The sequence below is a fragment of the Macadamia integrifolia genome, unplaced genomic scaffold, assembly GCF_013358625.1.
Source record: "Macadamia integrifolia cultivar HAES 741 unplaced genomic scaffold, SCU_Mint_v3 scaffold1149, whole genome shotgun sequence".
Lineage (NCBI taxonomy): Eukaryota > Viridiplantae > Streptophyta > Magnoliopsida > Proteales > Proteaceae > Macadamia > Macadamia integrifolia.
The window spans coordinates 11,842-83,930 of record NW_024868102.1 but is presented as its reverse complement, the minus strand read 5'-3'; the positions used below and the strand labels follow the sequence as shown (position 1 = coordinate 83,930).

At 41.5% G+C, this 72,089-nt stretch overlaps 2 protein-coding genes across 4 annotated transcripts in view; both read right to left on the bottom strand.

Moving 5' to 3' along the window:
• Window positions 1–8,887, bottom strand: part of LOC122062941 (autophagy-related protein 2) — a 28,700-nt gene extending 19,813 nt beyond the window's left edge. The window contains exons 1-2 of one of the 2 annotated variants that reach the window (XM_042626602.1): window positions 8,486–8,887; window positions 1–880 (exon numbers count right to left, since the gene is read on the bottom strand). The exon at window positions 1–880 is cut by the window's left edge and continues 196 nt beyond it. In XM_042626602.1, the coding sequence (XP_042482536.1) occupies window positions 1–880; window positions 8,486–8,689 (1,084 nt within the window). In that variant the 5' untranslated portion in view covers window positions 8,690–8,887. The remainder of the gene's footprint in view (window positions 881–8,485) is intronic. The other variant, XM_042626601.1, reaches the window with a different exon arrangement.
• A 20,765-nt stretch (window positions 8,888–29,652) lies between these two features.
• Window positions 29,653–55,465, bottom strand: LOC122062944 (probable protein phosphatase 2C 12). 2 transcript variants are annotated; one of them, XM_042626607.1, is made up of 10 exons: window positions 55,215–55,465; window positions 54,532–54,832; window positions 52,610–52,781; window positions 51,385–51,538; window positions 51,242–51,305; window positions 48,690–48,797; window positions 31,014–31,139; window positions 30,680–30,918; window positions 30,286–30,485; window positions 29,653–30,162 (listed from the first exon to the last, which is right to left on the bottom strand). In XM_042626607.1, the coding sequence occupies exons 2-10, from the start codon at window positions 54,727–54,729 to the stop codon at window positions 30,149–30,151; spliced, it is 1,275 nt and encodes a 424-aa protein (XP_042482541.1). In that variant the 5' UTR covers window positions 54,730–54,832; window positions 55,215–55,465; the 3' UTR covers window positions 29,653–30,148. The 2 variants fall into 2 exon arrangements, with proteins under 2 accessions (XP_042482541.1, XP_042482540.1); XM_042626606.1 differs by having other exon boundaries at window positions 29,653–30,209; window positions 55,215–55,462.
• Between the last annotated feature and the right edge of the window lie 16,624 nt (window positions 55,466–72,089).

The following is a 72,089-nucleotide window of genomic DNA, read 5'->3' as shown; positions in this document are numbered from 1 at the left end:
CCAAGGATGTGGAAGAATGACTCTGAAATGGTGGAAGGAAAGTCAAGTCTTTAGCCTTATAATTCATATGACTCCTGCCATCTGTTCCTAAATTCTTGAGTGATTCCCATAAGCAAATTATCCATTTAATGGTACTAGGCTGAAATCTCAACTCCAATGGTTTAATAAAAGCATCAGCATCCACTTTCCTCATATCTAAAGATCCATTCTTCCAAGGTATACTCAGTTTCAGGGTCCCAGAGAATCCACCACTTTCCCCTGTCAATATTGGAGTTGTAACATTGGCAGGACAGCTTCCTGGAGCACATGGAAGCTGTGACTGATTATCAACATTATCTATCTGAAGAAGCTCAACAACTGCTCCCTTAAACTCTATGAAGTTTGTCAGTCTATGCATCCCAAGAAAGCTCTCAGCTTCTATCTCAGAATTTAGAGCACCATCTTTATCAAAACAAGTTCCACATTCTGTTTCTATAACCCGAAGCACTAACGTTGTGTGAGATCTTGCATTCATTTCACCCATTGAACAGGGATCGAATGCAATAATTAATTTTTTTATTTTTATGTTGAAGCTTGTGAGCAACCATTTTACCATCTTAGCAATGGTCTTAACTCCTTCATGTACATCAAGGGAATTAGATGTGGAAGCATTGTTGACCGTTTCATGTTCAAGACTTTCCAAACCGTGATTCCCAGACTGCTTGCAATCTTGACTGGACAAATTTGTTTCAGCTCCAGCTAGAATAACGTCACCCACAAATGGACCAAGCACAACCTCAAGTTCATCCACTTCAATTTCACAACGTTGTCCCTTCCAAGGAACTTTAACCAACAGCGAACCAATAGATCCTTCTTTTACAATGATTGTTGATGCACCCAACTGAAAACAAAGACATACAATAAGATGCCTAAAAAGAAAAAAAAATAGGTATTCATAAAAAAATAGTACAATGGCCAAATGACATTTGGGAGGGGGAAGAAAGATGCCCACTACATCCATTATATACAGTTACAACCATTGATCAACTACAAACATTTACAATTGGTGTAAGCATGATTCAATATTGCTTTCAGATATTTCAGTGACAATATGCTCATCTTCGAGTCTCAGCAACAAAGCAACAATTCTCAAGAATGATAATCATGATAATAAGTCCTAGAGTATTTAAATGAACTTAGTACAAGGAGAAGTGTAGAAATCATAAGGTGTAACAAAATAGAATAAAACATCAAACAGCTATAACAAAATATCAATTGGGGCTTATATCAAGAAGATCAAGTTCTTCCCCTCATGCTGAGAAAGCATCCATTATTTTTCAAAATACTTCAATAGGTATGCAGTACGCACAAGAAACCCCCCCCCCCCCAAAAACTTTCTACATGTGCATCATCCAAAGCAACAACTTTTATCAGCTGTATTTCGTTATTGCAGTATAGAGATGTGGAACCAAGAGAAAGACATTATTGTAGTAAAAGAAAAAAAATTGCTGCTTTATTTATTGGATATTTATGGAATCCCATGAATAGGATCAAACTTTATTCCTCGGTATTTAAATGAGTTCCTCTTTCTTATTCTTAAACAAGCCCCTGAGAGGGCTTAGTTGACCCATTTATAACACTCTAAAAATACACCGATTTAATATCACCCTACAATTTTGATGGGGCCGGTTCGTCTTATTCAGATATTCATGACCAAGAGGTATTGGATTCTCTTTCGGATAGACCCTGAAAGGAGGAGGAAGGCCACGCAGTTCCATATTCACGTGGTAACAAATGTCTTAATCATATCTGTTGTGATGTTCACATACACTCCAGGCGAGATGCTTTAACACATTAGCTACAGCATTGGACGAGTCGATACGCACAGGCTCAGAGCCAATTTGGGAATTCCAAGAATCCTTGTCATAAGATTGTTCCAACCCTCTGCCCTCTTTTCTCCATAGAAATGTGTTCGGCTCAAGTAGGGCTCCAAAAGACATTGATCATAAATGAGAATATTGTTAATGGGGTCATGGATTTTCAGTTCATGGGGCCTCTAGCTCCCAAAAACAACATTATATGGACTAAATTAGAAAGGTTGTTAATGGGGTTATGGGTTTTCAGTTCATTGGGCCTCTAGCTCCTGAAAACAATATTATATGGACTAAATTAGAAAGGTCCATCATCCAATTTTCAAATACAAGAAGTTCAGTATCTTCCCACGAATTAGTGAATTAGGAACGATGCTTTTATTCAGAATAACAAATTATTGCACTAAAGATCCTTTTCTGCCTCTCTCTCTCTCTTCAGCCCTACATCTCTTATCCGTACAACTGAAGCTATCTACTCAGCAGATTGACGGAGAAGTTTAGACTTTAGAGAGACAAAGATCTTCAAAGTTCAAATCAATTTCATTAGCTACGAGAAAGCATATGATAGGGCACCTAAAGAGATCATTTATTGGGTCTTGGAGAGGGAAAGCTTCATGCGGATATGCACTTATGCAGTCACCTAGGGACTGTATGGGCGACATTCAAAAGAAATTATTCTGTTGTTTTTGTGTTTTTTTGGATAAATTTGGAACAGAAAATGTATGTAACGTCCGTTTTTTTTTTCTTTGTTGGAATGAACCGGGTGGAAAAGAAAAACACATTTGATGGTAATTTGATAAACAAATTTGAAGTTGTTTACAAAGAACAGAAACACAAATGCTTAACAAAAAAAGGCCCAACAAACCCCTACTCTTGACCCTCAAGCTCGAAGACCCCTCTTTCTTTTCGCTTTCTCAACTTTCTTCCTCAATCTAATGTAAGGTAGATTAAAAAGGTAACCTACCCCAGATAAAGCTTAAACAGCCTCCAAACAATAAACAACTAATAGGCTCAAATGTGGACGAAGTATAAGCGAGAAAACAATACACAGATTTGGGCAGAATTAGTGTAACCTGTTATCTTTCGAATCAGAGCCCAGATGAGCTAGAAATTCGTATCGAATGGGAGGCCCTATATGGGAGAACAAGCCATCAAAATTATATCAAATTCTGCTGGCTGATTTGTGAGATCTGATGTTTCTTGAATTAGCGCTCAAAAAAGGAAACTTTAGGGAGAAACTTCGTCATAGCAGGCTACAGTCCTGGGATGACCCTCCAACACTGGTCGAAGGTCCCTCCTAGGATGATGTTTAAACTCTCAAAAGCCTGCAGTGATCAGGCTATAGGTCTGCAAGGCTTCGAAAGTTCTTTCTGAAATCTGGAAAATCCAGATCGGTGGAGGAGTTCTAAGGACTTCTGATCGGCAACAGTGAATGGTCTTCAAGCAGCTCCCTCAATTGGTCTAAACAGCAGTAAAACCTCTCTGGAATAGCAGGAAGATAAGAGAAGAAGAGTGGGGGTAGGCTATCCCAGCCTCGGGCCTCTCACCCACAGCTATCTCAGCTGTTGACACAAATCACACAGAGATTTTAGGAGCAAAAAAGCTTCAAATTTCATTCGTAAACTATGTTCACTTCTTACAAGTAAAGGCCAATTCATACCTTTAGCCAAACTTGTTACGAAAAAGAAAGAAATGAGATAGAAGGCTTCTAAGAAAAGGAAACTAGTCAATTAGGAAACAAACCTTCCCAATTGAAACAACATGTTTGCTAAGAAAATAACAGAATGGTAAGTAGGAATCTTCTAGAGACAACTACTTACTTGTCAACTAAGAAATACACAAAAACGAAAATTTGCGGTGTTGAACTAATTAACTCAATGAAGTTGTTGATGAACTTCTGGATTCTGTTTTGCCACTTTTGCGGGTGGCATGGACTGTACAGGTTCAGGTTGAAAGGTTTACACTGTTGTGATGATGAGTAGAGATGAAGGGCTACAGTCATGGTGGGGAAAGATCAACACACTTGGATACTAGGTAAAGTTGAGGAGATCGAAGCAGTGTCAATGATCATGGATACTTTTGTCAAGTTCTTTATGAATGGTGGGAAGAAAGATGCATCGATTCAACCAGAATTCATGCCAATTGGTGCCAATGTAAAAATTGTTCTATCCCTTAGCCTTTTGAATGCCAATCCAATGTGTACAATGGCATTTTATGTAATCTGGTGCCAACAAAAGATATACTTCTGTTAATATGCATTTCATACATGTTTCTGTTCTCTTTTAATGGCTTCTTCTCCAGTTTTACCATACATCATTTTTTTGTACAGAAGTATTCCAAATGAACAGAAACACAAAAAAGTATTTCCAACTCAAAAATACTAATTTGGAATATAAATGTTTCCATACAGCCCCCCCTAATTCCAAGGGAGTTTTGCCTCCTTGATGTCTATATTGTTTGGGTGTGGCATAATTGGTATCCCATCCACTTAAACAGTGTCCATTTACTTTCAAAATCTATCGAGAAAGTTCCGAAATCTATCCAACATGAAAGCAAAATTGACATTGGAGAAGATTGCTGAGGATAGTTTCGCCGCTCCAGTAGACTATGGTACACCTCCAGTGTCTGACAAAGCGCAACAAAAGGTTGATGAACAAAGACAAAAGATGGCTTCTTTAAACTTGAGGACGAGTTTTCAAAGTGGGGGAGAATGATGCAGTCATGACATGTGATGGCTCTTTCTGAAATGTTCTTCTTAACAGCTCCCATGACACCCTCCTCTCTTAACAGCTTAGCCCCCACCTTCTGGGGACTTGAGGATTTTTTGTACTTGAAGTTTAGGTTCATCATGTCAAGGGTAGACCTCGGCATAGTAAGGTTGCTCCATTGCAACCTAGTGGTTGCAGGTTTGAGTCAGGAGACAACCTGATATATGGTTGGTTCACACAAGGTAAACAACCCCAGTTGATTATCACTCCTAACCAAGACTCAGATCTGATGTACAGATCAAGGTACCAAAAGGTGCTGTCCAACATAGGTTTTAGAGAGGAAAAGGGGAGAAAACTGGCGGCTTTAAATTGGCTGCCCCAAAGCTGGTCGAATGGTCCTTTTGATGTGCTGATCAAACCCTCCAAAGGGCCTTGTGACCTGATCTCAGGTTTGGGAATTCTGAGAACAAGTTCCCAATTAGGGAATTTATGTTGGTCTTCAATAATAACAGCTAGGGAGCTCAGTTGGCTACCAAGTCTGGATCGAAGGGTCCTCTTGTAGGTTAGAAATAAAACCCCAAAGGGCTTTGGAATCTGGCCAGCGGGATGGAAGATATGGCCAATCGATGGGGGCCTTCAAAACCCTGACAATGGCTGGTCAATTCTGATCCTTGGCTAGCTTCTGGTTTTCACTCTGGCTTGATTGATTTGCAATCTAACAATAGACTTCAGCACTCAAGAAATAAAAGGGAAAAACAAATGAAGGAAAAGAATTCTATGGAGGGGTAGAGAAGGGTGAAGGAGAGTAAGGTTATAGGCATCTCACCTTTTATGTTAGGCATCTCACCCTCTCATGCTTTCAGCTATCCCAGCCATGAATTAACACACAGATTCAAATTTCAATTCTTCATTAACTTGTTAAATTGGTTAAAGCAGCTCCTCTTTATAGGAGTGAGTTCAGCTTACAAAGTAGAAACTAATATAAAAAAGGAAACTAATTAGCTTAGGAAACTAGCTACAAACTTGTCTACTAAGCAACTAACATAGAACAAAAGGAGGACATTCTAGAAGACTTGTTCAGCACCCAAACTTGGTGTTTGACCGTTCAAACTACCAAATACAAAAAGGCAGCATTGTTACAGCTCGCTGGAGAGAGAAATAGAAGCTTGGGCTGCTGCTGCTTGGCTGGATCGATTGTTGTGTAGTGAATGATGCAGATGCCTTGGCTTGGCTGGACCGAGCTGACCCACTATGGAGACCTAAGCCAAGGCACAACCAACCCAAACCGATATTCTGGTCTGGCAAGGGTTGGTAGTTGATAATTAGGGAAGCAATCTTAGGATATTTGATTCTCTTTTGTTTTGGAAGTAGTTTCTTTTGGAATTATTTAGTTTCTAATTTTAGAGTAGTTACCTCTCAAGAAGTTTCTATTAATTGTTTTAATTTTCCTTTATATTAGACATGTAATCGATGGAGCAAGGCAGAATTAGAATAAGAAGTTGGGTGGAATGATTTTGAGAGCCTGCGTGACAGTGGCTTTGTGTGACTTCCCTGCCTTTTTTCTTCTTCTTCTTCTTTTTCTTCCTCTTCTTCTTCATCTTCCTCTGTTCTTCTTCTCCTTCTTATCATTCTCTCTCTTGCTCGTCGAACCCCTGTTTCTGGGCAATAGTTGCAGCACCAAACAAATGGATCGATCTCCCCCACCTTTGATCTGCTGGAACTGAAACTTTGTGTGAAGGTTGCTCTTCCCTAAGAGATCCAAACCCCTCAAGCTCTGGTTCCAGAAATCCTCTCATCAAAGGATAGAACTTCAGTTGCAGGTCTGAACAGAACATCACCGTAGAGCTCAGTTTCAGACCTCTGGAACTTCTGGTTTGCTTGTTGTCTAAGGAGACTATGTGTTGTTTTTAGTAGGGCTGTGAGTTGCGACCCATCCTTCCAAACTTCAAATCGATCTGAGCTCTTACCAGGGAGTTCTTCCTCCTTGAATCCAATAGTCTCTGCCTGGTTTCTGGTTCTGACACAAGGTTGAAGAAGCATGAGTGCTATTTATTTGTCTTTTATGCTGATTTCCTGTTATGCCCTTCTCTTTGTCTCTAATTCTCTCATATTCCAAATTCATATTTTTCTTCCTAGTTTATCCCCATCAAATACTTATTAATTCCCTTTAGGTCCCATCTCCCAAGTATCTCATTAGGAATCTGGTCATATACAACTCTGTCACTCTCTTTATAACTGCTGTCTATTTATAATACTGCCACTGCAACTTGATTATTGAGTTCTCTTATTTGGGTGGGCCCATCAAGCGAACCGAACGGGGTTTTTTTAAACCCAGGTTCTGCATTAGTGAAGCTTCTAGAGGTTCCAACTGGCAACTAGAACTGAAGTAAAAATGACCATAAAGATGCCGGTTCGTTGGCCCTGCTATATGGGTCAGAACTGCAAAAAATCTGGGACTGCTTGATAGGGCAGGAACAGACCAATCTGGCAGCACAACTGGGCTGCTCTATGGGGCCTGGTTTGGGTTGGCTGGTCCAGCATTGGACTTGGTCCGATGGAGCCAGCAGTCCCTCCCTTGTGCAAGCTTGAACTACATCACAGACCCTCCATGAAACAAAGGTAAAGGTGCAAAGCTGCATATATTATGACCAACCCCAGACCCCACAATGGCGGGAGCCTCATGCACTGGGTACGGCTTTTTTTTTTTTTTAGGTGGCCATGTGAGCCCATTTTGAGTTGAGGTCCTCTAGGGGTGAAAAAATCTCGTACCTGAGTGAAAGAGTCCCCAAGAGACCCAAAGTTAAGTGGTTTTCTCTAACCTTGGAGTTAAATGGTCCTCCCTGATCCTTGTTATCTAGTACTTTATTCTATCTTCTAGTTTATTTTGAATCCCTCTTTTTGAGCTGCATCAAGATGCCATGGTGCCAACTTTTAGCTGATGGTTTCATTAAGAGTTGGCTGCAGAAATTCTAGGGTACTTTTCACTACCCTTCTGAGATACACTGGTTTTCTTATTTGTTTTTGCATCGCCTCCCTGTTTTAGGTTAAAGCTTTTCTTTTATCCCTCTTTCATTGACTGTTCCTTTTTTGCTTCCCTCACACCTTATTTCACTAATTCAAATAAATGATATTAACCTATCAGCATATATAAATATATATAGGACCTCTAACTTTGTAAGTCATGCAAACAGATAAAGTGATTAACAGTAGACAGTTTCCACCGGCAGTTGAGCAAAGCCACAAAACACCAATCGTGAACCCTTTCAATGGAACCACTAGCAAGAATATCCCAAGAATGTAACCACGTCCTCTGCCAAAGCAGGACCTGCAACACTGAAAGACATGGGGAAACAAAACCAAGGAGCTAATGCTACAGCTCCCAAAACTGATGGGAAAGATACAGTGGCCACATCTTCTGATTTCCCTGATTGCATTAGAACAAACATCTCTGAGAAAATAAAACCCAAAAGCTGAGATAGAAAGCTCTGACAACTGATACAGCAGGGTCCAGCACGCGGTATCATTCTTCTCTCCCATTGGCGGGAAGACAGACCCATCACCCATCCAAGCAAAAACTAACGCTCCGTAACTTGCCTCACTAAATCAAGGTTTGCCCAGTGACCTATTAGGTCTGTAGCAGTCACTAATAAAAGTTGGCAATCAGACCTGCAGAACCCATATCCGGAAAAAAAAAACAAAAAAAAAACAAAAAAAAAAACAAAACAAACACCTTCCAGAAGATAACTACAAAGAGATGCAAGTTTGTGTTCTCAGACATTCAATTCTAAATTCCTGAGCAGTTGCGTGTTTTCCAGAACCACCATCACCCCCCTCCCCTCCTCTCCCAAAAAACAAAAGGAAAAAAAAAAAAAAAGGAAGAATCAATAGTTTCTCGGAATCTGAAAAGGGTTGAGCCCAGGAGCATACCTTCTGATTGATGAAATCAACGTTGAGGGCGAGGTCTTTGAGCTGGATGGTACCGGCACGAAGCTGCACTTCGAGATTCTCAAGGTCGATATCTCCCAATATGAATTGGCCCAATTTCTTCTTCAAGAGGAATTTGCAGACACGCTTGATGGCCCAACGAGAGAACATGTCGTCCGCAGACTTAGCAAAGTTCCAGGGAAACATCTTCTTCTTCTTTTTCGTCGTCGTCTCCGTCTCCGGTTTCTAGGACTGGTAGGCCTTAGGGTTCGTCTTCAAGAGTTCCTCTCTAGCCGCCACTTTGCTCTTGATGGAAGCTTGCGCTCCCATCCAAACCAGAGAGAGAAAGAGAGAGAGATACAGGCAACCAAGAAAAGCAAGAAGAGAAAGGAAAGAAAGATGATTTCTTATTGTAGTTAAAGAAGGCGAAATAGGTCACAAAGATGAAGCTTTGGATTTACTTTATTTTATTTTTTTTCACTTTCAGTTTTAACTTTCTCCTTTTAACTTTTTTACTACGACAAATCCACTGGTCCTAGACAACCGTCCGTTCGATTTGACTCCTCTGTGGTGTAACACAGTATTCGACATGTATTTAACGTCTAGAAACGTCTTGGACTGCATATGATTACTTTGGATTTCATACTAAGGCATTTCTAGACATTAGATGCTTATTAAACATTGTATTACACCACAGAGAAGCTCAATCCCCGTCGATACTTGGAAAGATCAAATTCTTTTTTTTCTTTTTTTTTTAATTTAATTTAAGGATGAATACGTGGCATGCTTCTGACGGGTTTGCACACGCTACTGGATTTTCTAAACTTAAAATAATCCAATGTCAGATTGATTTCTTGGGGATACCATACAAACCGTGTGATTGAATGACTTTCTCTCTCTTTTATTTAATTTTTTTTTTTTTTAAGTCATCATTCTGTGAAGGTTTCCTATGTTTGGATGGCAAGAAAACAAAAAATAAAAATGAATTAATGTACCTATTTTCCCATTTTTTCTAAAAAATAATTTTAATAAATATATAAAAAAAATTACCCACTGCCCACAGAGAAGCTCTCACTATATATAATCTTTACCGAAACGAAGCATGAAAGATATTATAACCTCCGCACTAAGACACCAGGTGAAATGACAGCCCCACACCTCATTAAAGGTGAAGATCTCATTCCTATTGATGTTTTTCACGTGCACTATTGTTGGCCTTCGCGCTAGCATAGGGGTCACATTGCCTTTCAAGAACCCTCTCTCTAATCTTTAATAGATCTTTTTATTATTTTCTTTCTTTCTGTAACCATGTGGACCCATGTATTAGATATTGTTTCTCATATTGCCATTGGTGTGGTGTGGATGGGTCAATATGAGAACTGACTTTCCTAATTTATGATTAAATTTACAAAACATAATTGAATGGTGATACGGCCAAATTGATTGCCCAGTAGGGTAAGAACACGTGGTATCCAAGGAAAGGACGTGTCGCTCACCTGTTAGATGCTACAAGGAGTCTGACCGCGTCAACCGCGTGAAGAGAATATTCCCCACGAAAGAGATAAGACGTCTCCGAGTAGGACTCGAAGAGGAAAGGAGGGGGACCCGAGGAGGACTCCTCCAAGGGAAAGAGAAATCCTAAACCCTAAGGACTATAAGAGAGGGCCCGAGTGGAGGAAAAAAGGTATGCAGAAAAACCCTCACCATTACCCTTGTGAAAAGCTATGCGGCCGATCTCTAACTTGGGCGTCGGAGGACTAACCTCGGATAAACATCCGGGCCTCTGCCTTTTGTATTTGTGCAGGATCAGCTCATACAGATTTTCGGCAGCAACAGATTGGCGCCATCTGTGGGAATGACAGTAATGGTGGGGAAAACCTACAATCGTAGGAACACTAGAGTAGCGTCGAATATAAACATGGGGGAGGAGGAACCTTCAGGAGGGCTCCCTCCCTCGACGAAAATCGGAGGAGCAAGGGGAAACGATGATCAGGAAGGTTCCGCGAGGTACCAGCGTTTGGCCTGATATTCAGTGCGCGGAGATAGTAATCCTACGCCCCCTCCTGGAGCGCAGGAATATGTGACAAGGGAGCAGTTCGAAGCCCTCCAGGAGAAGTATGATCGAATGGTCAAGGCAATGAAGGAGGTCTCCAAAGGTGTCTCTCAGAAGACCAGCGGAGCACCGCGAGGCCCCCATATCCAGCCCGAGAGAGCTCGAGACGAGGACCGAAGCAGTACATGATCGATAAGGTCCGATCATAATCTTTGAAATTGAGCAATGAGGGAAAGTCTCGCACCCAGGGGAAGGACGCGGCGTGCCGCCGGGGACCAACAGGGGGAACCGTGCCAAGGAGACGAACAGAGACACGAGGACTCGGGGTTGAAGCAAATGATCCTGGATCTGAAAGATGAGATCAAGAAGGTGGCAAAAAATCAAATGGGAGCTCGCGAGCCAGACCTCACTAATGACACAGCTCTAGCTGATGAGGTCATGAGGGACCCGCTCCCGATCGGCTTTCGCCCGCCAAAGTATGACACCTATGACGGGTCTGGGGACCCCGTCGATCATCTGGAAGGCTTCAAGGTCACTATGCAGTTCCATCGAGTCTCAAAAAACATCATGTGTCGTGCTGTGCCATTGACGTTCATAGGAGAGGCAAGGCTATGGTACAACCATTTGCCGACGAAGTCGATCCATAGCTTCAGTGATCTAAGTTACTTCTTCGTGAAGGGATTCTCCAGTAGCCAACCCCTTCAGAAGACCACGTTAAACTTGACCAACGTCAAGCAACATGAAGGAGAATCACTGCGAAACTACATGAAGCGCTTCCAACAAGAGAAGATCATGATCAGAGGTCTGGACCAGAAAAAAGAGTTCACAGCCCTGCTGGGAGGCATCAAGGATAAGGAGTTGAAAAGGTCTTTGGCTAAGCATACACCGAGGAACTTGGCCGAGTTGAGAGCTCGGTGTGATAAGTACATCCAGATGAAAGAAACCCTTCAAGTCGATGAAGAAGCTGAAAGGAAGACAAGAAGGAAAAGGATCTCAAGGGGCGACGACAAACCTTCCGAAGAAAACAAGAGACGAAAGCCCGAGTGTGGTCGGGCACTCAGTCCACCAAGGGAGTTCGAGAAGTATGTGCCCCTGAACCGGAGACGAACGGATGTACTAATGCAGATAAAGGACTCCCCGGATGCCAGAGCCATGAAGTGGCCAGGGAAGATGGGACAACACCCCGAGAGACGCAATATGGATAGATATTGCCACTTCCACAGGGACCACGGCCACGACACCGAAGATTGTTGGTACCTCAAGGGGGAAATAGAAGGAATGATCCAAAGAGGATATCTAGGCCGATTTGTGGACCGCGAAAAGGAGGATACCCAAGACGGTAATGACCGCAGGGACAATCGTCGTAGAGATGGCAGAGGCCACTATAAGTCAGCCCGCAGAGGCAATCAGGAGCGGCAAAGCAACCGGACACCCGAGGAAACTGACCACCTCCGGGATGAGAATAAAAGCTAAACTAGGGTTATAGCAACAATCTGTGGAGGCCTAGCCGCTGGAGAAAGTTCAGTCACGGCCAGGAAAGCAAAAGCCTATGCGAGAAGCGTATATGTGGCTGAATGGTCGAACAAGAAGGCGAGGACGGGGACGGTAATTTCCTTCTCAGACGATGATCTGGAGGGGGTGCACACTCCGCATGACAATGCCCTGGTAGTCACCATGACCATAGCTGATTGCAGAGTGAAAATGATCTTAGTGGATAACAGCAGTTCAGCTGATATCCTGTTCCTTGAGGCTTTCCAGAAGATGGGCTTGGACGAGGGAAAGCTAAGAAAGTCGAACACCCGTTGCAAGGATTTTTCGGCGTCCCAGTAAAAGTGGAGGGATCGATTGAGTTGCCGGTACGAGCCGGCACCGGAGATCACCAAGTAACAGTCATGATCAACTTCTTGGTAGTAGGTATTACTTCGGCATACAATGCCATACTAGGGAGAGTTGGTTTAAACCTGCTAAAGGCTGTCGTCTCCACACCACATCTCAAGATGAAATTCCCAACCAAGAAAGGTGTCGGTGAATGTCGAGGCGATCAGGAGGCATCTCAGAGATGCTACGCCACTACCTTATGGGGAAGAGAGAAGGCGGGCGAGGCACTCCCTATAGAAGATCTGTGTGATGACACCAATTATCAAAGGGGGGAACCGGATGAGGATCTGATACAAATTGAGGCCGAAGAGGGGGATAACACTCGCCAATTCTAGGTCGGGGCTACAATGCCAAGGCAACAACGAGAAAAACTCATCTCATTCCTCCAAAACAACTCTGACGTCTTCGCCTGGTTGGCCTTAGACATGCCTGGAATAGATCGAGAGGTAATAGAGTATCATCTGAATGTCAACCCGGCAAAGAAGCCGGTGCAACAGAAGAAGAGGACCTTCGCCCCCGAAAGGCAACAAAAAATAGATGAAGAAGTAGAGAAGTTGTTGAAGGCCCAGTTCATCCGCGAGATCCAATACCCGAAGTGGATATCCAACGTGATGATGGTCCCGAAGGTAAATGGAATGTGGAGGATTTGCATTGACTTCACCGATCTAAACAAAGCCTGCCCAAAGGATGGATATCCCCTACCGAAAATAGACCTCCTCATTGATGCCACGGCAAGATACGAGGCGCTGAGCTTCATGGATGCGTACTCGGGGTACAATCAGATCAAGATGTCTGAGGGTGATGTCCCGAAGACATCCTTTGTGACCGAGGGGGGCTTGTACTGCTATGAAGTCATGCCCTTTGGGCTTAAAAACGCAGGGGCCACCTATCAAAGGTTGGTGAATAAAATCTTCAAGGGGATGATCGGCAAAACCATGGAGGTATACATAGACGATATGCTTGTAAAAAGCCTGAAGGCGGAACAACACATTCAAGACTTAGAAAAGGCATTCCAGGTGCTGAGGCAGTACGGCATGAAGCTGAACCCGGCAAAGTGCGCATCCGGAGTAGCCTCGGGAAAGTTCCTCGGATTTATTGTCTCGGAGAGGGGAATTGAAGCCAATCCGGTGAAAATACAAGCCATTTAAGATATGAGGTCACCCCAGAATGTGAAGCAAGTCCAAGAGCTAACAGGCAGAGTCGCCGCCCTAGGGTGATTCCTATCTCGGTCGGATGACAGATGCCTCCCCTTCTTCAGAGCCTTGAAGGGATCCAAAAAGTTCGAATGGATGGAGGAATGTAAAAAGTCCTTTGAACAACTGAAGGAGTACCTGACCGCACCCCCACTACTGACAAAGCCAAACGCCGGGGATACCTTGTTGTATTAGCAGTAGTTGTAAGTGCAGTACTGACGAAGGAAGAAGGAAGGCAACAACGGCCGATATACTACGTCAGCCGAACCCTGCTAGATGTTGAAACAAGATATAGAAAGACGGAGAAAGTGGCATATGCCCTGGTAACAGCGGCAAGAAAGCTGAGGCCCTATTTTCAATCACATACAGTATGTATGCTCACAGACCAGCCCCTGAAGAAGATACTACAGCGGCCGGATATGTCCGATCGCCTGGTAAACTGGGCCATAGAGTTAGGAGAATTTGACATCCAGTACAAATCGAAAACCGTAATAAAAGCACAGACCCTTGCAGACTTCATAGCCAAGACGACGCTCCCTGACAATCCCCAGGAATCTTTTGAGGACCGAGGAGAAAAGGCTTGGGCATTGTACGTGGATGGTGCTTCCAACAACGCAGGAAGCGGCGCAGGGATCAGATTAGTCAGCCCCAGAGGTTTCAAGATCGAGTACGCCCTACGGTTTGACTTCGATGCCTCCAACAACGAAGCAGAGTATGAAGCGTTAATAGCCAAAATTAATCTGGCACGGGCTTTGATGGTACAGGAGCTGGTGGTGCATAGTGATTCACAGCTCGTGGTATGATAGGTGAATGGAGACTACGAAGCCAAAGAATAAAGGATGGTTGGGTACTTGAAGACAGTGCGAGAAAGAATAATAGCCTTCAAGGAATTCGAGGTAAGGCAGGTGCCACAAGAAGAGAATGCTAGTGCAGACGCATTGTCGCAGTTGGCCACCTCTGACTTCGCAGACCTTGGACGATCGGTGTATTTTGAAGTGCTACCACAGTCGAGTACCGAAAGACCCCAAGAGGTATTACCTGTAGGCGAACACGGCCATAGCTGGATGGATGCCATAACCGAATACCTACAGGAAGGAAAGCTCCCCGAGAATAGGGACGAGGCAAGGAAAGTACGAATGAGGTCAGCACGCTTCCTTCTGAAGGACGAGACGCTGTACAAAATAGGGTTCATCATGCCGAACCTCAAGTGCCTGAACCCCGTCGATGGCAAGTATGCACTCCGAGAAGTGCATGAAGGGATATGCAGCCAACACCTGGGAGCCTGGGCCTTGGCACATAAAGTGTTAAGGCAGGGCCTGTTCTGACCGACAATAAGGAAGGACGCGGAATAGTTAGTCAGGAAGTGCGTCAAGTGCCAGATGTTAGCCCCCGTCCCTAGGTAGCACTCTACCGAGCTCTCATCCCTATCAAGCCTGATACCATTTGCCATGTGGGGAATGGACATCCTGGGCCCATTCCCCTTGCCCACGAGACAAAGGAAGTTTGTAGTGGTGGCGGTAGACTACTTCACGAAATGGGCAGAGGCCGAAGCACTGGCGACGATATCTGAAAAGAATGAAAGGAACTTCTTCCAGAGGGCGGTAGTCTATTGATTTAGAATTCCTCGGGTGGTGGTAACGGACAATAGAACTCAGTTCGTCAATCCGACTTTAGGCTCGTTTTGTGATGCCCTTGGCATTGACCATAGGAAAACATCTGTCAGTTATCCATCGACCAACGGGCTGACAGAGGTAATCAACCGTACCTTGCTCCAAGGAATAAAGAAGAGACTGGATGATGCCAAAGGGTTATGGGCAAATGAGTTGTATAATATCCTCTGGGCTTACCGTACAACTGAGAGGTCGGCCACCGGAGAACCACCCTTCATTTTAACTTACGGCACCGAAGCTGTACTTTCGGTGGAGGTAGGGGCCGTAACTCATTGGATTCAGTATTACAATGAAGAAGAAAACGATAAAGGACTCCGAGCGAATTTAGACCTCTTGACCGAAGTCAGGGACACCTTACAAGAAAGGATCGTCGCCTACCAGTAGAGGGTTGCGAGGCACTATAACTCCAAAGTCCGAAAGAATGAGTACAGAATGGGTGACCTCGTCCTCAGAAGGGCAGAAATATCAGACCCGAGGCATCAAGGAAAGCTAGCTCCAAATTGGGAAGGTCCTTACAGAGTCTCAAGGGTAATACGACCGGGTTCCTATCACCTGGAGACTATGGGGGGAGAGAGGGTACCCTGATTGTGGAACTCAAAGAACTTAAGAAAATTCTACCGGTAGTGAAGTAGCGAGCAATCACATTTTGTAATTTTTTGCTCCTAAGCACTTTCTAGTTGTAACTCCTCATCCTAAGCTCTCCGGATGATTTTACTTATGAAAAATATGTAAGCTGGTTTACGGCAATCGATAGGAATTCTCATGTTTGGTGGCTTTAGCTTTGCCGAAGGTCCTTACCTCGGTCATCACCACGGTTGTTGATCAAGGCAGAGCTACCTCGATTGGGAGCTCAGGCGAAGGCCGAGCTGAGCTGACCGAAGGCCACCACCTTGGTTGGGAGCTCAGGCTAAGGCCAAGCAGACCTGACCGAAGGTCACAACCTCGGTTGGGAGCTCTGGCTAAGACCGAGCTGACCTGATAAAGGGTCACATCCTTGATTGGGATCTCCAGCCAAGGCCGAGCAGACCTGACCGAGGGTCCTTACCTCAGTTGGGAGCTCAAGTAAAGGCCGAGTAGACCTGACCGAAGGTCCTTACCTCGGTTGGGAGTTCAGGCTAAGGCCGAGCAGACTTGACCGAAGGTCACAACCCGGGTTGGGAGCTCAGGCAAAGGCCGAGAAGACCTGACAGAAGGTCCTTACCTCGGTTGGGAGTTCAGGCTAAGGCCGAGCAGACCTGACCAAAGGTCACAACTTGGGTTGGGAGCTCAGGCCAAGGCCGAGTTGACTTGATCGAAGGTCACAACCTCGGTCGGGAGCTCAGGCAAAGGCCGAGCAGACCTGACTGAAGGTCCTTACCTCGATCGGGGGCATCGACCGAATCCTACTTGTTCAGGATCCCTCAAGTCCACAGCCCTCAGACGTGGGAAACCTCTCAGATAAGCCGATGGAGCAGAACCAAGCCTTATACTAGAGTAGAGGTGTATTAATCCTAGGGCCGCCGAGGGGTTCAGCCTTCTTGCACCTACCTACAGGCTAAAGATCCCTTATCAGAAAGAATGCAAAAAAGCAAAAGGCAAAGGTATCCAAAGAAACGGAAATATTCATTCATTAAAAAGGCCCGAAGGCCGAGATTACATGAAAAGGCCCGAAGGTTCACATCACAAAAAAAAAAAGAAAGGAGAGCCTGAAGGCTGAGGTAAGGTGCAGGGTGGCTTCAGGGGCGTCTATCGGGTTCACAGCCTCGTCGTCGGCATGGTGGAGGGTCTCCCCATCAGAGCCATTGTGACCAGGAGTCAGAGGCACCTCACGCTGTAGCTAAACCTCACCTTCCTCGCTACATCCTTCACCGTCGGTGTAGGTGTTGGCAACCTCGGTGGCTGTTGGGGCTGCCTCAACACACTCCTCTTCGAAGATGAGCCCGCTGTTCTCGAAAGAGACCTCTGGGTAATGCTCGAGGACCCAGTCTCGGACTTCAGTAGCACCCATTGTGAACCTAGGGGCGATGGCTCGTTTGACCTCCTCCCGAAAGCCCTCAGAGGCCCTATACTTCTCGGCCCCTCAGGTCTCGGCCTCCTGAACCCTTACCGTTATCTGCGCCTTCAGCTCCGCAAGCTTTTGATCGCATTCTTGGCGAGTACGAAGAAGGTCCGCTTCCAGGTGCTCCACCTTCTCGAGGAGAACCAAACGCTCATTCTCTAGGACTGACTTCTCGCGTTCGGAAGCCTCGAGGTCTTGGGCCATGGCTTCGGCCCGGATCGCCAGCTGACCCACTTGATTTTGGGCCTGCATAAAACACCGATGGTCAGTACGTTGCAATGATAATAAATCAAGGTTTGGAAGACCGAAGCTTACCCCTGCCATGAAGATGCAGGCGCTAGTTATCATGGCCACCGTCCCTTGTCGTTGTGCTTCGGCGGCATCTCGGGGGAGGCTGCCCTTCAATACCAGCTCACGAGCGACACGACTGATGGATAAAGTGTCGTCTTCTTTAACCGACCACCGAGGGATGAAGCCAACCTTGGCCCTAACATTCCCAACCCTCAGGCTTCTGAAGTCTGCCATGGGGGAAGAGTCTCAGGCAGACAAGCTATGGCTCGGAGCAGTGAGGGCCTGAACCGCTTCGGTACTGGGTCCTTTAGCCTTGGACCTTTTCTTCGGTGGGGGAGCTTCGGACGAGGGAGGCCCCTTCTTCTTCTCTTTCCTCTTCAGTCTCTGCTGCTGCTGCGCATCCCGTGCTCTAGCCTCCCTTATCTGGACTTGCCTCTCGGCAGCTGCAGCCCTAGCCTCGGCTCTGGGGATTTGCATTGCATTAAGACGAAGGGAGTTAGTATGAAACACGAGTAGCCGAGGCAAATAAACTTGGGCTGGCCTAAGACTCACCCGGGCTAAGCCCAAATCTGAACAAAATGGCGTCGGACTCAACTGGAGGGCAGGTGTCTTGACGCTTCGCCATTGCCATCGCCATCGACTCCGCGTCTGTCCCAATAAGGGCAGGGGCGGAGTTCATCGTCCTCAAATCGGGGATATCCCAAACAGTGCCGAAGGGCACCCCCTCGGACGACCTCACGAAGAAGAATTTCTCCTTCCACCCATGGATCGATGTTGGGTATCCGTTCAGCAGCCGAAGGTCTTTCCGAGGGCTGAAGTAGTACCAGCCCGAAAGCCCCTTACAGGCCTGAAGAAGGAAGCAGTTGACGAAGAGAGGGAGGGAGAGAGGCCTTTGGCGCCTAGAGAAAAAAACGACGAAGCTAAGCATCTGCCGCCATCCATTCGGCGTCAGCTGGGTCGGACAAATCCCATAATGCCGAAACACCCGGGCAAAGAAAGGATGGAAGGGAAGCCGAAGGCCGGCCTTAAATGCCTCCTTATATAGGCACAACTCTTCAGAGTTCTGATAGCTGGCTTGATCGGTCGATTTCGGTAGCCGGAGCTCAAAAGCATCCGAGATACTGAAGGAGGCCCTTAGCTCCCCCAGCTCCGGCTCATCCATGGTAGAAACAATGTGCAGGGCCTCCACCTCAAGGGGGTCCTGGGTCTGGGCTTGGGATTCAAGCACCCTCTCCCTGAATCCCTCTCCATTTGAGCCACCCTCGGACCCAGACGGCGAGGCCATGGACAATGAGTCTCGAGCAGAGGGAAAATCGGGGGAAGAGTCCGAGGACATCCCTCGGAACCCCTGGACTCTGATACCTACGGTGAGACATTGTCCTCTCGGAGGACGAGGGACTATAACCGAATGAAGAAGACATCGTACTTACTTTTGGTGAAGACGAAGCACTAAAGGAAAAGGAACACCTAGACCGAATGAAGGCTCTCCGAGGGAAAAACAAAAGTGACCTACAAATGGACCCCCACACTTTATAAATAGAAGAAAAACGATACGACTGCCCGAGCATTAATGGCACCGTCACGTCACCAATTATCACCCCTCGAGATCTCCGCCAGAGTAGATCTGACTAAAGGTCCCTACCTCTGTTAGGAGCTCAGGCCAAGGCCGAGCAGACCTGGCCGAAGGTTCTCACCTTGGATGGGAGCCCAGGCTGAGGCCGAGCTGACCTGACCGAAGGTCTTCACCTCAGTTGGGAGCTCAGGCCAAGGCCGAGCGGACTTGACCGAATGTCACAACCTCGGTTGGGAGCTCAGGCCAAGGCCGAGCAGACCTGACCGAAGGTGTCACACCCCGTTCACCCTGAACCGGAGCGGTGACCGAGTTAACACCGGTTAACCCAAACCTGCCAGGATCATCAGATACTGTATTCCACCACAGAATACACACACTAACATCAATTCGTCAGATCAGCGGAAGACTAAGTTTTACCTGTAAATAATTCCCATATACTTGATACCGAAATGGTGATACAATAATTATATACATTTGGGCCCGAAGGCATGATATATACACAAAAAGAATAAAGTTCAAATATCAAGTATATACAAGAATTCATCAAAAATTATCAGAGTACACAGCTCGGCTCGGTATCAAGGCTGGAGCTCAGCTCGGCATCAAGGGTCGTGCCCAGCTCGGCATCACATAGAAGAGCTCTGCTCGGCCTCGGTAGTGGAGCTCAGCACGGCCTCAGAACTGCTGTCCCGCAGCACAGCTCTCACATGCGCAGTCTACGCCGTGCTCAAACTCCTCAGGGGTCCACCAGTCCTCTTCAGGAAACTCCACTGTGGGATCCACCCCCTGCTCCTCAGATGCATGACCTGCAAAATCATCTAAAAAGGGGTGTACACGTGGAATGAGCTCACTAGCTCAGTAAGTAGAGAGGTGGACCACACACAACAGTCCACACATCACAACACATCATATGCACTACATGCCATGCAATTCATTTTAAATCACATACACCTAATCAACATTACTAAGTCTTTAGTTTTAGTGCTACTACAACCACAGTGCGCGTATACTCCGGGTACGAGCCGCGAACTCCCTCCCGCGATACGCCCATAGGGCTGTTGGAGAAGGCCCACCGTGAGTACTCGGAAAAATAAAGACAATGCCGTCCACCGGCTCTCAACAGAAATGTAAATAAATGAAATAACAGTGCTGACTCCAGCAATTTAAAAGCAGTACGATTGGCCCTCTTGAAATACCACCGGGGTTACCGACTGTCCTACATGACTCACCGGGGGTAATGCCTAACCGCCACAGTGTCCGACAACCGCGACCCCTGCTTCCCCCCAAATGGCAACCCAACACCGTAACCCCTGTTGGGAAGGGTCGTAGCACGGGATGGTGAGAATCCTAATACCGCATGCTCCTATATGTAGTACGACTGCATAGTGCCTCCGTGTCCCATACCACGGGCCACCAATGCATTCGTTTCCAAGCCGACCACGGCATCTAGTCTATCAATGCATTATGCTCCATGATGTCCACATTCAACATATAAACATCTCATTCAATTTGCATTTGAAAAGTAACATAGCATATATGCACATCAATGAGTGGAATGACTAATCTATATAGTATATTCATGATGACATGACTAGATTAGATATAGTTATATGAATGCCAAACAAATGCCTTGAAATAAGGCCAAACGTCCTCTCTCCACTTACTTGTAGCGTACAAGGATTCCCGTTCGGTACGGGTGAGATCCGGAGCGAATCGGGTAGGATTTGGTGAACCTAACATAATTGAGCGGGGTTAGTACTTCACCATTTTAGAATCAAAATTAAGAAATCCGATGTCAAAATCGTGTTTAGAACGTCAAAAGAAGGTCACACGTCCGATTTGGGTTCGATCGGACATACGGATCACCTTCGGGGCCAAACAGGTGGGTAAGACAGGTGGGCTGTCTACCCGTCGGTTATACCCACCGATTATGACCGGTGGGTGGTTATACCCACCGGTTGTACCCGCCGGTTTGGCCAGGGACCTCTGCCTTCTCAGGTGGGTACTCTCAGGCGGGTAGGTACCCGCCGGTTGTACCCACCGGTTTTGGCGGGAATGACTCTGTCTCTTCTCCATTTTCTCCATCCTTTGGGGAATCAAATGGGCTTTCCCCCACCCATTCTTCACACCTTTGAAGTCCTATAGGATGGTTCTAACCTAGATCTAGGTTAGATTCAAGTGAGGGAAACCATCTTACCTTCTTTGCCCAAAAATGACTTCAAACCTTCAAATCACTTCCAACTCACAATGCTTCTTCTACCTTGTCAATATCTCTTCAAATCCTTCAAGATCAACACATAAATCATCTATTAAACCTTAGATTCATCATTTTAAAGGGTATTTACAAGATCTCAAGAAACCATACTCGAATCGAGGGTTTAAAGCTCGGGTATGGTGAATGTTCATAAAACCCAACTTTTCTTACCTCCAACCGTAGATCTAGAGTTGAAGATTACTCTCCCGGCACCGGAATGGCAAGATCTAGCTTCGGCGCCACTGAACTCTTCTTCCTTTCTTCTTCCCTTTCTTTTCTCTCTCCTCTTTACTTTTCTCACCAAACGTACGAGGGTAATAAATGGAAAGAAAAGAAATTATAAAGCTTTATATACTATTCCTACTTAAGTGAATAGTGTCGGATGGGTCACTCAGGTGGGTGGGTGTACCCACCTGAGAGCCAAAACTTGGGATTTTGACCGGGTTCGGACCTCGGCACGAACCCCACCCCAGGCATACGATGTAGCATACGTATATACCTTAAAATATGGATATAATACCTGTTCTATCCGTACATAGCCTTATGGTAGGTGCACGTACACGGTTTGGGCACTCCCGTCTCTTCTGGAACTGGCTCGGACTTGTTGGGCCAGTCGGTGTTTAAGGTCACCCGTGCCATCATAGCCCATAAGGAGCCCGCTCTAATATCCTCTGGCTCGGTTCCTGCATGATTAAACCGGTTCAATCGCGAAATCAGACCGGGTTTAAGAAGCGGGATATTACAGAAGGTGCTTACCTCGATTGGGAGTTCAGGCCAAGGCCGAGCGGACTTGACCGAAGGTCCTCACCTCGGTTTAGAGCTCGAGCCAAGGTCGAGCTAACCTGACCGAAGGTCACAACCTCGGTTGGGAGCTGAGGCCAAGGCTGAGCGGACCTGACCGAAGGTCCTCACCTCGGTTCAGAGCATAGACTAAGGCCGAGCTGACCTGACCGAAGGTCACAACCTCGGTTGGGAGCTTAGGCCAAGACTGAGCGGACCTGACCTAAGGTCTTCACCTCGGTTGGGAGCTCAGGCCAAGGCCGAGCGAACCTGATCGAAGGTCACAACCTTGGTTGGGAGCTCAGGCCAAGGCCGAGCGGACCTGACCGAAGGTCACCACCTCAGTTGGGGGCTCAAGCAAAGGCCGAGTGGACTCTACCGAAGGTCCTCACCTCGGTTCAGAGCTTAGGCCGAGGCCGAGCTAACCTGACCTAAGGTCCCTACCTCGGTTGGGGGCTCAGGCCAAGGCCGAGCGGACCTGATCGAAGGTCTTCACCTCGGTTGGGAGCTCAAGCCGAGGCCGAGCTAATCTGATTGAAGGTCCCTACCTAGGTTGGGGGCTCAAGCCAAGGCTGTGCGGACCTGACCGAAGGTCACAACTTCTGTTGGGAGCTCAGGCCAAGGCCGAGCGGACCTGACCTAAGGTCTTAACCTCGGTTGGGAGTATAGGCTAAGGCCGAGCGAACCTGACCGAAGATCTTTACCTCGGTTGGGAGCTCAGGCCGAGGCTGAGCTGACATGACCGAAGGTCCCTACCTCGGTTGGGGGCTCAAGCCAAGGCCAAGCGGACCTAACTGAAGGTCCTCACATCGGTTGGGAGCTCGGGCCTAGGCTGAGCTGACCTGACCGAAGGTCTCGATTGCAAGCAAAACTAAAGCCGAATCCAAAGGAATAAGGCCGAAGGGACGCATGAATGAGAAAGAATGATGAAAAACTTGGTTACTCCCATAGGAAGAGCCTCCTGGTGAGAGTAAGGGGCTACTGATACAACCAAATTGATTGCCCAGTAGGGTAAGAACACGTGGTATCCAAGGAAAGGACATGTGTCGCTCACCTGTTAGATGCTGCAAGGAGTCTGACCGCGTCAACTGCGTGAAGAGAATATTCCCCACAAAGGGGATAAGACGTCTCTAAGTAGGACTCAAAGAGGAAAGGCGGCGGACCCGAGGAGGACTCCTCCAAGGGAAAGAGAAACCCTAAACCCTAAGGACTATAAGAGAGGGCCCGAGCGGAGGAAAAAAGGTATGCAGAAAAACCCTCACCATTACCTTTGTGAAAAGCTGTGCGGTCGATCTCTAACTTGGGCATCGGAGGACTAACCCCGGATAAACATCCGGGCCTCTGCCTTCTGTATTTGTGCAGGATCAGCTCATACGGATTTTCGGCAGCAACAAATGGCTAGCTATTTTAGTTTCTATATGTAATCATGGGCCTCATGAACCAAGCTGTACTATAGTTCTACAAGTTTTGACCACGTAGTAACTTGACGTGTGTCATATGAAAGGAGCACCAAGATCTATTATTGATGGGATCCATAAGAAGGTTGACAAATTATTTTGAAGATTTAATTGGATAGAATGACGGATAGGGCAAACGAGATATTTATGGTCACATGTTAAATTTTATAGTCAAATTTATGCAAACACAAATTTATGATCCAATGTATCCTGTTCATTAAAGATATTTTTAATAAATTCCATGTATGAATGATTAGGTGGTATGGGTGAAACGAAAAACTAAATTATCTAAACAATAAAATATTCCTTTTATTTATTTGAGAGGTAGAGGTTGAAAGTAAGATGCATTCACATGACCATATGTTTTAGGGTATCATCCTTTTTCACAGACGTTTTGGAAGGCATTTTTTTCCATTTGCAACTCATTAGATGAGTTTGAGTAACTTTTTAAAATTTTTTGGTAGGAGAGTTCGAGGGACATGACAAAAGTTGGAAATTGAAAGAAAGAAAAGTAAGATCAACTTTCTCAATGGAACAAGTGCAGGTGAAGTCTCTAGCTGTTGAAAATTAGGTCAATTTAGTGAAAATATATTTAGATGATGAAGACTTTGTGAGAGGAACTGTTGTCCTTGACTTGGTGGTAAGGATTAGTCATTGGCGGTATTGGTATTGTTTCGATTGATATCGATACGGATTTTTATGTATTAATTTAAAAAATATATATATATATATATATATATACATATATTTTTTTTTTACTATTTTATCCCTGAAACGATATGAGAAACTAATCCGAATTAATCAAGTATTGGTATTAGTCTTAGTTGATACCAATTTCGATATAGCCAATATGATACCGATACTTGAAACCATACTTGGTGGTAAAGTGGTAAGGTCTCTCTAGCTCGATGTATTGGAGATCAGGTTTTGAATCCTGCTTTATATTGGGAGGGGTGGTGGGCAATAGGACTGTCAATCGGTCGGTTTGGACTAATTTTGATTTGGTTTTATCGCTTATACTGTTAGGATGAGTGAACCCAAAACATGATCCAATAATAGATATCAGTTTAGGTTTAATTGATTTTGATTTTGATTTTGATTTCTCTTACCAGTGTGCTATTGGCCTATTGGATTGGTTTTGTATTCAGAGTTGTAGTCCAGTTTTTTTATTTTTCTCATATCTTGTATCATAAATTTAAGCTGCTTTATATAATACAACCATTTTTATGTTGGCTAACATTCAAATATATACTCAATAAGCTATGTTTCACCCAAAAAAAAAAAAAAGGAAGCTATGTGTCACAAACATCAACACAATGTAAGCCACACAGTTCAGTCTTGGTTATCCATTTGTTGAGTAGAAACTTTATTGCCATCTTGCTTCAATAAAGATGGCAACAATAAATTTCCTAGACTTCCTTTTGGTGCGACATACAGTTCTTTGGTTTCTCATCTTGGATTCTTTATGTCTATGAATTAATATTTAGCACTGTCTAGTATGGTTGTCAAAAAGAATCATCAACTAAACAATTAATATTAGGGTATTGTAAAACAGACTCAGTAACATACAATTGTGATGGAAATTTTACTTCAACAAGATAAGACGTAAGACCTGTAAGTTTTTGCAAAGGAATTAATGAATGAAAATCCCAATTGGGAAATGACATGAAGCTATTTTGAGAGGTTGATATCGGTTTTAGTTGATTTGATTCAGTGTTGGATTATTTCGATTTTTTATTTGATTCGATTTGAAGTCGCACTATTTCAGTTCGAAACATGATCCAATAGGCAATATAACTTTTGATTTAGGCTGGTTTCGATCAATTTTCAGTCGGCATAACTTGTTTGGGCCTAGTTTTGACGCCCTTACATGGGGGGTTATCGGATGGGAGGAGTTATCTTTTTATCGATTATTTTTTATTTAAGGTAATTATAATTCTATTGAGCCAAAAATGTGGAATACAGAGATGATGAAATGCAAGACTCCACCAACCACGGAGTAGATATTGACCAAATTTTCGTAGATGACATAGACAAAGCCTTCTGGGCTAAAAAGATATGCCAAAGTGTTGAACTCCATGGGAATGTTGTTGAAATTACAAACTCTAAAGTATGATACTAAATGGGCGAAGAACTGCTCACGAATGATCCTAGAGGTTGGATATAAGTCTTTACAATATGATTCGACAATGATATCGTCCAGACACAAAAGCAGAGACACGCCTACCCGCTTAAGAGCATGCCTGAGACTTATCTCCAACCTCTAGGATCATTCCTAGAGGAAGGCACTGATGCTTGCCATGCATCACTAGTTCTCTAGTCCCCCTCTTCTCCCCACCACTTGGGCCTTAGCAGATGCCCACTTTCCCTCTAAACCACCATAGTGGCGGGTCCACCTTAACACTGAAAAAAAAAATATATATAAAAATACGGAGGGAACAAAAAGAGTCCAAAGCGTTGAACTTCAGATTTTGCAAAAATAAGTTGGCTCATATAGTATCGGATAATGACTCCAATCCCACACTTGTGATATGATCTGAACCCCATGATCGCATCACAGTCTCGTATCGACATTTCTTACTAAAAAGTTGTGAGAGGGTATGTACTAGCGATATTCTAAATAGAAATAATATTATAATTACTCACACATAAGTTTATGGCTATCTAATCTTGTGAGAGCTGTACCTACTTAATTTCAATTGGAATTATTTAAAATAGTAGAAAAAAGAATTGGTTTGCTTCCAATCCTTCACACTCCCTATGTTGAGGCCATATTGCTTGAAGTTTATTATTAGAATAAAAATTTTGGAGTAGCCACTCATGCTAACTTAATTTTTCTTAATTTAATAGCTACCATTTCTCATTCCATCATCATAATTAATCACAAACAATCTCCTTCATCGATTCTAATCTCATTTCCTCATTGAAAAATGGTTTCATTCTCTCTCACATTTGAACCTCTTATAAGTTAATTATTTCATTGTCTCTCTTTCTCTCATCCATTTTAACACTTGATTTTTACATCTATTTTTTTTTATTTTAACTTTATTGATCTTCTTGAATTTTTTTTAATATTTAGCATTTTATTATAGAAAATTTATTTTTATGTATACATAATTCTATTGATTTTTTTTTAAAAGCTATTTTAATTTGTTTAGTAATGGTTTGCGCACACTTCTCATTTGTAAATAATATTTCATCCACATTAACTATAGTATAATCTTAGTTCCAATGCATTGCATAGGTTTCTTGCTATTAATCATTAAAACCCACAGGTATACTTATATATAAAATGATTTCCTCATATTATTTTTCATGATCATGCACAATATATAAAGGGTGAAAACTGATCATTTAACCATTATAATAATAAGAGCAGTAAATGTTTCATTCTCAAGATATAATATTGAATATTTGACATAACATACCCTGGGAGTAGTTCCACTGGTCCAAAGCATAGTTAGCAAATACGGATTCGGGAATTATTCGGGCGGAGAATTATTCGGAATAATTCGGTTGATTAATTTAAGGATTCGGTCAAAAAAGCGGTCAAAAAAGCTTATTGCGCTTTTTTGTTTTTTTATTTTAAATACTGTTTAAGTGGACCGAATAATTCGGTTTAATTCGGATTCGGTCCGAATTATTCGCGTTTTATATTCACTTTTGAAAAAAGCACGAATTTTACCGAATTTTATTTTTAATTCGGATTCGGTCCGAATTTTTGATAAAATTCGGAAAAATTCGGCCGAATAATTCGCGAATTATTCGGCCGAATTGATAACACTGGTCCAAAGGCACCATGTATTAACAGACATCTCCAGTTCGAGTCTCCTCGTGACTGATCTATTATATGGGTTAGGTGTATGACTACATGTACCAGGGTACCAAACAGGTTCAAGGGGTTCCTCGTTAGCAAAATATTATTATTATTATTATTATGAAATATAATTAATAATGTTACAAAAATGTTGATACTTAATTAGTTTTTTGCGACATTAATAGTATTTTATATCATTCAAAAATACTTAACATCCAATTTTGAATATCAAATTAAAAAATCTTATATCTTGTAACAGAATAAAAATAGTCCTACTCAAATGGGGAGAAGCCCACAGGCCGATCAACCATTATGTCACAGGGAATGATCGGATTGGATGAGTGAAACACATAAGCCAATACATGAATTTATTATAAGACCAGTATTTTGGACGCAAATCCTAATTAACTATGATATATCTTCCAGGAACATACTACACACGTCACCTGTCTCTATCTTTTTAGGATATTGTGTCTGTTCTCTTATCTACCCCATCTTATTTGAGAGGTACCATAACATATAAAGAAATGTTCAAAGGTTTGAGGGAGATGTATAAGATTTATTGAGTATCAAAAGATAGTATTTATGTATATCTGTATTTAATTTTATTTGGCTATCCTAAATATTTTTATCTCCAATTAAAGATCATACTTTGGCCGCTACGATCAGGGTCGAACCGAAAGTCAGAGCATAACGAGAAAATAGAATGGATCAAAAAGGGCATTCCAGAATAGGATTCATTCTTTGACCCATTTTAGGATTTGAGAATAAGAATGCATACCAAACAATGTTCTTTCTATTATAGAATGTGTTCTTACTTCATAATGCATTCCAAGAATGCATACCAAACCAACTTAAATTAAGACGTATATTACCAAAAAAAAAAAAAAAAAAGTGAAGGCATCAGTGTTTTGTACCTTTGGTTCAAGTTGAGCCATTTATCCAACTTAAGCCACATAAGTAGCTAAGTGAAATTACCTACAATGTCCTAACACCAAATTAATCAAAAGAGGAAGATGAAGGGTAGAAAAATAAGGTTACAAAATCTATTGTAACCTATGCTGTTACAATAGATAAACCCATTAAATATGACAAAAAATTTAAGTAGTTCATATAATCATTTTGATTAATAATTACAAAAGTTTCCTTTTTCTTAGGTTCCAAAAATTTCACTTCTCTTCCTTTCAATTTCCTTTGCAACCAAACGGAGCCTTAAAGGATCTTTCATTTATGACAGGTTTCAATGGAAACAACTCCTGAAAGAAATTCTCTTTCCATATCATGTTGCCCTTCATTGATTAGCTTATTCCAGTCCAAACAGTAATCACGTTAAGGGGAGGGAATGCAGGCTTTCCATGGGTCTTTTCAGATTGCAATTGCTTCCTTTCAGAACATATATAGGCAATTTCATGACATCCAAAACTATATTTTTTTTTTCCCTTTCTTTGAGTTCATCAACTGGATTTTTTTTTTTTTTAGCTATCTTTAAACATTCCTAACATAGAATTTTGATAGTAATTAGTACCAACTGGTTGATTGTACTCATAACATCCACTGGATTAATGGAAAAGTAAATCAAGGGAGAAAAGCTTCAAATTGGATGGGCTATGATTTGCCAAATCGATACAATCTTTATGTTTTACTAAATTTTAGCTCTGTTCAACTCGTTTCACAACATAGACCAATTATGTCCCGGAAAAAATCAGCGTTAAAATTTTATGTTTAAATTTTGTTCAAAACTAGGAATAGAAAGACATAAAACGGAAAATCTTTCTTAACCCATTGCAATGTGTTTTAGTGGAAAGCATAACCAATGTGAAAACCTTTCTCCTTAATTTTATTTTTGGGGTGCGGGCAGAGGAAACAAACAACAAAAAAATAAAAAATCTTAGATAAAAACTCAGACTACCCTACTTCTAAAGATAAATTAGAAAACACCATTGTTCTCAATTTTATAAACTACAACATGAATCACTCTCCTGTTAACTTTGTCATCCCCTCCATTTTGGAGGTTAACTACCTCATTTTTTTTTAATAGTTAGGCTGCAAGGAGAGTCGGACTCGTAACGTCTTAATTGTGAGGTGTTGATCCTTACCCACTGAGCTATACCCTTTGGGGTTTACTTCCCAGCTTGATAAGCAACAAAGAATCAAATTAATACGATATGATAAAAATTGTTCAAGTAGATTATATATTTAACTTAAAGAGACTAAAAATTTAGTATAACTACTCACCCATTCTTTTGTGTCACAATATTACAGGGAGAATGCTTTCCTTCGTGATGAATGTATAAAATGGAATAATATACAATGGAAGCAAACCCAGCAAATTGATGAGTGGGTTATCTTAGACACTTCTAAGGCATTGGTGAATTCAACAAAACCACTCAAGTCCTTAGAAGGGAGCAGACGAGCCCATTGAATCATTCCCCAAATCATGTTGCAGTTTTTTCAATAAATAAAGAAGCTTTAACTTTGACATTGTGTTTTGAATCAGAAGACTTCCAATGGCTCTTGAAGTGGAAATCCCTTGGTTTGAGAATGAACAAAATTAGTATTTGGGATGAGGCTTCAACATCCACATTCCTGGTTAGCTTTGAAACAATTGTTAGTGCCAAGGTAATCGCAAAATCATGACAATGTTGTTCAGGAGGATTGCTAGTCACTTCCACTGCGCTGTTGAGGAGATTGTTAGTCACTTCCAACACTAATTCTAGCACCATCTGGAAAGAATTAAGTACGAGTCAAAGATTGAAAATTATAGGTCAAAACATTTAGAACAAGAGGATTATGTACCACCTAATGGTCTTTTCCCTTCCATGGCTTCTTTCTTTGCTTGACAGCTTAAGCAAAGGAAAGGGCCATCCCAAGGGCGACCTTTTCCAGGATTTGATGAACCAGCATGTACAGAAATGCCCTCTCCAGGTTTCATCTCTATCTGGCAAACTGCACACATGAATAACTTGAACATGTTGCACAGTGGATATTCTGTATCAAACCTGCAAACCAAATAATTGTTCTCCAATCAAAAGATCCAAATTCTTATCATTTTCTTTTCAATATTGCCAAACAAATTGATAATCAGAACAATTATAGAAACAATAGAGCAAGAAAAGTTGACTAACAGTCTATTTGCTTATCTAAAACTAAAAGATTCAAATTTATTGTCAATAATAATTTACATAACACAAACCTTTCTGCCAACACAGCAGAACCTTCCTCAAATATTTCCTCCACAACATCTGGCTCTGCATATTCTTCGTCTATATAAGATGATGACTCTGATGACCTTCTACGGAACATGGCCTTGAATACCCCTCTCCCTGGCTTCTTCGTCATTGGTGCAAGAGAAGGAGTTGTCTTCTCTGGCGGTATTATATCAACCACAATACAGGTCGTATCATCTCGAAGCCCCTTGTCTTGTACTGCCTCCTGCCATGGAATATAAGAGATGATAAATATAAAGAAAGTAGAAAACGACAAAAGGATATCAGCGAATAGACAAACATCAACTAGCCGGAGCTTACTTTAACAATTTGCTCAGCTGCAGCATCTACTGCCATCCCACGACAACAATTCACAGCCACTTCTGATGACAAGGCATCCCAAACACCATCACTTGAGATGATAAGCCTACCTCCAGCAGTAGACAGCTGCAACAACAATGAAAATATCATTTATAAGGATGGAGCTTTTTAAGAACAAATTAATGTGGTTAATCATTGTTTAGTGCTCCAGCTCAATAAGAATTAGTAGTCTTACATAAAGACAACTGAAGAAATCAGTCAAATACAACTAGGAGTTGGAAGTAGACTTCAAAATCAATAGTATGTTAAAGCTAAAAAAATCTTCATGGATTAAAATTGCTTCTGCCTTGAAGAGTGTTAGGGAGGTTGGCCGAGATCAACAAAAGATTTTAGATGTGTTTGACTAGTTGAGAAAGCAGATAATAATGGACATGGATGAAGAGGTAAATGCATCTCACAAAATATTGTCACACGCATGTCTTTAAATTAAAATTGGATATCTATATCAAATTCTTACAAAAACAAACTTTTATCCAATGTTGCCCTCTTCATGCCTTTGATAATAAAACCAAAGGGAACAGATTTACAAACTCCAAACTGAGACAACATTATGAATTCCTAATTTGTCAAATGCTGGGATATATGAATGCAATGAGCCATGACTTAGTTATTTGGTCTACAGATACATGACTATTTTTACTCTCATTCATTTGTGTTAGGGGTCCAGAGCAAGTCGCCGACTCCTCCCTTGGATTTTCCTAGTCCTATTAGGACTGTGGGTTTGGGTATTCCCAGTCTTATTAGGAATGTGGGTTTTCCTAGTCCTATAAGGACTGAATACAGTTAGAACTTAGAAGTTAGCAATTAGTATTAGTTTCCTATTTTGTTCTATTTTTTTCTTTCCTATTCCTAGTAGGGTTTGTAAATTTGTAGTAGCTATTATATTTAATGAATGAAGAAGGGCAGCCCTAATATAATCAATTGGGACTCCCTTTGCTCCACAATCAGTTTCCGTTTTGAAGAAGGCAACCGGTTTCATATACTGAATATTGGTGTATAGTTTTTTGATGTATATTTTGTACGATAATTATCTGTGATTATCGTTTTCTGCTACTGCTATTGTTTACTGTTCGTTGTTTGCTGAAGTTCGCTGTTGATATCACCTTTTTATTTCTTATGGAGTATTAGTCATATTGCTGGTTGTTGTGATAAGAGTTTATAGTCTTTGCCGTGGTCGTGTTGGCTTTCCAATTGATTTACTGATGTGCAACATCTTCGCTTATTCTTACTATCAATTTGCTGATTGAAGAAGAAGAGGGTTACTGGTTTGTTGCTAAATATTTGTTATCAAATTGCAGGTGAGATTGTGAGACTCGAATTCTGATCTTGCCGCTGCTGATCTGCTATGACTATGTTGTAGAATTTTTTCTTTGATCTTTTGGTCTCGATGCGGAATGCTTCTTGGTTGGAATCTGCAGGTCCTTCTGTTATCAACCTCCAACGAGAATTTCAGGCATGTCTAATGCCATAGCAGTGAGTTTTCTCCCTCGAAGTCAAGCATCGTTTCCACCCCCTGTTTGTTTTTTATTTCTAGTTTCTCGTTTGGAAGGTTGAAGACGAAAGGGTTCTTCCACATTCCCACGATTACTGCAGTTCTTGTTTGGGTTTATTTGCTGTTGAATGGGTTACCTTGCTGTTTATTGTCGCTGCTATTCTGTTCGAATCACTATTTGATGAAATAATTTTCTGCTCCTACTGCTTGATCTTCCCGCTGCTTTGTGCTACTGATTGTGATGTTGATTGTTTGCTGATTTACTAATTCTACGATGGACAAGGTTATGCTAATTTTCTGCAGGTTGAAGAAGTTCCAATTGTAGTGAATGGTTTCCTTAGACTGTGTTGCATGACTTTCAAGGATGAAGATTGTCTACTGATTCCAGATGGAATCAATGATTTATGTGCTGATTTATTTCTCTTCGATTTGCTGTTTCTGATTTGGTTGGAGTTGTGGGGTCAATGGATTGGATTGAAGGAATCCATCTCGAGCTGGTATTTCCCCTTTGTTCTGATGGCTTTCTGGTTTCGTGTTTGTTAAGTTATCGCTGGTACTTCGTTTTGGTTGTTGATGCTCTTAGTTGGACATTTTATTTGATAACATGTTTCGATTTTCTACCATGAGGGGGAGATTGTTGATATTATATGCTCAAGTCATCAGTTGAAGTCTTTGCTCCTGTGTACCCTCAGTAACAGTTTTTCTTTTAAAAATGTATATTTAGCAACCTGATACTGTTTGGTCACCAGCAACCTGATGCTGCTTGGTTTGGGGAGATCTCTGTTAATGGCTCGTGAGTGCTTTTGTCGTCATTATTGGGAGCTACAGTTTCTGTTGGAGTGCCTTCTTTGGGAAGGTCTTTTGATTTAACTGTTGGATGTGCCTTATTTGGAAAGGGATTTTGGTGTTGCCGTTATTCGTTGCTATTAGACTTGCTTCTTTGGGAAGGACTTTCGTTGGTTTTGGAGTTGCTTATGGCTTTATTATGATGGTTGATTGGAATTCTCTGTGCTCGTTGAAGTTCTTGTTGGACCAAGATGGAGCTTTCTGTTGCTAATGTGTGAACTCCAGCTTGAGGGGGAGGGGGTTAGAAGTCTGTCGAGAGAAAGGAAGAGTCTAGCGCAAGTCGCAGACTCCTCCCTTGGGTTTTCCTAGTCCTATTAGGACTGCGGGTTTTGGTATTCCTAGTCCTGTTAGGACTAAATACAGTTAGAAGTTAGCAATTAATATTGGTTTCCTATTTTGTTCTATTTTGTTCTTTCATATTCCTAGTAGGCCTGGTAATAGCTATTCTATTTAATGAATGAAGGAGGGCAGCCCCAATCTAATTGATTGGGACTCCCTTTGCTCCACAATCACAGGTCTCTCTCTTTTTCTTCTCTTCTCTCTACAATTTGCATAATATAAAACATGATTTTAATGAAAAATAACTCAGATGAATTGAAAGTGAATGATGACTTGCTAAACAAGGAAAAATATGTATTTAGTTATTTGTTAGTTTGATGAACCATTAAACATACCTACTTAGGATGTAGATATTAAAATTAACACTTAAGGAAAATTGAGTGAAATAGAGGCTGGAGGTTTAGGCATACATAAGCTTCAAACATAGGAAGGGAGTGTATTTACATAAGTATATAGATATACAAGCATAAAAAAAATAAAGGGTGCGTAAAACTTTCAGATTTATTTTTTGGGGATTGAGGGTCTAAGGGGTGTTTCCAGGTGCCATATCTCATTTCTACCCCATATGTATGGGAACCGCTTAAATGTCTTAAAGGCGGTAAGAGTAAGTTCAGTAATACTACCTGATTTGATTTACACTATAAAGTAACTTCCACAAATCAAGGTCCTTGGGCTACAGTCGCTTCAGATGGAGGAACTCATGCCCAAATTATCAGGTCGAATGGTTAATGGTTCGAGTATGAAGTAGATTGACCAAATACTTATGGGCTATCTTCCAAAACAGAGAAAATAGCAGAACAGAGATAATTGAAGAAAGAAAGGAAGGGAGGGTAAAGAAAAGATCAAACCTGATTAGAGAGGGTATGATAAGGGAAACAACCAAGAAAAGAGAGGATAGCAACAGCCGAACCTGGTTTTGTGCTCACGCAAAGACCAATTTAACTCAATCAAATTTTCATTCCATATGCAATACTGCAAACTAATGAAGGATTACACGTACACATAGTCTATTCTCAGTTGTAATCGACATCTAAAACATAATTTAAAGTTAATTTGGAGTCTCACTCCTACATAGCTAACATAAAGATAATTTAAATAAAAATGCAGATAGACAGAACATAACCCTTATTGAGGTCTATCCAGCATTGCTGCATCGTCTCTCTCGGTCTAAAATGAAATTGACTCCATCAAGTTATGTTGCATACCCAAGATACCCTAATAGTAATATCTGAAAACATGCATAAGTGTATGGGAATCCTTTTCAACTAATTCCACTTCCTCATCACTCATGGAAGTCTACGTCAGACTATTCACCAATTTCTTACACTAGATTAGGATTATAGTTGTTCCTATTTCTTCTCAACCAATTCCCTCTTCCCAGATTATACTCACCTTTATGTTTTTGGGTCTTTATGTTTTCCTTGGCTACATCCAGATTGATCCTCAAAAATTGAATTCAGGTCTTCAAAATGTTGTTTTTGGGGTATAGCACCACTCACAAGGGTTATAGATGTTATGATGTAGTTAGTGGGATAATTTACATAACATGTCATGTTAATTTTGATGAACATATCTTTCCTTTCTCCTCCTCCATATCTCCTCAGTCAGCCCTACCTCCTTTCCCTATTGTTACCTTAATCTTCTGATTGATCGGAGTCCACATGGTCCCTCCCTAATGATGTTATCTCTGGCACATCTACTGGTACAACATCTCCTCAAAGTTCATACTCAGCTGACACTTCAGAACTTTCACGTCCCAGCTCCATAGCCCAAACCAACCATCATAACCAGAATCTCCTAGTCCAAGTCTCTCACTAATACCTGAAAGTACTACTGACCTGTCCACTTCACTTATTGGACCTAACCCACAGATAGCTCCTACCCTCCCTCATCCCACTGTTACTCGTTCTCAGTCAAGTATTTTCAACAAGTGTTATTTTTAATTTTTCCTCTAATCTAACATTATTCAGTATGCTATAGATACCTTATATCATAAAAAATCAACATTAAGCCATGTCAAGTCATAAAAAATCAACAGTAAGTCAGATCAAGTCATAAAAAATCAACATTTAGAGAAATGTTCTTATTCTTCAATAAGTTCGATAATTCAAATGATTTTATTTTTACATAAGACATTTTGTAGTAGAGAGAGCACAAAATCAGCTTTCCAACAAAAATCCAAGATTACTTAAATATGATTTATATTGAATGACTTATGTTCTAGAAAAAACTTATTTAGTGTGCGTGAAAGCTTTTTTTAAATTGCCCTAAATGGAAATAAATTTTTAGACATATATAAAAAATTGTTTTACCACTCTTTTTGTTTTTAGAGATGTTCTATCACAATAAGATTTATGAAATTTCTAGATATGAGAAAACCCAAGAATTTGAAAGTTGAAAATCACCCTTAACAACAAAAAATTCCGTTTTTTCTTATTTATGAATAATATCTTTAGTAAATGAAATAACAATTATAAAATCATTCACTAAAATGATGTTTGGCATAAATATATGGCAAATCAGCACCTTGCACTAAGGCGATAGTCACCTAGACCCCAAAAAACTGCCTGGGCACCAAGGCGTCGCCTTGACAACTATGCAAAACATGCATCATACCTGCCGTCGCCTTGACAACTATGCAAAACATGCCATCATACCTGCCATCTGTTTCCTCCTACCCTTACTACCTTCCCTTGGAACCAACATTTTATACACAAGCCCTTAAAATTCTGGAAGGGAGGCAAGCAATGGATCTTGAATTTAAAGCCATACATAATCAAGAAACTTGGATACTTGTTCCTTATGATCCATCAATGAATGTGGTCAGTTGCAAGTAGGTCTCGTATCAAACAAAATCTAGATGGGTCTATTAATAAGTATAAAGCCTGGTCAGTTGCCAAAGGTTTTCAGTAACCACCAGGAGTTGACTTTGTTGAGACATTTAGCCGGCACACTACCATTCGTACCATTTTCACCATTGCCTTAACTCACAGTTGGCCACTTCATCAACTTGATGCTGAGAGTGCCTTTCTTTATGGAGATCTTCAAGAGCAGATATTTATGTCTCAACCTCCTTGTCTTGGAAAAATTGATCCATCAATTTATAGATCCCGTCAAGATCCCCGTGCTTGGTATGAGAAATTTGGTTCTCGGCTTGTCGATCTTGGATTTTTTTTATTTCTCAGTCTGACCCTTCCTTATTCATTTAGCATCAGGACAACATTACATTATATTTACTGCTCTATGTGAATGATATTCTTTCGATGGGTAACAATATATCAGCTATTCACCTCCTGTTTAGTAAACTTGGCACCACCTTCAATATGAAAGATTTTGTGTCCCCTTTCCTACTTCCCCCAATTTCAAGTTGATCGTTCACAAGGCCTACTACTTTTACATCAATCCAAGTATATTATTTTGCATCTTCACCACACCAATATGCTTGGATGTAAACGTGTCCCTAGTCCCTCTTCCACTTAATACTGGGATTCACTGATAGCTTTGATTCCCAACCACTCACTATATAGAAGCATTGTTGGTGCTCTCCAATGTGTCATGTTAACCAAGTCGTACATTTCATTTTCTATCAATCAGGAATGTCAATTCCTCAAGTCTCCTATGAAGGCCCATTGAGCAGCGGTTAAGAGAATCCTCCGATTACTCAAAGGCACTATCACAGATGGTGCTTAACTCCGTCTTGGTCCATTGAATCTAGTTCCTTATTCTTACCCAAAAAATAAAATCTATTTGCTTATTGTGATGTTGATTGGGTAGGTGGCTCTATTGATAGAAGATCCACAGCTAGTTAGTATATTTTTTTGGCACAATCCAATCCCTTGGAGTGTCAAAAAGCAACCACATTGGCCAGATCCTCCATTGAAGCTGAATATCAATCCAAGCAACAGCTGAATTATATTTGCTCAGCTCCTTCTTGTGTTAACTTCATGTTACACTCCGATCTGTTCCTCTCATTTGTTGTAACAATATATGATATATCAGCAATATCATGGACCTTGAATCCAGTTTTTCAAGCTTGAACTAAGCATGTTGAAATTGATTATCACTATGTCCGCGAATTGGTTGGTCACAAACTATTGGATGTTCAATATCTTCCACTGATCAAGTTGCTGATATATTTACCAAAGACCTCCATTCTACCTTCATACTCAACCGAGTGCTTAGCTTGAGGGGGGTCGCTAACATGCATGAGTGGATAGGAATCCTATTGTTAGATCAAACACCAAAGAAATACAAAAATAAATGGACAAAATATTCTCACGACATAGAGATTTAACGAGGTTCACACACCAGGGTGGTGTGCTACGTCCTCGGGCGAAGAAGAAGATGTTTCACTATGCAGAAGAGAGATCACACCCAAGCAGCGACGAGAAAACTCACCCTGAAACCCTAACTAGAAAAAACCCCCAAAATACAATGACCTTTCTCAACAAGACAACAGTACATTATGTACTTCAAGTCGCGGGTCGACCCATCGGGGCGTGATCGATCAGGTCGAACCATACCGCGGGGGCTACACCCCCGCAGCCCCATACGAGATCAATGCTGGGCTCCGAGCTTGGCCCAACCCCTCTGCTTCCATCATAGATCTCAAAAAACTTTCCATTCGGGTCGCCACCAAAATATGTCGGATCGGGTCAATCTTCAAAAAGGGTCAAGAATTCGAGGAAAACTTAACAAATCTCCACCTTGGCTTGAATTCTCCTCCAACAAACAAACAAATAGCTAAAATCTTTATCTTCTCCAATAACCCTCCAAAGGGTTGAACTCAAACACGGCAAACACCAAGTAAGTTCAAGCAATGCTCGAACTTACCAACACACAAAGGCTTAGTTAATATATCAGCTGGATTGTCTTCAGTACCAATCTTCAACACTTGAATATTACCTTGAGCAATTATCTCTTTGATGAAATGATACCGAACATCAATGTGCTTTGTCCTCTCATGATACATTGGATCTTTAGTCAAGTGAATAGCATTATGGCTATCATAATGGACAACAGTCACCCCATGATCCATGCTGAGTTCTCCCAACAAACCTTTAAGCCAAATAGCTTCTTTAATTGCCTCAATCACTGCCATATACTCTGCTTCAGTAGTAGATAATGCAACTATAGCCTGCAAAGTAGCTTTCCAACTAACCGTACTTCCTCCAAGAGTAAATACATAGCCTATGAGTGACCTCCTCTTGTCAAGATCACCTGCATAATTTGAATCAACATAACCAGATAAACTATCACCATTCCTCCCAAACTCCAAACAAACACCAGAGGTCCCTTTCAAGTACCTAAGTATCCACTTCACTGCTTCCTAATGAGCTTTACCTAGACATCACAAATATCTGCTCACCCCACTAACAGCTTGTGAAATGTCAGGACGAGTGCAAACCATAACATACATAATGGAGCCAACTGCACTAGAGTATGGAACACGTGACATGTACTCCACCTCTTCGTCTGTCTTAGGTGATAGAGCAGCTGAAAGTCTAAAATGAGATGCAAGAGGAGTACTTACAAGTTTGGCATCTTTTATGCGAAAACGATTCAATACCTTCTCAGTGTACTTCTGTTGAGATAGCCACAACTGCACTAGAGTATGGAATACGTTACATGTACTCCACCTCTTCATCTGCCTTAGGTGATAGAGTAGTTGAAAGTCTAAAATGAGATGCAAAAGAAGTACTTACAGGTTTGGCATCTTTCATGCCAAAACGATTCAATACCTTCTCAGTGTACTTCTGTTGAGATAGCCACAACTGTACTAGAGTATGGAACACGTGACATGTACTCCACCTCTTCATCTGTCTTAGGTGATAGAGCAGCTGAAAGTCTAAAATGAGATGCAAGAGGAGTAATTACAGGTTTGACATTTTTCATACTAAAACGATTCAATACCTTCTCAGTGTACTTTTGTTGAGATAGCCACAACTTCCCTGCTTTTCTATCCCTCTTGATCTCCATACCAAGGATCTTCCTTGCTGCTCCCAAATCTTTCATCTCAAATTCAGAACTTAATTGTTACTTTAACCTGTTGACCTCATTCCTATCTTTTGCTGCAATCAACATATCATCAACATAAAGCAACAAATATATGAATAACCCATCAAAGAGCTTTCTGAAATAAACACAACAGTCATATTGACACCTGCAGTATCCAAAACTAGCCATAACTGAATCAAACCTTTTATACCACTATCTAAAAGACTGTTTCAAACCATATAGGGACTTCTTCAACAAACATACATGGTCTTCCTTACCTTCAATAACAAACCCTTCAGGTTGATGTATATAAATCTGTTCTTCTAGTTCACCATGCAAGAATGCTGTTTTCACATCAAGTTGCTCCAGCTCCAAATCATGCATAACAACTACAGCAAGTAGGATACGAATAGAACTATGCTTAACAACAAGTTAGAAAACATCATTAAAATCAATTCACTGTACCTGACTGTAGGTCTGTAGCCCTTTGCAACCAAACGTGCCTTGAACCTAGCATCTTCAACACCTGAGGCAGATTCCTTCTTCTGGAAGACCAATTTACAGCCAACAATTTTCTTCCCTATTCTCGGCTTGACAAGCTCCCAAGTCTGATTTTTATGAAGAGATTCCATCTCCTCATTCATGGAAATCAACCATTTTATAGAATCAATTGAAGTAACAGCTTCAGAATATGTTGCAGGCTCACTATATTCCATTGTATCTGCAATAGACAATACATAAGCAACAAATTCAGCATGCTCATACTTTTGTGGTTGTCTAATATTCCTCCTTGGTCTATCCTTGGCAATATTTTACCGCTCTTCTTCTTGATTCTCTTGAGCATCATCTCCTTCAATAAAAATAGGCAACTGAACTAAAGTAGATTGTGCTTTGTTTGAATATGAACCACCAATTTCAAACTCCACATTCTCTCTAGATTTTTCTTGACCTTTATCACAATGAACATGAGCTTCTTTCCTAGAATGCAACATAGCAGATTCATCAAAAGTAACATCTCTGCTAATAAGAAATTTTGGAGACTTTGGATCAGGACACCACAACCTATATCCTTTCACTCCAGATCCATAACCAAGAAAAATGCATTTCTTGGCCCTAGGTTCCAACTTCCCTTCATTCACATGTGCATAAGCAGGACATCTAAATACTTTTAAATTTGAGTAGTCTGCAGGCTTACCTGACCAAACTTCTTCTGGAGTCTTGCACTCAATAGCCGTGCAAGGAGATCGATTCACCAAGAAGGTTGTTGTGTTAACTGCTCCTACCCAGAACTCCTTGCCCAATCCTGCATTTGATAGCATACACCTTGCCTTTTCTAATAAGGCTCTATTCATACGCTCTACCACTCCATTCTGCTGGGGTGTTTGAACAACTGTATGGTGTCTTGCAATACCTTCATTTTTACAGAACTTATTAAAGTCACCTTCACAAAACTCTAGGCCATTATCGGTTCTCAACCTCTTAATTTGTTTCCTGGTCTGCTTCCCTAGCAAATTCTTCCACTATTTGAAAGTGACAAATACTTCATTTTTATGCTTCAAGAAATAAACCCAAACCTTCTTAGAGAAATCATCAATGAAAGTAAGCAAGTACCTTGCACCAACCCCCTTTGAAGCAACCCTGGAGGGCCCCCATAGGTCTGAATGAATGTAGTCCAAAGTTCCCTTGGTCCTGTGAATAGCAGTACTGAAACTGACTCTCTTCTGCTTCCTAAACACATAATGCTTATAGAACTCCATTCCTCTTGTACTATGACCACACAACAAGCCCCTTTTACTTAATGATGCCATCCCTCTTTCACTCATATGGTCTAGCATCATGTACCATAAATTTATGATATCTGATTCAGTCATAGATGATAAAGCTACTGCAACAGACCCAGTGACTGTAGTACCCTGCAATACATACAAACTGCCAACCTTGATTCCTTTCATCAACAAGAGAACACATTTGTTGATCTTCATGACTCCACCTTCAGCTGTATACTTACACCCATTTGAATCAAGAGTGTGCCTAAACTGATGAGATTCTTCTTCAAATCAGGGACATGCCTAACATTAGATAAGGTTCAAACAATGCCATCATACATCTTGATATTGATCGTTCCCATTCTAATAGTCCTACAAGAGGCATTATTTCCCATCAACACAACTCCACCTTGAACTGATTTATATGTGGAGAACCATTCACGATTGGGACACATATGGTAGGAACAACCAGAGTCAAGAATCCATTCATCCTGTGATCTGACTCTGTCATCAGTCACAAAAAGTATATCAGACTCACTCTCATCTTCAGCAATACTAGCTTCTGTAGAATCATCTTTCTTCTGTTGATTTTGGGCACCACCACCTGCTTTCTGTTTATTTAAAAACTTATAGCATTCAGATTAAATATGCCCATTTTTCTTACAGTAATTGCAGGTCAAATTCTTATGCTAAGATTTTGATCTAGCCTTCTTTTTGTCACCATTTGAATCCCTTTCATTTGTTTTCCCTCTAGCTACTAAACCAACACCATCAGATTTATTGGTAGACATCAACTCATCATCAATCTTTTGCTTGCTTTATAGATTCGTTTTGAAATCCTCAACAGAGATTGTCTCTCTACCATAAATCATGGTATCCCTAAAATAGAGCCAAATCTTCATCGTCTATTTTAACATCTATCATTTTCAAATCAGTAACAATAGAATTAAACTTAGATATGTGGGATTTAATAGTACCTTCACCCATATGAAGGGTATACAGTTGTTGCTTCAATCTCAACCTATTAGTGAGGGATTTAGTGAAGTAAAGATTCTCTAACTTCACCTATAACTCTGCAGCTGTTTTCTCTAAGAGAACTTCCTGTAGAATATCATTCGAACGACACAACTGAATAGCTGAAAGGGCTTTATCATCAAAATTATTCTAATCATCATTGGACATAGTTGCAGGTTTCTTCGTCTTCCCAAATAGGGTTTTCTTCAAACCCGGCTGTGTAAGAACAACCATCATTTGAGCTTACTATAGATTCGAACCTATCAATATCGTATTTTATTGAAGAAGGCAGGGATCGAAGTAACCCAAAGCTCTGATACCAGTTTGTAAGATCAAACATCAAAGAAATACAAAAATAAATAGACAAAAGATCCGTACGACACAGAGATTTAACGAGGTTCACACACCAGGGTGGTGTCCTATGTCCTCGGGCGAAGAAGAAGATGTTTCATTATGCAAAAGAGAGATTACACCCAAGTAGAGGCGGGAAAATTTTCCCTAAAACCCTAGTTCGAAAAAACCCCCAAAATACAATGACCTTTCTCAACAAGACAATAGTACATTATATACTTCAAGTAACGGGTCAACCCGTTGGTCGTGATCGATCAGGCCAAAGCATACCTTTAGGGCTACACCCCCGCACCCCCATACGAGATAAATGTTGGGCTCCAGGCTTGGCCTAACCCCTCTACTTCCATCAAAGATCTCCAAAAACTTTCCATTCAGGTCGCCACCAAATATGTCGGATCGGGTCAATCTTCAAAACGGGTCAAGAATTCGAGGCAAACTTAACACCTTTTCAACTAATTCCGCTTCCTCACCACAACTCATAGAAGTTTATGTTAGACTACTCACCAATTTGTAACAATATATTAGTATTGTAGTTGTTTCTATTTGTGAGAATAAAGATTAGTGTGCCGCAGGGGCACATTAGGGCTTTTCCCCCTCCACCAACCCTAATTAGAATAAGGCAGCTGGATGGGGGTATACTTGTAAATACTTTATATTTTTTGTTTTATACTCCTATCATGAATCTATCATAATTTTACATTATAAATAGTGGACTTGTGTGATTAATTAAAGACACACAAGCATTCTCTCATTCTTCCTGTTAACACTATTCCTTCTCAACCAATTCCTTTTTCCGTTTCATGTTTCATTTTAGCTAGTGGAGATGAGGATGTTAAGATGGACGAGTGGTAAAACTAGGAAGGATAAAGTAAGGAATGATCATATTAGAGCTGGTTTAGGAGCAGCTCCGATATGTGATAAGCTACGAGAAATTCATTGTTACCATATTTAACGGAGGCTTTTGGATGCTCTAGTATGAAGGAGTGATTTGATTTGTATAAAAGGATCTAAAAGAGCTAGGGGAAGACCTAAAATGACCTTAGAAGTGGTGAAGAAAGACATCCATAGCCCAGGCCTCGTATCGAGTATGACGTTGAATAGAGATGTTGTCGTTGGGACTTAGTATAAGGCTGAGTTGTTGTTGTACCATGTTATGAAATACGTAAAAAAAAAAAAGGTTTAAATTCTTTAATCTCGAACCTAAAGTGGCAGCTATCTCAAGGAAGATGGTTGAGTGCAACTCCACGAGCGGGGAGAATAGATTGACTCATCGTTGGAGGAGAAAGTTGTTACCGACAAGGCAAATCTGTCAATGCATGAGGCAACATTAGAAGTGTAGCCCTCATTGTTTCACCTTGATGGTGTTATATGCATCATCATAAAGAATAATGATCTTTGGTTGCCAAGGTCTCCCTAAAAGAGCGTCAGAATGAGCTAGTGGCTAACTAGGCAAGGCACCTGATAGTGAAGCAGCCCAAACTATAGAGTAACTTGAACAACTACATCGGTCTCTTCTCTAGTATTAGGCCCAAAACCTCACATATAAATTTCTTAAAAATTTCTGCTGGAGGTAAAGTGCCTGAACTAAGTCTGGGAGATAAGGTTGGCTTCCGCTCCTGCGTCGATAACTATATAGGCTATTGTTGAATCCTGATCATGTAAGAAAAGTACTCTTCTATCAGAATAGAGGAGCCTCCTCTACTAGTTTGTTAGAGAATGGAGTAAGACTAGCAGAGTTAGCTTCAACCTCCACATTATATAACCATAATCAGTTTCATCAGTTGGATTAGGATGACGAAGTTTGCAAATCTCCATGTCATCCTTGTTGTCCTTATTTTCCAACAACTTCTTAATAGTTGGTCATAGATAGATTATTGTTGGGGTACTTATTGCCAAAGTGAACTTTCTCACCACAGTTGTGACATGCTTCTTTAGCCACTTGCTACCCTTGGGGATAATAGGTTCTTTTCAACCATTGAAGAAAGACATGCACAGATTAGGCCTTGGTCCAAGTATGGCATCGATTAGAGAGGATTGGAGGTCCAGGATCCAGGTAGCAAACCCCATCTAGCTGTGTTCTACTTCATTACTATTTCTGTGATTAGCTTCCTGTCACTTATTTTCCTTTTTCCAGTCCTTCCTTGGATCCATGTAGCTGACCCCATTAAGTTGGGATAAGGCTTGTCATTGTTTCTTCAACCTTTTAAGACTTAATTTTCCTTTCTTCAGTCTTTATTATAGTCCTGTAAGGTGAAGAAGTCGTGAGCATGTCCTTCAAGTTGTTGATGTAATTATGCAGCTGCTATTACCCAAAAGAAAAAAAAAATGAAGCTGCCACATCAACTGATCTGAAATCCGCATCAACAAGCTCTAATTGGATCTCTGTATTTAGTCCTGTGCACTGATGTACCTCAACACCTTTTAATTTATCTCCTGAAGTTTGCATTTGGAGGACAACATGTGGAAATCCATGGTATAGGTATCCACATATTTACTAACTTGATGAAAGTTGACCATCTTGTGGAAGAACATTTCCTTAAAATTGAGGGTAATGAATTTTTCGTTCAATATCTGCTTTATTCCCTCCTAATTTGTGATAAGTCCAAGTTACCGGATGAATCTTCGATATAGCACATCATCCTACCATAACCAAGCATAACCAGTGAATTTTGTGTGGATGAGCTCGAATTTCTTATCATCTGGAAATGATTTGTAGGAGAAAATTCTCTTGACTTTAGTCAACTAGTCACGAAAATCTTTGGGTCCCTTCTTGTCGACAATCTATGGAACCTTAACCTTAATGCCATAGTCCTTGTTTGAGAACTATCGTGTGACATATATGGAATCACTGTCTTGGGTTTTTGTCTTGGAGGTGTATTCACATCCGTAAAGTACTAAATTGGGGAACCAGTGAGCCCCACAAAATCTCACCTATAGAATCTCCTCACGAAGGCAAGAATCTCAACGAAAATTTGGTGGGTCTGTTCACACTCAGCCAAGGTTTCTCTATAATGAACTGATCAAGCTGAGTTCCAATCCCCTATTGGTTTTCCAATAATTCTTTGTACAAGTTGTGGAGCTTAGGGTTGTTGAAGTGAGACTGAGAGGGTCCTGTTATAGTTAAAACTGCAAGAATTTTGGCTCTAATACCAATTAACGCAATTTGATTTTCAAAACTCTTAAATTCGGAATAGGTAATGAATACCTCAACTTTGAAGGAGCAATGGCAATTTTGTTAACCTGAGAATGTGCAAAATCCCTTTTGATAAAGTGAGTAGGCACAATGACCAATTGAATGGTTCTCATTTAACCCCAACATGGCCTGGTCTATGCAGTTGTGGGGTTAATATGGCTTTACAGGGCTAGTCAGGCAGAAGGTTTGGATACTCGTCGTTAGCAAAAAAATTTATAAGGAAATTTCAAAGAGAATAACTTTTCAAGAAATTAAAGTAAGAATGAAGGGGAATGAAATAATCAACACAACATACAAGGGCAATTATGTAAACATGGAGAATATGGTTACATTACTTGAAGGTTGTCTTGAACCTCTCAACAATGCATCCAGCTGCAACCCGAACCTATTCCATATGACGGAACTCATACAGTCATGGATTGATCTGAAAATTTAAGGTATGCTTCCCAACTAATAGCACGCTTGCATACACCCAACATGGGCTTAACGATCAATAATATAATCAAGAAAATCATCTGAAATCAAGTAAGGCGGTAAGAGAAAGTTTAGCAATGCTTCCCGATTGATTCCTTGACTACAAAGTTACTTCTAGAAATCAACGTCTTAGGCTAGGGTTGCTTGGGATGGAGGAACTCACGCCCAAAATACCAGGTCGAATGGATCGAGTATGAAGTAGATTGACCAAATACTTATGGGCTGTAACTATCCTTCCAAAACAGAGCATAATAGCAGAACAGAAATAATAGAAGAAAGATGGAAAGAAAAGATCAAATCTAATTAAAGGGGGAATTATCAAAGAAGGGAAACAACCAAGAAAAAGAGGGGATAACACCTGGCTTTGTGCTCATGCAGCAACCAACTTAACTCAATCATAGAGTCTATTCCCAGTTGTAATCAACATCTAAAATAAGTTCAAAGTTAATTTGGACTCTCACTCCTACATAGCTAACAAAAAGATAGCGTAAAATAAAATTAAAAAAATATATATGAAAATAGACAAAAATAACCTCATATTGAGGTTGGTCCAGCCTTGCAACTGCACCAAGTGCGGGCCACCCTACCCCTCAGGGTCCCTAGGGTTAGACTCACGGATAAGTCCCAATATAGTAGCTAGTACAAGAGAATAGGATTCCAAAGCAACTTGGAGTGCAAAACCATAAAATGTAGGAATATGGAGTCTATAGGTAAAATGAAACAGAGGGGAGTTAATTAACTTGTCTGCAAGAGTCTTAAAAAAAAAAAAAAAAAGGAGATTGTGCTCACAAATTAAGGAAAAATAAAATAAAATTATGTAGGAACAATAGTAAATAAATATCTAAAGGATGAAAAATTCAACATTACAAAAATGGATGATATATTAATAATTTTCTTTTTTTGACAAGCAAATGATAGAATAATACAATTAAACTCGATGGAGGGTAAAAGGTTAATAAACACACTAGATGAAGACGATTTATTAAGAGCTAAATTTAAGGATAACATAAGATATTCTATGCGATTGCTTAAAACTCTCTAGTTGAAAATTGAAAGGAGTTTTGTTTGTTTATTTCCTTGAAAGGAGTTCTGTTTGTTTATTTCTTTTTCTTCTTTACAGGTTCCTCTGACCCACTTTAGTTGGTGTATCTCTAATGCCTATAATGAATTCTGATTTATGAGGAGCCTGCTGAGGACTATCATAGTTTGTTTTAGTGGCAGGAAAGCTATTTTCGTGTCTTAGAAGATGATCCAGTGTTCAACTTGAAGATTTATCACGTCCTTTATTTTTCAATTGTGGCCTATCCTATTTAGTTGGGAAAATGCTAAGTTGTTGTTGTTATTAAGAGATAATTTTAGCAAAATACGGATATATTTAATCAAGGAAAAATAGAGAGTGAGAGGGGACTTGAATGGACATATAGTCAAAGGCAATGTAGGTTACAAGAGCTCATAGAGGAAATGAATTTGGAGAAAGGAATGACGTACAAGATGTAATTCTATTATTTGGTATGGCACGGAATCTTTATTTGTAAATACATACTTCAAAAAAGTAAACATCAATATTTTTTACAGTATCAATAAAGAGCCAAATACACACTATGAAAATAGAACCGCTAAGACGCAAGGATAACAAGTTATATTCCACCAGAGAGCCTACACTCACTACATAAGTTAGTATAAAGTGGTTTATAGAAATGGAAGAAAAGAATGGAGACCTACGTTCCCAAGAACTAACTTGCGGAACTGAAAGGTATTTTGAAGAAAAACCAATGCCATATGGAATGAGGTTCTTGAGGTAATGAGATAAAAATAAAAAAGAATATAATAATAATAAAAGAACATGAAGATGAAGGACATCATCTTGAGGAATGACAGTTCTAACAGCCATCAAACTCAAGGATCATGTTATAAGGGTAGACAATGAACACGAAAAATTTAAAAAGGTATAAGGAGATGTTCATAAACAACCAAGATTAGATCGGTAATTTAGAATCAATTGTGCATAACAAGACTGATCTGTCCGGCAAACCCACTTAGGTTATAGAGATTTAATGGATAAAAGTAAGAGAGCAGATGGACAAATGTCAAGTTAAAGAATAGAATAAAAATAGTATGATCAATTTGCTACGCATGAGTAGCACCTTCACTTGCTTCACATAGGGAATAGGAACAATGAATTCGCCAACGTCCATGTCACCAATTGATCTTGAAAGACACAAACCACCTGGCCAACATCTTAGGGGGCCAATCTGAAAAATTGGAGTAGCCACATAAATCAATGTCTCATTTGAACCATAAAAATCAAATTAAATTCTTATAAGTGCTGGAAATAGTACATCCATAAAGCATATAGGAATTCATAGAAGCAGAATTTCTGAAAGATAGTTGGATGGATAACTTTCTACAGCTAATCATTGGACGTAATCCAATTGCAAGACCAAATACCATTTCCACTTCCTTGTTTTACTCATGTAACATAAGAAAATGTTGATTCTTTAATTTATATCGTTCAAATATAAACCCCTGGTGAGTGGTTATTTGTTGGACATTGACAACAAATTTTCAAAGTCTCCATCAAATCATCATACTTTATTGTGATGCTAAATATCGAAATAATAATTCTACTATCAGAACAAATGTCAGTAAATTTACATTTTTAGCATTCATAAAGGTATAATACTTTAAAATCAGAATAATGGGAATTTATTTTTGCTTCACATATGATCAGTACATTCGAAATTATAAATGAAGGGGAGACAAAGAGAAAAGTCTCTCTTTTTGGATTGAACATCCATGCTCCTCTGCTTTTGTTGGAATTCAATGTGAAGCAGATGGTAAATTCTCCTTTATTCTTAAACAAAAAAATTATTAATAGAAGAAATAATAAAATACAACAGTTTATAGATTATTATATTGACCATGATACATTAGTCTCTAGTTTCTCCATCCTTCAAGTCATCTACATCAAGGTGCTGGACCCAGATATTCACTGGAATTAGATATTCCTGAGTAGCATGACAATCTACCACCTTAATGAGATGGGACAGACTCACAACCCTAGGGATAATGAACATTTGAAAAATCAATAATTTCGAAAGGAAACAATCAAGTTGTACAACTGACAGATCCAGATAATGATCACTCTCAGGTAAACCCAATCTCTAACCAGTCTGCCCAATAGTGGAGGCAACTCATGAACATATTTAAGTTCACCCAAATAAGCCACAATAAAATGAACTTATAATCCCCTGCAGATACAGAAATGTCCATCCAATAACAATGGGTTCCTAGGTTACTCCAGTAAATTTCATCAAAGTTCAGCTTGATAGAACCAGTACTTGGTAGAACACCAGGTACCTCACCAAGGACCATAAGGAGCTGGTCTAGCTGCTTACTCCCAATGCTTAACAATGAATTAAATAATATTCCTATCAATCTTCTAATGTCACACCCATGTCATCATTCTGACCATAATGAGATCAGATGCTTCCCCAGGGAACCTAGATCTGCATGCTCATCAGTTAACAAATTGGAAGGCTGAATTGTTGAGCACATCTCTCAAATTGGCCACATAAACCATAGTTCACCATATTTTGATGGCTCCTATTCAACTGACAAGATCTTTTGAAGAAACTAAAAACAAACGAAGAGCATCCAAAAATCAAGGAGAAGTGCATTTATGGTAGATGGATTACCAAAGCATTGCAATATGAATCCTGACAGAAAACACTAGCTTTACCAGGCAGCATTAAAACAAGACTAGTAAATAACCCAGAATCCTCTTTCAGGCATTTGCTGCAGCAATTCATCGAGAACTAAGTAGACCAATTCTGTTGCCTTTAGTTTCAAATTAGTGGTTAAGGGCCATAACCTGGTCAGAGACCCATGTTCGCAGATCCTGGGAGAGTTGGACTGGTCCAAAACTTCAGAATTGTTTGCTTGAAGTGGATGTTTTCAGACATGAACTTAGGTCTTCACACTAGCAACCCAAGCTTTTATTACAATCACAACAAGAAATGGCCCCAGTTTCAAAACTCGGTGGATATCAGGATTCAGGAAAGACTAATGCATGCGATGTGCCCAAGCAGAGGCCTGAAGGTTGTCACATCCTAATATTTGAATTTTGAATCACAAGTAAGAGTGGGTAGGCAAACATGAACCACATATTCATCTGTCAAAACACTGCAACTTGCATTTAGCTTTGTTTTCTAAATATTTTTCTTTAGCAATAAAGCCAATGGGTATTACTGGTTACTTCGGTCATGGCATCTTATTCCATCTTGGGAGAAGAGGAAACACTCTTATGGTAGAGAATTTCTGTATTTGGCTATATGTGGTTACAGAAAATAATTTTTTGTATATTTTCTAAGCCCTTTCAGGATGTCGTACTGCATTATGTCTAGAGTAGTAAACCAACTACCAAAGTTGATTCGTTTCAAGACATTGCTATGGGCCCTTCATATTATTGTGGTCTATTTTCATCTATGCTTGGTGGTTCATAAGTTCATTGATTATCTTCTCCTATCATACTTGATAAAATTTTCAATATTCATGAAAGAAAGAAAGCCATGGAACTTGCAGCAAGGAGACCAACCAAGACCAATGATGAATTCAGTACGCACAAAAGGCTTCAGGGAAAAGCATTAAACAACTTAAAAGGAATAATCAGAGAACATAGGGTGTAAGAACAAACCTCGGTACCACCACCAGTATTAAGCCGACCAACCTCACCCCCACTAGCAGTAATACGCTCCCTCCTGTTAAAGTAGGAAAAGTGAACCCCATTAGAAGTGCCAAATTTTAAATGAAGCACCAGAGATCTAGACTAGAACTTACTCCTCTTCATTGCATTCAAGCCTATGATCTGCTGACAAAGAATAGACAACACCTTCAGCAGATTCAAGTATGCAACGGGAATCACCCACTGATGCTACAGTAATGACCCATCCATCTATTATCACAAAAGTGACGGTCGTTCCAGACGTTTGTGCTGGGGAAGAAGGAAGCAATCAATTTGTGTCTTTAGAATCGCAAAAGTAAAGAGACAAATGGCTAGAAGTCATGAAAGCATATGGAATAATAAAGAACAGAAATTTAGGTAATACAATAATAAACTAAATCAGCAAAAATACAGAAAAACTTTTCTCCTGGTTCAAGTCCAAAATCGAACTTAGGATAACAACCTGCATTCAGCCACGTGGGTTGATGACATGGCAATCCAAGCTGTTCATCAAAACAGCTTGGGTTGAGGTTGATCTTATATACAATATATTGGACCTGTCCCCTATGAATGACAGCTTCTAAGAGGATAAAAGCATCAATATTCTAAGAAGAATTACTGCCATGCAGCTCTCTCCAGGTCAAATGTTAAGATGGGAATGCAAGTAGAACCTCAAAGGGGGGAAGGAAGAGAAAAAGAAAAGCATATGAGGGCCTGAGGCAACTAGCTTGGCTACTTAGAGGAAAAGCCAGAATTATTGTTTTAATAAGGGGTATTTTTAATGTTTTAGAGACTGCCTTCCCAGATGGAGCTTGTAAGCTTGTTTTGTTTTATCCAAAGCCCACAAATTTTTAATTTCCCCAAACGCAAGGGGGAAGATGAGCTGCCTTCGAAACAAAGCTAAGGTGATTCTCTCTTTTTCAGGTCCAAAATATGAGTTGACTTGTAACAAAGGCCAAGATGCTCCTCTCTGTTTAGGATTCAGTGTTCATTTGAAGTAAGACTTTATCAAATTGTTTAAGGATCACTATTTCCTTTTATTTTCATCATCAACCAAAGATATTTCATAATCATGTTGTTCTATTTATGGATAGAACTGGCATTCCCATACCTTTGTGAAGAATTTTGTACTACTGATCAGTTTACGTGAAGAGATAAGGCTTAAGATTACCCCCTTAATATGATTTTTCGTGTCTATATGATGTCTATATGGAACTATGCCCATACTTATGTACCTCATACTTTTCCATGTTTTTTTTTTCAAACTTAAACGGTTCAACCAAATCTCCAACTACACCAGGGTTAACATTGAACATGATGTACGTAATACAGTAGTCATACCTTTCTCTTGAAAATCTTTGTCAGTTTTTATGAAACCTGCAACCAATGCTCGTGGTAATGCTGCTAACCAGTCATCTCTACTAAGATCTGAAGGAATAGCAGCCAAAACATTGTTTAGGAGATTCTCCTTTGTGTATATAGCCGCTGCAGATCCATTGTGCCCATCAAATAGCTGCCAAAATCATGCATTTTTAATCAATTGGCAGAATTTCTACCAATAAAAAATGGCATAAAACCGAAAGCAGATACATAATTGAAATAGGCAGCTAAATTGTACGAAATGTAATTAATGGGATAATGGGATAGTGTGACAGATTCAAGTTAATAACTGAAATATGGTCAGCATTCCTTCAAAGAAAGAATAAGCAACGCATCCGTCAAAATCTCTGGTAAGGCAAGCCTCAAATGCTTCCCAGTCATTAAAAGTTTGGAATTCATCCAACAAAGATAAAAGATCTTTTCAGAAAGAGTTCAGTTTTTCTGGATGCACACATCCATTTTTTTTTTTTTTTTTTTTCTAAATGGCTACCTACTTGTGGTGCCGGCTGAAACTTTGGGGACAGGTAAACCCCTAGGTCCCCTCCTCACATGTCAAGTTTCAGCTCAAAGGGTGCATGCCAGTACATGGGAAGGATTATGATTGAATTTTAGTCTGAAACTTGATATCCAAAGGTATTGTCCATCTATGTAGCACAACTAGGTTTGCTCATTCAAAGATACTCCTTAGACAAGCCCAATGAGAGAAGCTTTTGCCTCTCAAAAATAAAGAAATAAAGTCAAGTGTCTCCCGCAGATAAGGGTCTACCAACTACATTCAAAAAGAACTATAACAGAAGCAACAAAACTGTAACAACAAAAGAGATTCCCAAAATAAAACCTAGTTCTTCAAAAATAAACAAAATTTTGTTTAACTCCTATGGAATAAGAATCAATTACATTCAAGAGATTGATAATGGACACATCATATACTATAATGCAGGAAATCCTTCAAAATGCATTATAAATTGAGTAGATCAGAAAACTCTCTGAAATTCTTGAGCCTTGTCTCTCTGGTTGCTGATTAGGGTCATTTAAGACCATATTGGGAAAAAAAGCACCAGCTCTTTCCTTAAAGAATACAAAATTAAGTTGGAAATTCATGTGATGTCAATTAGATATGTCTCCATGACTGAAAGCTTCATTTCAGTTCGAATGCCAATTGACTGCATCATTACAGTTGTGCTCCTTCCATGTCTACACATTTAGTAAGGCTATGTTTGGTTCCACCGGTTAGGTTAATGCATATGCTTAAGGTTTTCGAAAACGAAGCAGGAAAAACAGAAAACCAAAAGATATTAATTCAGGATGATGGATACGGATAATTAGTGCAAATCAAACTAAGGACTCTTCAATAATAAAGGAATATCAAAATAAATTCAGACCTCTTGAGACAGACAATTAATTCTGAACAGAACAACTTACCCATTTCCGTGCCTCACAGCATTCATAGCTCTCAATATTTGTGCATGTGATTCTTTCAGATGAAGGTCAGAGGTGTACAAATTGCATTTCATGATAATAACTGATTAAACTATTACATTATAAGAAAATAGAAGATTCATGAAAATGGCATTGAAGCTTATCCGGTTCCTGAACTGATGTTCCACAGCCTCTATCATATTAAATGGACCGTTTACACAGTCCACCGATACCTACAACATCATATAGCATGGAACTTTAACATCTCCTACGTTTTGATACCTCAGGAATTTACTTCTGCAGGCAATTCCTGAGGTTCAAGATATATCTCTCAACCCATTAATCATAATCTATATTATCAATTACTGATAAATAGATAATAGACACAGAATTAAATTCAGACACAATTTCATTTATTCCATACCAATCCCATCAAATTGTATTTCGGAAAAAAAATCACATACACCAAAAACCGAGAATGTTGTAAGTCCATCTCCAGGCACCCTTTGGCATTCCGTCTTCAATAATGTGAAATCCTCCCCTTTCTTGCTCTGGTTGGCTTGACCATGTAGGATATCTGGTTTCTCGATTTTCTCATGGCATAGCTCACGCCTGAGCAGCACCGCCAGGGGCACCATCTGACGATCGCTCCTCGTAGACATTGTTATTCTCCCAAATATCAATCAAGAGCTACTTATCAGCGAACAATGCCTACCTCTACTCCTCCATGCCTCGTAATTCAATCAAACTGAACCCAATTGGAGCCTGAAGCAAGTAAACAACTGAATTATCTCCATAATTCGTCATCATTGTCGTGAGTTATTTTCAATGAAGAAAGTTAAACTAGTCAACCGAAAGAAAAATAAGAACGGAAAAAAAAATTTTGAATGAGAAACAGCTGGAGATTTGAACGTTTCTGGAATTCAAGATCCGAACGTCAATGAAACGTTAAAAAAGAAAATTCACGAGGGAATTCGAACCACAGCAGACAATGTGGACAAAATGAAATCTGAAAAAACAAGATTCTTCGTCAACGAATTCCCAAAATCGAGTTCTAAGAACGAGAAAAGGATCAGAAAGAAGGGAGAGAGCTTTGGTGCCGAAAAATAGATGAAAATAGGACGATGAAGAGATTAAGAATTCTCACAGGAACGAGATTCGTCGTATGGTGGAGGCTAGCGGGGACATAAAGGAGCAATCATGAAGAGGATTTGTTGCAGGAATCGAGAGACGCGGATCCCGGCGCCCTGCAAAAATTCCATTGGAGGCAGAGAATCGAGAGAGGAGAGGAGACAGAGAGAGGACGGAGAGGCGCAATAGGAGCTGTTGCTTCCCCTTTCTTTCATGTGTGCTGACATGTCAACCACGCACCACCTCCGTTTCAACCCCATTAGAGCCGGATTGTACCGTGCTTCTCGGCCCCGCTATTTTTTTTTTTTTTTGGGGTCAATTTAACATCTGTATTATACCTTTTTCTACCTGTAAAAATAACAATTAAGGTAAACTAATAACGTATATAATACTTGAATTCTTAATGTAGATGCTATTTGCTTTTTTTCAGCCGTTCAGTGGCCCTTTCAAGTAGTTTTTCCAAATTTCGATAATACATAGGATCTTCTGTTATTTCTTATCTAATTAATCACTTAATGAAAGTAGATTATTTTCTCAAAACTTCCATGATCTCTTCTCGAACCAAATATGAACTTTTTGATTCATTTGGCTCTCGCCCTCTCTTCCATAAACCAGTTATTTTACGGTACAAATAACATAAAGAAATGTAACCAACGTGTATTGGAAAAAGTAATCCTAAAGATTTGAAACCAAAAGTGGTTAGCGGTGACCATTGAATACTTGATTAAAGGCTTTTGTTGTTCAAATTGAATAGTTTCATATTTGTAATTTTCTAATTGTTTCAAATCCTTAAAAGTCTAATTAATCAAATTCAATTTTTCTTATTCTATCTCTGAATACCCATTCACTCGAAACTCATTTGGCCCAAACTGACAGTTAAAATTGAAGTAAATTGTTTCGGTTCGATTCAATTGTATGACTAAATTTATTGAACCAAATTAAATTACTTATTTCCAAATCAATTAGGAACCGAGTGAAATTATATTTTGTATTACTCTTTCAACCAATGTGTATGATAATTTCTATTCATTTTTAATGTTTGATAAAATTTTAGTAGATCATGACCCTAAAAGTATAAGGATTTTTTTTTAATTAAAGATGTAAAAATTTGACATAAACATCTAAAATATGACTTATACTTGATATGAAACTGAATTAAAAGCAAATAAAGAATCTAATACGAAACTAAATACAGACCAAAATTAAATCGATTCAATTTTAATTTCTAAAATGTGTTCCTATTCTCGGTTAAATTCAATTTTGCTTTTTATATTTTGTATCTTAAACTTGATCATAATCAAACCAATTAACACCTTTATCTGTGACGTATTAGCAAATTTTGTAATCAACAATCAAGAAAATCAACAAAAAAATGCTCAATTAACTCGATCATACAATTGACAATTTGACATTTTTTCCTAATGTATTTTATAGGAGAGAGCAACCACTTAAGTACATTTACGGCCAATGGAAAGAAGTGCATTTTGGCGCATTATAGAACACCACCCATTAGGCGCTTAGGCCATTTGGTGGTTTGTTTATAAGGTAGATTGACAGAGAGGCTGCCAACATTTTCTGTTTGATTGAGGTGGGACCGGTTGATAATGGAGGATTTTATCAGTTATTAATACTTTATTAACGAATAAAACGATAGGATTATTTCCCTAATTTCTTATTAAGATAAGAGAAGAGGAACTTTTTTTTTTTTGGTAACCAAGAGAAGAGGACTTAGAGGGGAGGGGGAACGAGAAAATGGACCGCGTCAACAAGGTGGTCTTAGTCTCACGCGTCAAGAGAATTTTTTTTTTAAAAGAATAAAATAAAAGATGTGGGTAACAATAACGCCAGTTAAATAGGAATAATGCATGTGGGTCCCACTTGCTCTTGCTCGTCAAAGTCCCTCAAGAGTCTAGTCCCACCACTTCCTCTCATCTCACCTTAAAAGGCCAATGCCCTACGTCTAGTCTAAGTCTAGGCCCCTCCCCTCCCTCCCTATCCGGCTCTCGGACAGTCCCTACCTAATCTTTTTGACTTTAAGGTGAACACTATCATAGAAATACAAAAAAAAAAAAAGTGAACACTATCATAGGCACAATTACCCCGAAATTCTCGGCACTGGTGATGAAAATGATGTGCGTAGGTGTTATATCTAAGTTTAGGCTGGTAATTGGAGGAGAATAATTAGAGGGCATTTATGTAAAGTGGCTTACGAATGATGTCAGTTGGATTCCAATCCAACAGTTGAAATCATCGATGGCCCGTGCCTCGATGGTTGCACGTTGAGTTTCTCCTGTAACAGGTGGACAAGCGACGTGCTCGTGTTAGGGTCGATGACCAAGAATATCCCCGAATTCATCGGCGCTCATTTTGGCTACTCAAAATCTCATAATGGATTCTTTACCAAAAAAAAAAGCCCGAGGGTGGTTTGGTAATTGGATAAGCAATTGGAGACGCGCGTCATATTGTCATATCCATGAATATTGGGGCCCACATATCATATCCATGGAAAAACAAAAGGTTATTTTATGGATGGTCCCTTGAGTCTCGTCTATACTATGGGTGAACCACTTGACTGTGCCATGTGGATTGATGATCAATTTTCACCATTGGATATTTTAGAGAACGGTTTGGATGAATCATTTGCCAAATTTGGTATTTGGATGGTAGCATTGGTGCAGGTGTCAATAGAAACACAAAATTACCAAAAAAAAAAAAAAAAATAGAAACACACATGGGCATTAATAGGAGGATTTTCTTAGGTTTCATAGGATGGGGATGTCATTTCATCACTCTTTGTCTGGACTTTGGACACAAAGACTGCAACAGCAACAAGGTGTTAATTTTCCCTTATATTTAAGGGCAGTCACCGTTAAGGAATGCTATGAAATGAGGCTTTTGCCTTTATGAGTAAAACACTGATAAATTACTTATTTTCATTATTCAAAAAATACCACTTTTTACCATTTTATCAATTCATTTTCCTTATTTCTTTCTCTCCTCTCCTTCTCTCTATACTGGTGACCAAGGGTTCAGATGAGCTTTAGTCGAGTACTGCTAGTTTCGTCACCGACGAATACTTCTCCTTTCGTCTCCAGTGAGAAGTGAGCTTCCCACCTCCCTTCCCTCTCCATCGAATAGTTTCCAAATCGAAGCCGTGCGGCCGTCCGCGGTGAACTTGTCCACTTAAACACCCCAAACCTCCTCCATGCACTTCAAAGCATCTCAAAAACCTCCACCATTCGAGCCCTTGTCTTAGACTTCTTCTGCGCCCCTGCCTTCACTGTGGCATCTGACCTCCGCATCCCTACTTATTACTAAATCCCTGTAGGAGCTATCTTTCCTTGCTTTATTTCCCCACCATCCACAATCAAACCACCAAGAGCTTCTGATACGGCAAAACTAATTGCCCAGTCAGGTAAGAACACGTGGTATCCAAGGAAAGGACATGTGCCGCCCACCTGATAGAGGCTGCAAGGATTCTGACCACACCAACCGCATGAAGAGAATATTCCCCATGAAGGGGATAGGACGTATCCAGGTAGGACTCGAAAAGGAAAGGAGGCGGACCCGAGGAGGACTCCTCCAAGAAAAAGAGAAACCCTAAACCCTAAGGACTATAAGAGAGGGCCCGAGAGAAGAAAAAAAGGTAAGCAAAAAAGACCCACACCATTACCCTCGTGAAAAACTGTGCGGCCGATCTCTAACTTGGGCATCGGAGAACTAATTCCAGATAAACCTCCGGGCCTCTGCCTTCTGTGCTTGTGCAGGATCAACTAATACGGATTTTCGATAGCAATAGATTGGCGCCGTCCATGGGAACGACAATAATGGTGGGGAGAACCTACAATCATAAGAAGACTAGAGCAGCGTCAAATATAAACATGGGGGAGGAGGAACCTTCAGGAGGGCTCCCTCCCTCGACGAAAATCGGAGAAGAACGGGGAAACGATGATCGGGAAGGTTCTGCGAGGGACCAGCGTTCGGTCGGATATTCAGTGCCGGAGATAGTAATCCTCCACCCCCTCCTAGAGTGCAAGAATATGTGATAAGGGAGCAGCTCGAAGCCCTCCAGGAGAAATATGACCGAATGGCCGAGGCAATAAAGGAGGTCTCCAAAGCTCTCTTAGAAGACCAACGGAGCACCACGAGGCCCCCATATCCGGCCCGAGCAAGTTGAGACGAGGACCGGAGCAGTATAGGATCGATAAGGTCCGGTCATAATACTCAAAATCGAGCAATGAGGGAAAGTCCCGCACCCAGGGAAAGGACGAGGTGTGCCGCTGGGGCCAGGCATGGGGAACCCGCCAAGGAGACGAATAGAGACACGAGGACACAGGGTTGAAGCAGATGATCCTGGACCTGAAAGATGAGATCAGGAAGGTGGCAGAAAACCAGACGGGAGCTCGCAAGCCAGACCTCACTAATGACACGACTCTAGCTGATGAGGTCATGAGAGACCCACTCCCGATCGGCTTTCTCCTGCTAAAGTATGACACTTACGACGGGTCTGGGGACCCCGTCAATCATCTGAAAGGTTTCAAGGTTGCTATGCAGTTCCATCGAGTCTCAGAAAACATCATGTGTAGTGCCCTGCCATTGACATTTAGAGGAGCGGCAAGGTTATGGTACAACCGTTTGCTGATGAAGTCGATCCATAGCTTCAGCGATTTAAGTTACTTCTTTGTGAAGAGATTCTCCAGTAGCCAACCCCTTCAGAAGACCACGTTGAACTTGACCAATGTCAAGCAACATGAAGGAGAATCACTGCGAAACTACATAAAGCGCTTCCAACAAGAGAAGATCACAATTAGAGGTCTGGACCCGAAAGAAGAGTTCACAACCCTGCTAGGAGGCATCAAGGATAAGGAGCTAAAAAGGTCTTTGGCGAAGCATACACCGAGGAACCTAGCTGAGTTGAGAGATCGTTGCGATAAGTACATCTAGATGGAAGAAACCCTTCAAGCCGATGAAGAAGCTGAAGAGAAGACGGGAAGGAAAAGGATTTCAAGAGGCGATGACAAACCTTTTGAAGAAAGCAAAAGACGAAAGTCCGAGCATGGTCGGGCACCCAGTCCACCAAGGAAGTTTGAGAAATACGCGCCTCTGAACTGGAAACGAATGGATGTGCTAATGTAGATAAAGGACTCATAGGATGCCAGAGCCATGAAGTGGCCAGGGAAGATGGGATGACACCCCGAGAGACGTAATATGGATAAATATTACCACTTCCATAGGGACTACGACCACAACACCGAAGATTGTTGGCACCTCAAGGGGGAAATAGAAGAAATGATCCGAAGAGGATATCTAGGCTGATTTGTATACCGCGAAAAGGAGGATGCCCAAGATGGTAATGACCGCAGGGACAACCGTCGTAGAGATGGTAGATGCCGCTATGAAAGAAGGGGGCCAGCCCGCAGAGGCAATCAAGAATGGCAAAGGGACCAAACACCTGAGGAAGCTGACCATCACCTCTGGGACGAGAATAAAAGCCCAACTAGGGTTATAGCGACAATCTGTGGAGGTCTAGCCGCTGGAGAAAGTTCAGTCTTGCCCAGAAAAGCAAAAGCTTATGCGAGAAGCGTACATGTGGCTGAATGGTCAAACAAGTAGGCGAGGACGGGGACGGTTATTTCCTTCTCAGACGACGATCTGGAAGGGGTGCACACTCCACAGAACGATGCCCTGGTAATCACCATGACCATAGCCAATTGCAGAGTGAAGAGGATCTTGGTGGATAACGGATGTTCAACTGATATCCTGTTCATTGAAGCTTTCCAGAAAATGGGCCTGGACGAGGGAAAGCTGAAGAAAGTCGAACACCCATTGCAGGGATTCTCTGGTGTCCCAGTAAAAGTGGAGGGATCGATTGAGTTGCTAGTAAGAGCCGACATCGGAGATCGCCAAGTAACAATCACGATCAACTTCCTGGTAGTAGGCATTACTTCGGCATATAATGCCATACTAGGGAGAGTTGGTTTGAACCTGCTAAAGGCTATCGTTTCCACACCACATCTCAAGATGAAATTCCCAACCAAGAACGGTGTCGGTGAATGTTGAGGCGATCAGGAGGCATCCTGGAAGTGCTACACCACTACCTTATGGGGAAGAGAAAAGGCGAGTGAGGCACTCCCAATAAAAGATTTACGGGACGACACCAGTTATCAAAGAGGGAAACCGGTTGAGGATCTGATACAAGTTGAGGCCAAAGAGGGGGAATGCAAAAATCCTTTGAACAACTAAAGGAGTACTGGCCGCACCCCCACTACTGATGAAGCCAAACGCCGGGGATACCTTGCAATTGTACCTTATTGTATCAGCAGTGGCGAAGCGCAGTACTGACGAAGGAAGAAGAGAGGCAACAACGGCCAATATACTACGTCAGCCGAACCCTGCTAGATGCCGAAACAAGATACAAAAAGACGGAGAAAGTGGCGTACGCCCTGGTAACAGCGGCAAGAAAGCTAAGGCCCTATTTTCAATCATATACGGTATTCGTATTCACAGACCAGCCTCTGAAGAAGATACTGCAACGGCCGGATATATCCGGTCACCTGGTAAACTGGGCCATAAAGTTGGGAGAATTCGACATCCAGTACAAATCGAGAACTGCAATAAAAGCACAGGCCCTCGCAGACTTTATAGTCGAGACAACGCTCCATGATGTTCCCCAGGAGTTTTTCAAGGACCGATGAGAAAAGGCTTGGACATTATACGTGGATGGTGCTTCCAACAGCGTGGGAAGCGGCACAGGGATCATATTGGTCAGCCCCGGAGGTTTCAAGATCGAGTACGCTCTATGGTTAGACTTCGATGCCTCCAACAATGAAGCAGAGTACGAAGTGTTAATAGCCAGAATTAATCTGGCGCAGGCTTTGATGGTACAGGAGCTAGTGGTGCATAGTGATTCACAGCTCGTGGTACGACAAGTGAATGGAGACTACGAAGCCAAAGAACAAAGGATGGTTGAGTACTTGAAGACAGTGCGAGAAAGAATAACAGCCTTCAAGGAATTCAAAGTAAGGCAGGTGCCACGAGAAGAGAATGCTAGTGCAGACGCACTATCGCAGTTGGCCACCTCTGACTTCATAGACCTTGGACGATCGGTGTATTTTGAAGTGCTACCACAGCCAAGTACCGAAAGACCCCAAGAGGTATTACTCGTAAGCGAATACGGCCATAGCTGGATGGATGCCATAACCGAAGACCTGAAGGAAGGAACACTCCCCGAGAATAGGGATGAGGCAAGGAAGGTACGAATGAGGTCAGCACACTTCCTTCTGAAGGACGAGACACTGTACAAAATAGGGTTCACTGTGCCGTACCTCAAGTGCCTGAACCCCGCCGATGGTGAGTACGCAATCCGAGAAGTGCATGAAGGAATATGTGGCCAACACCTGGGAGCCTGGGCCTTGGCACATAAAGTGCTGAGGTAGGGTCTGTTCTGGCCAATAATGAGGAAGGATGCGGAATCGTTAGTCAGAAAGTGCGTCAAGTGTCAGATGTTCACCCCCATCCCCAAGCAGCACTCTACCGAGCTCTCATCCCTATCAAGCCCAATACCATTTGCCATGTGAGGAATGGACATCCTGGGCCCATTTCCCCTGGACATGAAACAAAGAAAGTTTGTAGTGGTGGCAGTAGACTACTTCACGAAATGGGCAGAGGCCGAAGCACTGGCGATGATATCCGAAAAGAATGAAAAAATCTATCGGTTATCCATCGACCAACGGGATGACAGAGGTAACCAACCATACCCTACTCCAAGGAATAAAGAAGAGACTGGATGATGCCAAAGGATTATGGGCAGATGAGTTGTACAACATCCTTTGGGCTTACCGCACAACTGAGAGATCGACCACCGAAGAAACACCCTTCATTTTAACTTATGGCACCGAAGCTGTACTTTTGGTGGAGGTAGGGGTCGTAACCCACCAGATTCAGTAGGAAAAAAATCCTCTGTTTTTCTCATCCCTGTTTTTCCTTGTTTTGCTACCTGCAGAACACGACACGTGGACAACTTTAAGACCAACGCACCGGATGTAATAATCCTCACCCAACCTTGACCGTTGATCTTAAAGTTGTCCACGTGTCGTGTTCTGCAGGTAGCAAAACAAGGAAAAACAGGAATGAGAAAAATAGAGGATTTTCATCTGATTCAGTACTACAATGAAGAAGAAAACGATAAAAGACTCCGAGTGAATTTTAACCTCTTGACCGAAGTCAGGGACACCTCGCAAGAAAGGACCACCGCCTACTAGCAGAGGGTTGCGAGGCACTACAACTCCAAAGTCTGAAAGAACAAGTTCAGAATGGGTGACCTCGTCCTCAGAAGGGTAGAAGTATCAGACCCGAGACATCAAGGAAAGCTAGCTCCAAATTGGGAAGGTCCTTACCTCGGTTGGGAGCTCAGGAAAAGGTCGAGTGGACCTGACCGAAGGCCCTTACCTCGATTGGGGGCTCAGGCAAAGGTCGAGTGGGCCTGACCGAAGGTCCTTACCGAAGGTCCTTACCTTGGTTGGGAGCTCAGGCAAAGGCCGAGCGGACCTGACTGAAGGTCTTTACCTCGGTTGGGAGCTCAGGTAAAGTCTGAGCGGACCTGACCGAAGGTCCTTACCTCGTTTGGGGGCTCAGCCAAAGGCCGAGCAGACCTGACCGAAGGTCCTTACCTCGGTTGGGGGCTCAGGCAAAGGCCGAGCAGACCTAATCGAAGGTCCTTACCTCAGTTTGGAGCTCAGGCAAAGGTCGAGCAGACCTAACCGAAAGTCCTTACCTAGGTTGGGAGCTCAGGCAAAGGTCGAGCAGACCTGACTAAAGGTCTTTACCTCGACTGGGAGCTCAGGAAAAGGCCGAGTAGACTTGACCGAAAGACACCTCGGTTGGGAGCTCCGGCTAAGGCCGAGCTTACCTGATCGAAGGTCCTTACATCTATTGGGGGCTCTGGCTAAGGCCGATCTGACCTTACCAAAGGTCCCCACCTCGGTTGGAAGCTCAGGCAGAGGCCGAGTTGACCTAACTGAAGGTCTTTACCTCGGTTGGGGCTCTAGGCCGAGCTGACTTTACCAAAGGTCTCCACCGCGATTGGGAGCTCCGGCTAGGCCAAGCAAACCTGACTGAAGTTCCCCACCTTGATTGGGAGCTCAGACAGAGGCTGACCTGACCTGACCTGACCGAAGGTCCGTACCTCGATTGGGGGCTCAGGCAAAGGCCGAGTGGACCTGATCGAAGGTCCTTACCTCGGTTGGGAGCTCAGGTAAAGGTCGAGCAGACCTAACAGAAAGACACCACCTTGTTTGGGAGCTCCGACTAAGGCCGAGCTGACTTGATCGAAGGTCCTTATATCTGTTGGGGGCTCTGACTAAGGCCGAGCTGACCTTACCGAAGGTCCTCACCTCGGTTGGGAGCTCAGGTAGAGACCGAGCTGGCCTGACCGAAGGTCCTTACCTCGGTTGGGGCTCCGGTTAAGGCCAAGCAGACCTGATCGAAGGTCCCCACCTCGGTTGGGAGCTCAGGCAGAGGTCGAGCTGACCTGACCGAAGGTCCTTACCTCGGTTGGGGGCTCAGGCAAGGTCAAGCGGACCTGACCAAAGGTCCTTACCTCGGTTGGGAGCTCAGGCAAAGGCCGAGCGGACCTGACTGAAGGTCTTTACCTTGGTTGGAAGCTCAAGCAAAGTTCAAGCGGACCTGACCGAAGGTCCTTACCTCAGTTGGGAGCTCAGGAAAAGGCCGAGCGGATCTGACCGAAGGTCCTTACCTCAGTTGGGAGCTCAGGAAAAGTTTGAGCGGACTTGATCGAAGGTCCCCACCTCGGTTGGGAGCTCAGGCAGAGGCCGAGCTGACCTGACCGAAGTTCCTTACCTTGGTTGGGGCTCTGGCTAATGCCGAGCTAACCTTATCGAAGGTTCCTACCTCGGTTGGGAGCTCAGACAGAGGCCGAGCTGACCTAACCGAAGGTCCTTACCTTGATTGGGGCTCTGGCTAAGTCGACCTGACCTTTCCGAAGGTCACCACCTCAGTTGGGACCTCCGGCCAAGGCCGAGCAGACCTGACCGAAGGTCCCCACCTCGATTGGGAGCTCAGGCTGAGGCCGAGCTGACCTAACCGAAGGTCCTTACCTCGCTTGGGGCTCTGGCTAAGGTCGAGCTGACCTTATCGAAGGTCCTCACCTCTGTTGGGGGCTCAGGAAAAGGCCGAGCGGACCTGACTGAAGGTCCTTACCTCGGTTAGGATCTCAGGAAATGGTTGAGCGGACCTGACCGAATGTCTTTACCTCGGTTGGGGGCTTCGGCTAAGGCTAAGCTGACCTTGCCGAAGGTCCCCACCTCGGTTGGGAGCTCTGGCTAAAGCCAAGCTAATCTGACCGAAGGTCACCACCTCTGTTGGGAGCTCTGGCTAAGGCCGAGCTGACCTGACCAAAGGTCACACCTCGGTTGGGGGCTCAGGCAAGGGCTGAGCAGGCCTGACTGAAGGTCTGGGTCATGGGCGGCACAAAAGTCGAGGCCGAAACAATAAGGCTTAGGCGACACATAGATGGGAAAGAAAATGACGAAAGACATGATTACTCCCACAGGAAGAGCCTCCTAGTGGAAGTAAGGGGCTGTTGATATGGCAAAACTAATTGCCCAGTTAGGTAAGAACATGTGATATCTAAGGGTAGGATATGTGCCGTCCACCTAATAGAGGCTGCAAGGATTCTGACCACTCCAACCGCATGAAGAGAATATTCTCCACAAAGGGGATAGGACGTATCCAGGTAGGACTCGAAAAGGAAAGGAGGTGGGTGGACTCGAGGAGGACTCCTGCAAGAAAAAGAGAAACCCTAAACCCTAAGGACTATAAGAGAGGGCCCGAGAGGAGAAAAAAAGACCCACACCATTACCCTTGTGAAAAATTATGCGGCTGATCTCTAGCTTGGGTGTCGTAGGACTAATCCTGGATAAACCTCTGGGCCTCTGCCTTCTATGCTTGTGTAGATAGGCTCATACGGATTTTCGGCAGCAACAACTTCAACCACCTCACCGTGACCCATCTGCATTTCCCAGGCTTGCCGCCCATCCAGGCTTCCCATATGCCCATTAGGCCTACCATTACATGTTAGAGATCGGTTCTAGCCTACCCAAGTCAAAGGGAATTATTGTCAACACTTTTGAATCACTTGAGTCAAGAGTGATCAAAGCCATCACTGATGGGCTCTGAATACCAGACGTTCCAACCCCATCTGTTTACTGCATCGGACCATTGATCGACAACCCCAGTACTCACTCCGTGGAGGGTGAAAATGTAAATCAATGCTTGTCATGGCTGGATGGGCAACCGAGTCAGACCGTCGTATTCTTGTGTTTTGGAAGCCAAGGTGTGTTCTCAAAGGCACAGGTGAAGGAGATCGCAGTTGGGTTGGAGAAGAGTGGGCAGAGGCTCTTGTGGGTTCTGGGGAAGCCTCTCTTAGAGGACAATAACAAACGCTTTTCTTTGGTAAGTAGAGATCAGGATTTGGATGTTCTGTTACCGGAAGGTTTCTTGGAAAGGACCCATGACCGGGGTCTTGTGGTCAAGGAGTGGGCCCTACAAGTGGAAGTGCTTAGTATGCCTTGGAATGGAGAGTAAAACCATCGATTTGGGAGAAAGAAATAGTAACTTATTACAAGGGTATTTTAGGTACTTCATATTTAATAAATTTATTTTGGTATTTAAAATAAAATATAATTGTTGACATCAGCATATATGATATATTCCTTAATAGTGACTGATGGTAGGGGTCTGAGTCTAATTTGGTGAAACAGAGAGGGTGGTCTATTAATTGTGGCATTCTCCAGGGGGTGGCATTGTAAATTTCCATATATTTAATTATGCACCCTCCCATTTATTGTCATGCATTCATGATTTTTTTTTTTTTGTTGAAATTGTCATGCATTCATGATGCTAGTGCATTGTCATTCACTGTAGTTTTGGATTTTTGAAAGTGTTAGGTTGCCAATTGACAAACTTCAATTTAGCTTAAACTTAACATTTGAGGTTCCATTTGGTTGGAGAAGAATTAAATGGAAGGGAAGTGAAAATTTTTCAAACTTAACAAAGAAATGTTTGTAATCATTACACCATGGAACAATCTAGTTAACTTCAAATATTTCATATTTGGATATTAAATTTCACCTTACTTTGCATCCTAAACCCTTTTGATATAATATGTAAAATATAAATTACATGTAAAATGTGTCATTACTAAATATAATTATAAAAATGAAGTAGTTTATACAATCACATAGGATCATATGGAGTAATGAATATAAAAGTATCTTTTTTAAGTAAGAAAATTTCACTTCTCTTCTCTTTAAATATTCCTTACAATCAAACATAGCTTGAAGGAAGACCTTACCGCTCTCAGTGGACGGCATTGCATAAAATCTGCTCTCAACTTAAATGCATGTAGTGACTAAACTTTTAGTTGAATTGGGCAAGATTTTGGTACGTTTGGGTTTGAGCTCAGTTTGATTGGCCTTGTTACATTTCAAAGTTTCGGGCTTATGTAGTTTTACCAAAAAAAAAAAAAAGGGACTTATATGGCACTCAGCAAGTCTATCAAGCCCTACTCGAGTTACTCCATGCATCTATTTTGAAGCTTAGTGAGAATAAATATAGAATGCAATATTAACAAGTGTTGTGTTGGGCGGCTTGGGCCTGGTAATGGCCACATAAAGGGAGGATATGGCTAATTTGAACCCTTTAGATAAAAGTACCTATGGTCTAGCCACATGTCAAATTGGATTGTCTAGCTAACTCATATGTAGCAATTTTTATTAGGCTTTAACCCCATATTTTTATTTATTTAAATATATAAAGGTAGCAGGATGGCCATGTTACTAGCCTTGGCAAAAGAACCCACTTGATTTATGCCATGTGGCTCACAATTTAGAAAGTTTCAATTTTATGGGTGGGTAGGGTTCTATATATATATATATATATTGATACCAGATAACAGGATCGATCTACACCAAAATCCAGGGAAATAATGATCTCCTGGTTCTGTATGGTGAGAAGGATGAGATCGGTGCAATATCGTACTCCGATCCAGTAAGGAGACTAACACTAAGATAGGTGCGATACCTTACTTAGAACTAAATCATGCTGAATTAGGATAAATAAATAAAAGAACAAGACCATGAACTTAAAATAGGAACAGAAAATAAAGACTGAAAATAAAAGCTGCTTAACCAGATCTATTTCTCAGAATCAAGAGACACGACTGTAGGCTTTGATCTGAGGATAGAACAAGAAGCAAGCTATATACAAGATGGAATGCAGAAAATAATGATGTAATTTGTAAATTAAAGTAAACTTTGCATATAATATTTGGTGATCAAGATACAAGGTCTTGGGTAGCTTTGGGTTGGAAGGTTTGAGAGGAAGAAGGATGTGTTGATCTAAGAGAGACCTTTGCGGGCGAGCGAACTTATAGGGGACGATCGGAACCTGGAGTTGCTTGAAGACCGACAGAGTACTTGAAAGTCCGACGGAGTTTGGATGATTTTACAGAAGTCAGAGGGTGATGCTTGCTCGGGAGCTTCTCTCTCTTGATCCTCAAGTGTTTGTACAAGTGATTTGGGAAATGGGGAAGTGCCCTTTTTATAAGGCAAGGAAACATATTTGAATTACATTTGGGTTTTCGATGCATTTGGGTTACATTTACCACTATTATAATTTCATTTGGAACAGTACTAAATTACATTTTATTTGGTACTGTGCACTTGAATTTGGAAAACTGTTTGCAGGTACTGTTGGCGACGAAAGTTGGAGATGCTCTTGTCTTTTGATTTGGAATCTTCTATGATCGCACCACGACATTCCACGTGTCATGGACACTGTTCTCTGTATGGGTTTGATCAAGGGAATCTGTACCATATTTATCTGAGCCTGGTATTGGCCTGACTGTCCTTTAACCTAGGACAGTAACAGTACCTCCTTTCCTTAATAGGTTGTCCGAGGTTATTTGACTAGGGGGTTTTCGACTTCACCGGTCAGCTAGTTAAAAACCGTCCTAGCAGACGTTAAGGACCAAATTAGGGTTTGGTTGAAGAAGATTTTGATTTGGTAGTAGGCCGGCGGGACCTGCGGGAGGTAACTTCTTTGAATTTGCTTCAAGATGATGCTTTGGAGCTAGTAGGCTCATATTCTAGATGATCCTCATAGGGATCTTGGGCCATTTGATGAGTGTGGCAATGGGCTAGCATAGATCCTTTGATGGAACTAAGACTGTAGGCACCATCGCTGGAGTCTTCTTCATTGTCTGAGTTGGAACCGAGCTCAGCTAGGCGGGCTTGAAGAGCCTCCTTTTCACTTTTGATGCTGGACTTTGATGATGATGGAAGGTTCAGAACAGGTTTGAGTCCTGTAAGGCTTTGAATGAGTGCCGTCTTTTCGCATTTTGAGATGTCACAGCTATCCCACCATTTGACATTGAAGATCCGGCAAAGGACTGAGGCAACCCAGTCGGGAGTCTGGAAATCATAGATTTGATATTCCCAGAAAAGTATCCATACCAGACGACAGTGGAGAAAAAATTGGAGAAGGTCAGGTTGGTGAGGATGCGGAGTGGAGTGTTGGCAAAATATTTGGAATGCATTTTGAATTTGTGGTGGTAGGATGTCAATCATAGGACCATATTGATCCTACCAACGAGAAAACCAGAGGGGAGTTTGGTTATTAAATTTATAGTCAAAACAGAAGAACCATGAATGGTGGTTAATCCTGTTTTGAAAGCAAAATGCTTTGTACCATGCCTCCTGGTAATCATAGTATGTATAATTAATAGGATTAAGAGTATTTGAAAAGTTCCTTGTGATAAGGGGATGATTTCCCCAATGTTGGAGGTTGAGAATTTTGCAGATGGTTACCGTAGTATAGGTTACCAGAGATTTGTCATTTTTATCAAAATTAAGTTTGAACCTGACAGAGTCAGTGTCGACGAGGATAAACTCATAGAATTCTTAGTTTTTTGCTGCAGAGGGGGAGTGATGATGCCACCCTTGGTAGAAGAACTTTTGGGCCATGATAATGGGTGAGTCAACATAATTGTAAAGGGATTCTTCAATAGTGAAGAGATCTTCTTTGAAAGGTTTTTCATGGTATTGTCTTTTGGGTTTGGAGCCCTGGGCAGTTTGGAGAGGTTTGGCCTAAGTGGTTTGTAGGCTAGAGCTTGCCTTGTTTGAGGTTTGGAGAGGACCGGCAGCCGAGGGTAGAACCACAGCATGGGAATAAGGTTTGTTTGTGGATGCCAGTTGAGACTGGCTTCGTGTGACTATTTGGTTTGATGGGGCAGCGGCAGAGGCACCATAACTGGATTTTGTTTTGATAAGGGAATTTGAGGAGGTAGACTCCTTAGGGGGAGCCATCCTGAGGAGATTGATTTGTGGAATCTGACCTTGTAGGAATTCACGGGCAAGAAAGTCAATGACAGAATTAGATTTTCCTTTAATATATTCTATTTGAAATTCAAAGATTGAAAGTAAAGCTTGCCATCTGACAAAGATTTGTTTGGATGTAAGGTTTGAAACATCATTTTGTAAAACATATTTAGCTGCGCTACAATCAACACGAACTAAAAATGGTTTGTTTAATAATGCATTTTGAAATTTTTGAATGCAGAGAACAATGGAAAGAATTTCTTTTTTAATGGTACTATAATTCTTTTGAGCAGAATTCCATATACCAGAAGTGAATTGGACTAATTGTTCTTTGTTGTCATTGAAAAGTTTATGTTTGAGGATTCCTCTGTATCCAATATCTGAGGCGTCGGTTTCGACAATTTTAAAAGCCTCAGGGTTAGGAATAAATAAACAGGGAATTTCCTTGACTAATTTATTGATAGTCTGGGCAGCTGAGGTTTAGGCCAGAGACCAGGGAGTTGGATTCTTTTTAAGCCGAAGGTATAAAGGTTCGGTAATTTTACTAATTTGGGAAAAAAAATCACGGACGTAATTTAAGCTTCCTAAGAATCGTTGTAATTGGGTTTTATCCAGTATTTGATCAGGGAATTTTTCACCAAAAGCAATGGCACGATCGATAGGGGTTAGAGCCCCCTTTTTGATTAAGTGGCCAAGGAAACGTACTTTGGTAAGGAAAATCTCCATTTTTCTTTTGGAGTGAACAAGGCCATTTTTTTAATAATTTGGTAGAAAGTTCTTAGGTGTTTGAAATGCTGTTTTACTGAATCAGAAAAGACAAGGACATCATAAATATAGACAATTGTAAACTGTCCGTAGGAGTTGATGATGTCATTCATGATCTTTTGAAATTCACTAGGGGCATTTTTCAGGCTGAATAGCATGACATTCCATTCATAAAGGCCGAAGGGAGTTGTAAAAGCAGTTTTGTATCGGTCTTTTTCATGGACTTGGATCTGTCAAAATCCAGATTTCATATCGAATTTTGTAAAGATTTTTGCTTGGTAAATCCTTTGTAGAAGATCCTTTTGATTTGGGATTGGATATCTAATCCATTGAAGGGCATCATTTAAGTGTTTGTAATTGACAACCAACCTGGGAGTACCATGCTCAATTTCGGCAGCTTTATTAACATAAAAAGTTGTACAACTCTAGGGAGAAGTACTAGGCCCAATAAGGTTTTTAGCCAGGAGGTCATTAATTTCAGCTTTGTATGTTTCTAGAAGAGTTTGATTCATTTGAGATGGCCGGGCTTTGGTTGGGATTTGGAGGTCTAAAAAATCCGAAGCATAAGGAAGGAAAATCATATGCTGTTTGCAATGCCAAAATGCGTCAGGGACGTCAGAACAAAGGTTGAGCTCGAATTTGGACTTGATTTGGCTAATCTGATGAATGGTTTTGGGATTTTTAAGTTGTTCAGAGATTCTTTGATGAAGAAGCTCTGCTTTAAGGAA

Excerpts from the sequence above, each read along its gene's own strand:
- LOC122062944 (XM_042626606.1), bottom strand. The coding sequence starts at position 54,729 with ATGTCTACGAGGAGCGATCGTCAGATGGTGCCCCTGGCGGTGCTGCTC. Across the intron at positions 51,539-52,609 it reads CAAAGATTTTCAAGAGAAAG|CACAAACGTCTGGAACGACC; the intron begins GTATGACTACTG and ends CTTCTTCCCCAG. Across the intron at positions 31,140-48,689 it reads CCTATGTGAAGCAAGTGAAG|CTGTCTACTGCTGGAGGTAG; the intron begins GTGCTACTCATG and ends TTGTTGTTGCAG.